This window comes from Lithobates pipiens, unplaced genomic scaffold, assembly GCF_037356315.1.
Source record: "Lithobates pipiens isolate NorthernLeopardFrog02 unplaced genomic scaffold, aLitPip1_a1.2 Scaffold_13, whole genome shotgun sequence".
In the NCBI taxonomy this organism is placed as follows: domain Eukaryota; kingdom Metazoa; phylum Chordata; class Amphibia; order Anura; family Ranidae; genus Lithobates; species Lithobates pipiens.
In genome coordinates this window covers 488,797,117-488,869,205 of record NW_027507718.1, presented here as the reverse complement: position 1 = coordinate 488,869,205, position 72,089 = coordinate 488,797,117, and the positions used below count along the sequence as shown (strand labels likewise).

The following is a 72,089-nucleotide window of genomic DNA, read 5'->3' as shown; positions in this document are numbered from 1 at the left end:
GACAGGTGCACCCTGTGATCGGTAACAAAGCCACCAGCAGCACTGAAAGAACGCTGGATGCAGGACAGGCCAGCAGCTCAATTGCATACTGTGCAAGCTCTGGCCAGTGATCCATCCTCAAGACCCAGTAAGCCAGAGGATTTTCTGTGGGAAAGGTGTCCAAATCTGACCTTGCCCCTAGGTCAGGGATGGCGAACCTTGGCACCCCAGATGTTTTGGAACTACATTTCCCATGATGCTCCCCTACACTGCAGAGTGCATGAGCATCATGGGAAATGTAGTTCCAAAACATCTGGGGTGCCAAAGTTCGCCATCACTGCCCTAGGTATTTCTGTACCATGTAAATCAGACGCTGGCGATGGTTGCTGAAACAGATCATACCTTGGAGCTGCGGACTAAAAAGTTGTCTGAACCCATCGGTCAGACGGCCACCTTCTCCACCGCTCCTTCTGACCGATGCCTCAGCAACACGTTGTCCAGGACCAGGTGTTTGTAACCTCCCAGTCTCTGGGAACGCGTTGCACAGACCTTTCTGCAAGGCCTCCCGGAGGTGTCTCATCCTCTGCTCCCTCTGCGACGGCAATATAAGGTCGGCAACCTTACCCTTGTACCGTGGATCAAGGAGACTGGCCAGCCAGTAATGGTCCCTCTCCTAGATCCGAAGAATATGAGGATCCTTCCACAGGCTTTACAGGATCAGGGAGGCCATGCAGCGTAGGTTAGCTGAGGCATTCGGTCCGGAGTCCTCTGGGTCACTAAGGACAACATGATCCGCAGCTACCTCCTCCAAGCCACGTACAAGTCCACGGGTTTCTTGGGACTGTAAATAATCCCTACAAGACTGCTGCTGCTGCTGAGTGTCAGTCTCCACCTCCATGCTGACACAATCATCCTCCTCCTCCTCGTCCTCTTCCTGTGTGATGGGTGGGACAGCAGGAACACTGTCTGGATAAAGGGGGCCTTGAGAGGCAAGGAAGTCCTCCTCTTCCTGCCTCTGTTCTGCCTCAAGTGCCCTGTCCATTATTCCACGCAGCGTATGCTCCAACAGGTGGACAAGAGGTAGTGTCGCTGATGCATGCACTGTCACTGCTCACCATCCTTGTGTCAGGGCTGGCTTAGCCCTTCCTCCTCTGGGCTGGCCACTCAGCTGTCGGCTAATTGCCAGCTCTCTTCTCTCTCTTCTGTTACCAGTTGTTCCCGATGATGCTCGTCTGGCCTGCCTATATAAAGTCTTCCAGCTCATTTCTCCTTTGCCTTCATGTTTGGTCACATCACTAGGAACCATCTCCTGCTGTTGTTTCAAGACTGGCTTGCTAACATCCCTCCTGGCTTCCATCCTGCTTGCAGTTGCTCTCTGTGGATCCCTGACGTCTGGACTGTCTGATTACCCAATCTGGTTTATGAACTTGGGAATGGCTGACTATCCGATCTGGCTACTGGACTCTGGCTTGCTTGACTATGCTTTTCCCTGTTTATCTTTTATTTTTATTAATAAACAAGTGTGATTAGTTTGTACTTCTGTCTCTGTCTGTTTCATGGTTACTGACACCTTGTGGCCTCCTCAAACGGTGACAGGACAGTGCATGCATCCCTGATCACGCCCGACTGGCGTGGTGAGAAAAAACCGAGCTCCCCTGACCCTGTCTTGGTGCCGTAGTCGCACAGGTACTCATTGATGGCCCTCTGCTGCGTGTGCAGCCGCTGCAGCATGACCACGTTGAGTTCCACCTGGTGGGCATGTCACATATAAGGTGGTTCTTGGGCAGTTTCAACTCCTTTTGAAGCTCAGCCAGCCGAGCACAGGCATTAAATGATCGGCGGAAATGCACATAGACTTTCCTGGCCTGCTTCAGGACATCCTGTAAGCCCGGGTACCTGCCGAAGAACCAATGCACCACCAGGTTAAGGACGTGAGCCACACAGGGCACATGGATCAGTTGTCCCTGTCGGAGGGTGGAGAGGAGGTTGGTGCCATTGTCGCAAACCACCAATCCTGGCTTAAGCTGGCATGGCGTCAACCACCTCTCGGCCTGCCCCTGCAGGGCTGACAAAATATCTGCCACAGTGTGGCTCCTGTCCCCCAAACAAACCAGCGCAAGCACGGCATGGCATTGTTTTGCCTGCGTACTTGCGTAGCCCCTTGAACGCCTACGGAGCACCACTGGTTCCAAGGACAGAGCACTGGAAGAGGCCATGGAGGAAGAAGAAGAGGAGGGGGTGGAGAAGAGAGGTGTGTCGCAACCAGTAGTAGCATTTTGGAGGCGTGGTGGTGGAACATCCTCCAACACTACTGCACCTTGTCCTGCATCCTTCCCAGCTGCCAGAAGAGTGACCCAATGGGCTGTGAAAGACAGGTAACGTCCCTGTCCATGCCTGCTGGACCATGAGTCAGCGGTAATATGCACCTTACCGCTGACCACCCTGTCCAGCAAGGCAAGGACATTGCTTTCCACATGCCGGTAGAGAGCCGGAATCGCCTTCCGTGAGAAAAAGTGGTGTTTGGGGACCTGCCACTGAGGAACCGCACATTGTACAAAAGGGGGCAGAGTCTACCAACTGAAAAGGCAGTAGTTGAAGTGCTAGCAATTTAGCCAAGCTAGCATTCAACCGCTGGTCATGTGGATAGCTGGGAGTGAACTTCTTTCGATGGTCCAGCAGCTGGGGCAGGGAAATTTGCCTGCTATAATCGGACATGGGTGTACTGCTAGCAGATTGCCCGCAAGCACTTGGCTGTGACACACCTAATTCTACACCTTCATTCCTCTCAGCGCAGGTTTCAGAGAGGACTGAAGGTCTAGTGGGGTTGGAGATCCCAGCTGATGAGGGGCAAGGAGAGGTCCGCTTTGTTCTTTGGTGTGGGTCTTTGAGGTACACTTGCCAATGAGCTGCATGGCAGGTCAACATATGTCTGGTCAAGCATGTGGTGCCCAAGAGGCTGATGTTCTTGTGGCCACACGAGATACGCTTGAGACATATGTTGCAAATAGCAACGATGCGATCTGATGCACTCGTCTCAAAAAAGGCCCACACCAAAGAACTTTTAGAATAATGCGCAGAGGCAGCGCCCTACACAGGCGATTTAGTCAGTGTGCTGCCCCTAAGCTGGCCCCCGGAGGGCATCCTGCCTCTTTGGAGGTGTGCCTCCTCCTCCTCCTCTCTTCTACCAGGCACCCACGTGGAGTCAGTGCCCTCATCATCCCCTCCTTCTTCATCGCTGGAGCAAACCTGGCAGTATGCTGCAGCTTGTGGGACATGACTGCCAGATTGCTGTCCTTCTTGAGCATCCCCTCTCTCTGCGCTCACGCTACTGCCTTCCTCTAGCTGAGTATCATCATCAGAGCCTAAAAAACGCTGGGCATCCTCCTGGAGCATGTACCCAACACTGTGCTCAAAGAGTTCACAGGACTCCTCAGGAGGGTGTGTAGGCCTAGGGAAGGAGTCACTGATGATGACATTGAGACGAGGGAAGACGATGCGTTGGCAGCTCATTTGCTACTACCCTGAGCCTGTGTGAGAGAGGATGAGGAGGATGAAGAGGACTTGGTCATCAACTCTACAAAGTCTTCGGCATGATGCGGCTCAACATGTCCAGCTGCCGAAAATAAGGACAAGTGTGTCCCATGGCCACGTGCTGATGACGATGCACCGCGTCCACGACCAGCACTGTTGTCTCTAGACACAGAGCCTGCTTGCCCTTTTATCGGTTTGTGCCTGTCTGCCTCTCCTTGTTGGCCTTCCAGACATGGTAATGGCCTGAAGGGAGATTGGTAAACCAGCAATTGGTTAGTGTATATTGTGCTGGAGGTACACAAGACCCACTAACTCTTGCAGATGGCTGATGGCTCAATTAGAGAAGAGCTATGTAGGTGAATTAAAGGGTAGATACCGGTGTACACTGTGCTGTGCTGGAGGCACACAACACCAACTAACTCCTGCAGATGGCAGATGCCTCAATTAGAGAAGAGCAAAATAGGTGGATAATGGTGTATACTGCACTCAGGTCACACAGACAACACCCACAAACTCCTGCAGCTGGCTGAAAGCTCAATTACAGAAGAGCAATATAGCTATATAGGTGGATAATGGTTTATACTGCACTCAGGTCACACAGACAACACCCACAAACTCCTGCAGCTGGCTGAAAGCTCAATTACAGAAGAGCAATATAGCTATATAGGTGGATAATGGTGTATACTGCGGTCAGGGCACACAGACAACACCCACAAACTCCTGCAGCTGGCTGAAAGCTCAATTACAGAAGAGCAATATAGCTAGATAGGTGGATAATGGTGTATACTGCAGTCAGGGCACACAGACAGCACCCACAAACTCCTGCAGCTGGCTGAAAGCTCAATTACAGAAGAGCAAGAAAGCTAAATAGGTGGATAATGGTGTATACTGCGCTCAGGGCACACAGACAACACCCACAAACTCCTGCAGCTGGCTGAAAGCTCAATTACAGAAGAGCAAGAACGCTAAATCGGTGGATAATGGACAGTGTATACTGCGTTGAAGGTACACAGAGAACACCCACTAACTGCTACAGACGCCAACACACTACACAAGGCCGCCGTGGGGGTGGCCTTATATAGTGTGGGGCACGTACTACACAGCCTGAGCTATGATTGGCCACAGGCATCCTGCCTGTGGCCAATCATGGCTCTCCTCGCTGCCGGCACTGTGATTGGCCAAGCATTTGGGGTCACAGTGCATACTTGGCCAATCATGAGCCAGCAATGCACTGTGATGGCAGAGTTTTGGCTTCGCCGAACGGGCGAACAGCCGGTGTTCGAGACGAACATGCGTTCGACTCGAACACCAAGCTCATCCCTACTCAGCTCCATCCCCTATCTCAGAGGAAATATAGTCTATGTAGACAACTTGTATTCAGCAGTGTATAGTAAGTTCAGCTCTCTTGCACAGTAGTAGGGATGAGCTTCGAGTTCAAGTCGAACTTTATTCAACTCGAACATTGCCTGTTCGCCTGTTCAGCGAACAGTGAACAATTTGGGCTGTTCGTGGCAAATTCGAAAAGCCGGAAAACCCTGTACAAGTCTATGGGAGAAATCTAAAGTGCTAATTTTAAAGGCTAATATGCAAATTACTGTCCTAAAAAGTGTTTGGGGACCTGGGTCCTGCCCCAGGGGACATGGATCAATGCAAAAAAAAGTTTTAAAAACGGCCGTTTTTTCAGGAGCAGTGATTTTAATAATGATTTAAGTGAAACAATAAAATTGTAATATTCCTTTAAATTTTCTACCTGGGGGGTGTCTATAGTATGCCTGTGAAGGGGCAGATGTTTCCCGTGCTTAGAACTGTCCCTGCACAAAGTGTAATTTCGCAAGGAGAAAAAGTCTTTTAAAATCACTTTCAATTGTCGGCTCCCGTAATACAGAGAACACTCAGTGAGTGTTCTCTGTATCACGGAGCCCACAATTCATTCATTGATTTAAAAAAAGCATGAGGGTTCCCCTAAATTCAATTACCAGGCCCTTCAGGTCCGGTATGGATATTAAGGGGAACCCCGTGTCAAATTTAAAAAAAAATTGACGTGGGGGTCCCCCTAAAAATCCATACCAGACCCTTTATCCAAGCACGCAACCTGGCAGGCCGCAGGAAAAGAGGGGGGGACGAGAGAGTGCCCCCCCTCCTGAACTCTACCAGGCCACATGCCCTCAACATTGGGAGGATGCTTTGGGGGTCTGTGACCCCTCAAAGCACCATGTCCCCATGGGGACAAGAGCCTCATCCTCACAACCCTGGCCGGTGGTTGTGGGGGTCTGCGGGCGGGGGTCTTATCAGAATCTGGAAGCCCCCTTTAACAAGGGGACCCCCAGATCCCCCCCCCCCCCTGTTTGAAATGGTAAGGGGTTACAAAAGTACCCTTACCATTTCACAAAGAAAGTGTAAAAATGGTTAAATAAGACAAACACACTTTTGAAAAATTCCTTTATTAAAAATAAAAAAAATAAAAAAAGATTCCAGCGGTAGTAATCCACTCTTGCTATCCAGTGATGGATGATCATCTCTCCGGGGTCCAGCGATGGCTGATCTGATCCAGCGATGGGTGATTTTAAACCCAGCGCTATCCATACATGCATCCGTCTTCTGTCTCCACTGCGGAGACACTGCGGGGATCCCAGCGCTGATGTTTCTTATATTAGGAGGGCCGGGCCACCCGTCACCTGACCCCGCCCCTCTGACGCTGGTGAGGGAAGCCATGGGGATCCCCAGTGACGTATGGGTGACCCCGCCCCCCTCTGATGTAACGCAGGTTTCCGTTAGAAGACGGATGCATGTATGGACAGCGCTGGACTGAAAATCACCCATCGCTGGATCAGATCAGATCAGCCATCTCTGGACCCCAGGGGGGTGTTCGGCTCATCCTTACACAGTAGTTTGCTTAGGTCAATTTGTAGCTTTTTTCACTTAGTTTATTTTTGTTTAGGATTGCTGCAGTTCCCTACTTTTGCCTCTGGGTGTCACTGGCACTCAGGGAAGTAGGTATGGGGTGGTGACAATCTTGTGCTATTGAGCATTTTTATGTCCTTTTTTGCTACCAATAGGAATTTCATGCCAGTGGTGCATGTTGGGGAAGGATATAAAAGCATGGTAAGTGGCCTGGTTTGTTCTCTATTCCCTGGGCTGTGGCAAGTGTTTGTTGTTTGTAGGCCTGGAGCCTGTATGGGGACATGGCACACAATTTTTCAGGCTATTCAGCCTGGTTGAGGAGGGCATGGCTTCCAAGGTGGTAGAGCCCTATAAAAGTCCTGCTGGAGCAGGATCAGTGTCTGTCCTTAGAGGATTCTAGCACTCCCAGGAGTCCTGTTGCTGTTGGAGCCCTCAGAGGATTGTGGCATTCCCTTGATTATAGGAAGATGCCTGCCAAAGTCCGGAGTCCGTTTGCCTGATGGAGCCCTCAGAGGATCATGGCACTCCCTTGAGTATAGGAAGGTGCCAGCCGAAGTCTAGTTGCTGATGGAGCCCTCAGAAGATCCTGGCACTCACTTGGGTAGAGGAAGATGTCTGCTGGAGTCTGGTTGCTGATGGAGCCCTGAGAGGATCCTGTCACTCTCTTGAGTAGAGGAAGATGCCTGCCGGAGTCTGGAGTCTGGTTTCTTATGGAGCCCTGTTGCTAATGGAGACCTATACCCTAACCCTCTCTCCCTGTGAGTTGCAGAAATAAAAATCTAGAAAAGACTCAAGTAACTGGCACCCTTCATTGTTGTGTGATTCTCTCCCCCTGCACCCATTCATCCACCCTGGAATAATGTCAGCAATCTGCCTCTAACCCCCATTGGGGTGCTATATCTACAGTGCCTTGCAAAAGCATTCAAACCCCTTGGCATTTTTCCTGTATTGTTGCCTCACAACCTGGAATTAACATGTATTGTTTGAGGATTTGCATCATTTAATTGTCAGAACATGCCCACAATTTTGAAGATGTTTTTTTTTTTTTATAGTGAAGCAAACAACAAATAGGACAAAATAACAGAAACAGTCAATGTGCATAACTATTCACCCCCTAAAGTCAATCCTTTGTAGAGCCACCTCACTGGGATTTTTGCCCATTTCTCCTTGCAAAACTGCTCCAGTTCCTTCAAGTTGGAAGGTTTGCGCTTGTGAACAGCAATCTTTAAGTCTGACCACAGATTTTCTATTAGATTGAGGTCTGGGCTTTGACTAGGCCATGCCAACACATTTACATGTTTCCCCTTATATCACTCAAGTGTTGCTTTAGCAGTGTATTTGAGGTCATTGTCCTGCTGGAAGGTGAACCTCCGTCCTAGCCTCAAATCACACAAAGAGTGGTACAGGTCTTGCTCAAGAATATCCCTGTATTTAACACCATCCATCTTTGCCTCAACTCTGACCAGTTTCTCAGTCCCAACTGCTGAAAAACAGGGGGTGGGGTTCTTTGGATGATGTGATGTGTTGGGTTTGCGCCAGACATAGTGTTTTCTTTGGCCAAAAAGCCAATTTTAGTCTCATCAGACCAGAGCACCTTGCTCCATACATTTTGGGAGATTCCCACATGCCTTTTTGCAAACTCAAAAGGTGCCATTTTGTTTTTTGCTGAAAGCAATGGCTTTCTTCTGGCCACTCTATGGAGCGTACGGCTTATTGTTGTCCTATGTACAGATACTCCAGTCTCTGCCGTGGAACTATGCAGCTTCTCCAGGGTTACCTTAGGTCTCTGTGCTGCCTCTCTGATTAATGCCCTCCTGATTAATGACCTCCTGATTAATGCCCGGTCCGTGAGTTTTGGTGTGCGGCCATCTCTTGGCAGGTTTGCTGTTGTGCCGTGTTCTTTCCATTTGGTTATGATAAATGTGATGGTGCTCCTAGGGATCATCAAAGATTTGGATAATTTTTTATAACCTAACCCAGACTTGTACTTCTAAACATCATTGTCCCTTACTTGTTTGGAGAGTTCCTTGGTCTTCATGGCAGTGTTTGGTTAGTGGTGCCTCTTGCTTAGGTGTTGCAGCCTCTGGGGCCTTTCAAAAAGGTGTGTCTATGTAATGACAGATCATGTGACACTTAGATTGCACACAGGTGGACATAATTTCACTAATTATGTGACTTCTAAAGGTAATTGGTTGCACCAGAGCTTTTTATGGGCTACATAACAGGGGATTATTAAAATAAATTTTGGATGATGGACTTTGTAGGCATAACACAAAAACGTTTTATAAAAAATTACAATATTTATTACAAAAATAAGTAGATATCTGGTTATAACTATATCCTTATGCTGACAAGCTCCCTTTCTACTGCCCATCCATTAAACAATCTCAATGTTACACCCGTTCCCATAGTTCCATATTCCATGCTAATGTATTTCTGTCTCTCTTTTCTGTCCCCTTTGGGGCTTTTCTATGTGGCAATGGGGAAGGTTTTGGCTAGGGGTTATGGTCTGAATAGCCAAGGTCATGGGGGCAACAGTATTATACATCAATGTTCTTTATATATGTAGAATGTGATGAACTTATGCTTATTCTTTTGTTTGTAGAATACGCCAAAATCTCCTGAGGAAGTGTATTGAATGAGCAACATGTAGAGCAAGCTGAGCTGAGTTATATATGATACACTGTCTCTCCAAAATTTCATATCATTGTAAAAAGTGAATTGCTTGGTTTTCCAAATCTTTCAATATCTACTGTAACTTGATTACGTAGATGGTGTATTTAATATGCTCATAGGCGCAATCTGTGAATATATGTTATTCTGTGTATGAGTTCTTTTTTTTTTTGTAATAAATGTTGTAATTTTTTTATAAAACTTTTTTGTGTTATGCCTAGTCCATCATCCAAAATTTCTTTTAATAATCTCAATTATCGGGATGTGGCATTAATTATCAGTGTCGTATCCACAGTACCACTCTGTGGTGATACGAATTTAAAAAAAAATTCATAACAAAGGGGGTGAATACATACGCACATGCCAATTATCAGTTTTTCATTTCTGAAAAATAGTTTTATGTACCATATTTATTGGCGTATAACACACACCTTTTCCCCCTTAAAATCAGGGGAAAATTACGGGTGCGTGTTATAGGTCGATCCCCGCTGTCTGTGGGGGCAACAGGAGCGCCGCCGACATTGGCTGAGCCGAGCCGAGTGAACAGGAACCTTTTTCCTCAGTACCTGGAGCGTTCTCTGTCTCCTTGATAGTACTGGAAAAAGCGTGGATTCGTCAATGTCCTTCCCAACTCAGCCAGGTACTTCTCAGGATGCCACTTGTTGGCCCTCCTCCGAAGAGTCCTCCCCCGGTCACCTTCACGAGCTGCGGTGCCTCTCCAAGCCGAGAGCACACCCGGACACCCACCTTGAATCCTCCCTCAGTTACTGCGCCTCGGACCAGCCAGTTCCGAGACTCGGGAACAGATGGATCCCTACCCCAGACCAGGCAGGTCTATTGGGGGTAACCGACAGAAGCATGTTGCGGGATGTCGAACACCCCATGACCGGGACCCCTCATGGGGCTACCCCGGTCTTGGAAACAAGACCAGACCACACGGGCCTCACAAACTCAAAAAATCCAAAATGTCATCCGCTACATAACAATAGCAAATATACGATAAAGAAAAAATAACAAGTTTATGATGCATTCTATGACATGATGCTGCGATGTTATATAATACTAGATACAACTAGTCATCGGTTAATTATATCGTAGAGGTGAAATATTGACAGGGTAATACAAAAGGTAAAAATACATTGCCGTACAAAAATGGTGTAAAAACGGGCAAGGTATCATTCTAAACAAAGAAAAACAAAAAATGTTATAAATCAAGTTCACAGACCCCGGATTGGAAGCCATCAAGGAAGGGCTTGAAATTAAACGCCTCATTAAGGCCGGAGGGGTGAGGTAGCATTGAGGTGGAATATCAATTCACTCTGTAGTAATAATTTATTGTAATCACCACCTCTAGAACTGGGGGGAATGTGGTCTAAGGCTAAAAAACTTATTTTAGGAGTAGGGTCAGGGTGGACTAGGCGGCAATGGCGCCCCCTAAGGAAAATCTAAATCTTTTGTGTTAATACTAATGGTATGATGATAAATACGTTTCCAAAATGGTAGCTTAGGTTTTCCCACATAATAATAGCTGCATTTACATGACAGGAGATAGACTACACCAATGGTGCGACAGTTAACATAAAGGTGTGGACGAAAAGGGTGTCTTTTTGGTAGGACAACTCTTTTCGTGGTATCCATATATTTACAATATCCGCAGTGCCCACACTGAAAGGTGCCTCAGAATTTAGTAGTGTTAAAAGTATTTGTGGAGTATTCACTGTTAACAAGTTTATCGCGTATGAATAGAGCTCTCCTGTATGTGAAAAGCGGCTGTGTGGGTACAAATGGTGCAAGACAATTGTCTGTAGTAAGTATTTGCCAGTATTTAGATAATATGTTTTGTATCTGCTGATACTGTTGGCAATATGTAGTGATGATACGTAGAGGAGGACGTTGAATTTCACGCGTCTTAACAAGAAGGTCGCGTCTAGGCCTGGCCTTAGCTTTTTTGTATGCTATTTTTAATGTTTTCTTAGAGTAGCTACGGGGTTGAAGTCTGTCTCTGAGTAGAGCAGCTTCCTGATCAAAGAAAGCATCGGTCAAACAATTCAGTTGAGCTCTCAAATACTAAGCAAACAGAATAGACTGAAGTAACGGTTTGGGATGGAAGGTAGCTGCTGACAAAATAGTATTGCCAGCAGTTGGCTTCCTGAATAATTTGCTTTGAAGCAAACCTTTGTTGTCCTTAATGATAGTTAGGTCTAAAAAAGATATACTAGATGGAAGAAAGTGTGTAGACATGGGCGTCCGCAGAACTTTTTCCAAGGGGGGCACCATTTTAAGGCCACTCATACTCCACCCCTTTTCGACAATCTCATGAAAATCTTTCCACTGGTAACACATGTGTGTTATATAACAGATAATTCATCTTCACTTTGTATTGGAATTTACTCTAGCGGCTGTGTTCCATGCCCATATAGACTAGAGAATGTACATCTTTTTACATTGCAATATATCTGTTGTGGCCATATTTTGATCTCATACTGTCACTGTATAGGCTGTTTTCATCAAGATAAAAATATGGCAACAACAGATGTATTGCAATGTAAAAAGATGTACATTTTCTAGGCTATATGGGCATGGTACGCAGCCACCTGAGTAACCTTGCGGACGCCCATGCTTTCAAAAACCAGCCCTGGAAAAAATTTCATACCAGCCTCACAGCATTATTATACCAGCCCAAAAGCATAACGTCATTATTTTCTTGTTCATGAAAGGGAAAACCATACATTTTAAAGCACATTTGATGAAGAGAGTATTAGATATAGATATTAAATCACATAGGGCTTTATATATATACATACATATATATATATATATATATGTATATATATATATATATATATATATATATATTCAAATTCCAGTTAATAGTGGTAAGTGATCAATCATCAAGTTGGAAACTCAGAACAAGGGGGGGACCACCTTCTGCAGAAAGAATACTCTAAGGTAAGGGGGGTGGGTTACTAATATAAGGAGGAAACCCTTTATAACAGTGCCCCTTACATTATCGTATTCACTCCCCCCTTACATCGTCACTTCCCGCCCCCGACTGGCCTGGCGGTGCTTTCACTGACCTCCTCTCAGGTGCACTGTGCAGGGCTCAGTCAGTCGGCTCCAGCTTGGTGGCTCTGTTTTTTTTATCCTATAGTCTTCTGTCTACAATCCACACAAGTCTGACTTCTCCCATGACCCCCATCCCGGCGGTGCTCCCACTCTTGACTCCTCTCCAGACTCCCTCAGAGACTGCAGACATGCTGCAGGAGATGGTCAGAGACTGCAGACTTGATGCAAGAGTTCAATGCAGCCTCACCAGTGCCCATTAAATGCAGCCTCACTGTGCCCACCAATGCAGCCTCACTGTGCCCACCAATGCTGCCTCACTGTGCCCACCAATGCAGCCTCATTGTGTCCATCAAATGCAGCCTCACTATGTCCATCAAATGCAGCTTTACTGTGCCGTGAATGCAATCTCGCTGTGCCCATCATTGCAGCCCCTCCTGTGCCCCATGTCCCAGTCTGCAGTCCCTGTATGTGGGAAGGTGTGTTGTTGATGCTCGGTACAGTACCTTGCATGCCAGCAGGATATCCATGACGGCCAGCAGCAGGCAGGGTCTGTTCTCGTTTTGGATGGGGACGGTGCTCCTTCCAGAGGATCTGTCTGCTGTGAGATGGAGTGGTCCCTGGCCACCTGCACCTTCAGCCGTCCTCATTTTCCGGCCCCAGTCAGCCTGCCCTCTGGTCCTGGGGAAGTGGAGAGCACTGGGTGGGAGCTGGAGAGAAGGGGGAGCAAAGAGTACTGGCGGGATTGGAGAGCACATGGGTGGGGGCAAAGAGCGAGGGGGAGTGGAGATCACAGGGGTGGGGAGCGGAGAGCGCTGGGGGGACTTGGGAGCACTGGGGGGCCAATAAGAATAGGGGTAGAGAGCATGGTAGGCTAAGAGCACTGGGGGGGCTAAGAGTGTGGGGTGGTGAAGAGCACTGGGGGGGCTGAAAATCAGGGGTGGAGAGCATGGGGGCTGGTGAGTACTGAGGTGGTACAAATAGCAGGGGGAGTGGAGAGCAATGGGGGGGAGCTTGAGAGCACCAGTGGGGGGCAGAAAGAACAGGGGTGGAAAGTACGGGGGACTGGAGAGCACTATGGGGGGTGGAGAGCACATGGGTGGGGGCAAAGAGTGAGGGGGAGTGGAGATCACAGGGGTGGGGAGCGGAGAGTGCTGGGGGGGACTTGGGAGCACTGGGGGGCCAATAAGAACAGGGGGGGAGAGCATGGAGGGTAGAGAGCACTGGGGGGCTGGAGAGCACCAGGGGGGCAGAAAGAACAGGGTTGGGGAGAATGGGGGGCTGGAGAGCACTGGGGTGGAGGCTGGAAAGTGATGGGGAGAGCTGAAGAGCACTGGGGGGGAGAAAGAACAGGGGGAGAGCACTGGGGGAGTGGAGAGCACTGGGGGGAGAGCACGGGGGGAAGAACAGGGGGAGAGCACTGGGGGGAGAGCACTGGGGGTTAGGGGAGCACTGGGGGGAGAGGAGAGCACTGGGGGTTAGGGGAGCACTGGGGGAGAAAGAACAGTGGGGGAGAGCACTGGGGGGAGTGGAGGGCACTGGGGGGAGAACAGGGGGAGAGCACTGGAGGGAGTGGAGAGCACTGGGGGGGGAAGAACATGGGGGAAAGCACTGGGGGGAGAACAGGGGGGAGAGCACTGGGGAGGAGAACGGGGGGAGAGCACGGAGGGGAGAGGACTGGGGGAGTGGAGATCACTGTGGTGGGGAGAACAGGGGGGGCACTGGGCGGAGTGGAGAGCACTGGGGGGGGAACAGGCAGGGAGAGCACTGGGGGGGGACAGGGGGGGAGAGCACTGGGATGGTGGCTAGAGAAGGATTGGGAGAGCTGGAGAGCAGGGGGGCAGCAAGAACAGGGGAGGAGAAAACTGTGGGGGGGCAGGAGAGTGTGGTGGAGGAGAGCACTGGGGGGGACAAGGGGGAGAGCACTGGGGGGAGTGGAGAGCACTGGGGGGGGAAACAGGCGGGGAGAGCACTGGGGGGAGAGCACTGGGATGGTGGCTAGAGAAGGATGGGGAGAGCTGGAGAGCATGGGGGGCAGCAAGAATAGGGGAGGAGAAAACTGTGGGGGGGCAGGAGAGTGTGGTGGAGGAGAGCACGGGGGGGACAAGGGGGAGAGCACTGGGGGGGACAAGGGGGAGAGCACTGGGGCGAGTGGAGAGTACTTGGGGGGAGTGGAGAGCACTGTGGGGGGAGAACAGGGGGAGAGCACTGGGGGCAGAACGGGGGAGTGGAGAGCACTGGGATCATGCTAACTGATGTTACCCATGGTTTCTTGCTGTTCTTGTTGCCTAGGCATGCACAGGCACAGCACAGCAGGTAGCAGAATATACAGTAACTGGGCTGGGCAGCTCACAGACTGCCAGTGTCAGGCCAGCATATCACTCGGCTCGTCGGCAGCTTGAGTGGGCAGATCCACAACAACATGATGTGAGTGAGAGTGACACACCTACACTACACAGGCAGCCAATCAATGAAGAGGAGGAGTGAAAAGGCTGACCTGCGGAGCAATGTACACTGCACAGTGAAAGCAGCAGAGAGCAGCCAGAGAGAAACAGTGACAGATGTAGGAAAAAAGTCAGTGGCGGCCGCGATTGCAGCGTGGCCGCGGTGGACGTTAAACACAACACATAGCCAGGTGACACAGCCAAGTAGCCAACAACTCCTAATGATTCTGGGGGAGGCAACTGCCCCACCTTGCCCGTATTTGCGGATGCCCATGTGTGTAGATAGTAGTAAAAATCGACATATTCTAGTATAGTATATATACTAGTTAGGGATGAGCCGAACACCCCCCGGTTCGGTTCGCACCAGAACTTGCGAACGACCCCCGCGTTCGGTACGAACGTTAGAACCCCATTGAAGTCTATGGGACTCGAACGTTCGAATTGGAAAGTGCTAATTTTAATGGCTAATATGCAAGATAGTGTCCTAAAAAGGGTTTGGCGACCTGCCTCCTGCCTCAGGGGACATGGGTCACTGCAAAAAAAAGTTTTAAAAACTACCGTTTTGGCGGGAGCACTGATTTTAATGACGATTAAAGTGAAAAAAAAAAAGTGAAATATTCCTTTAAATATGGTGCCTGGTGGGTGTCTGTAGTATGCCTGTGAAGTGCCATGTGTTTCTCGTGTTTAGAACAGTCCCTGCACAAAATGACATTAAGCGGAAATAACACCATTTAAAACTGCTTGCGGTTTTAATGTTATATCTGGTTCCTGCAATATGGTTGAAAATCATTCAGAAAAATGGCATGGGTAGCCCTCCCTGCCCATTACCAGCCTATTTGGGTCTTGTACGCATATTAAGGGGAACCCTGTACCCATATTAAAAAAAGGAAATGCGTGTGGCCCCCAGGCCCAATATACTCAGAACAGAAGTATACAGGCGGTGCAAACAAGACAGGGACTATGTAGGTTTGTTGTGTTAAGTTGAATCTGTTTGTCATTTTCAACCGGTACATTTTTAAAGTGTAGCTCCAGTCAAAAAAAATATTTTTAAGCTTTTTGGAAAACATAGGGAAGGGTTATCACCCCTGTATAATTTGTTTTGTCGTCCATCTTTTTTCATCTCACTTGCTGTTGTCTCCTTCCGTTTGCAAGTAGGAGATGTTTGTAAATTGGATGTTTGAAAATAGGGGCCTGCCCTATATGCTCTGCAGAAATGGCAGAACAAGGTGTTGGTTTTGCAACAACATTGTAAGCCCTCAAAGTGACTCTTGGTGGGCGCTGGAGCGCCCTGCTGTGAACGATTATATCAAGAATTGTAATTACATGCCATTGTTGAACAGTGGTAGAAAAATTGACCTTTGGTGGTTGTGGTGCTGGTGCCACAACACTATAAGTCCTCACAGTTACTCTGGGTGGGCACAGGAAGGGGCCCTCCTGTGAAATATTATATCAAGAATTGTAATTACATGTCCCTGTTAAACAGGGGCAGAAAAATTGGGCCTTAGGCACTGGTGCCATCACACTGCAACCTCTGCCATACACTCTAGTTTTATTGCAGGAATTAGCCCTGCTGCAAAGCATTGCATCAAAAATTGTACTTAAACGCCCCTGTTAAACAGGGGCAGAAAAATTGGGCCTTAGGCACTGGTGCCATCACACTGCAACCTCTGCCATATACTCTAGTTTTATTGCAGGAATTAGCCCTGCTGCAAAGCATTGCATCAAAAATTGTACTTAAACGCCCCTGTTAAACCGGGGCAGAAAAATTGGGCCTTAGGCACTGGTGCCATCACACTGCAACCTCTGCCATATACTCTAGTTTTATTGCAGGAATTAGCCCTGCTGCAAAGCATTGCATCAAAAATTGTACTTAAACGCCCCTGTTAAACAGGGGCAGAAAAATTGGGCCTTAGGCACTGGTGCCATCACACTGCAACCTCTGCCATACACTCTAGTTTTATTGCAGGAATTAGCCCTGCTGCAAAGCATTGCATCAAAAATTGTACTTAAACGCCCCTGTTAAACAGGGGCAGAAAAATTGGGCCTTAGGCACTGGTGCCATCACACTGCAACCTCTGCCATATACTCTAGTTTTATTGCAGGAATTAGCCCTGCTGCAAAGCATTGCATCAAAAATTGTACTTAAACGCCCCTGTTAAACAGGGGCAGAAAAATTGGGCCTTAGGCACTGGTGCCATCACACTGCAACCTCTGCCATATACTCTAGTTTTATTGCAGGAATTAGCCCTGCTGCAAAGCATTGCATCAAAAATTGTACTTAAACGCCCCTGTTAAACAGGGGCAGAAAAATTGGGCTGCTGGCATCACCCAGAACCAAAAATGTTCTTCCAACATATCAGCGGAGGAGGAAGAGGATAGACAATCAACATAACAGGACAGTCACTCAGCATCAGCATAGGCAGTCTTGAAGGGATGTGGTATTTCAAAAAAAATTATTCGGTTACATCAGCTTCAGGTGCTTGGTAGCTGTGGGTGATCCAAGACTGATTCATCTTGATGAAGGTCAGTCGATCAACTGATTCAGTGGACAGGCGCACCCTGTGATCGGTAACGAAGCCACCAGCAGCACTGAAGGTGCGTTCCGAAAGAACGCTGGATGCAGGACAGGCCAGTAGCTCAATTGCATACTGTGCAAGCTCTGGCCAGTGACCAATCCTCAAGACCCAGTAAGCCAGAGGATTTTCAGTGGGAAAGGTGTCCAAGTCTGACCTTGCCCCTAGGTATTCCTGCACCATGTAAATTAGACGCTGGCGATGGGTGCTGGAACCAATCATACCTTGGGGCTGCGGACTAAAAAATTGTCTGAAAGCATCAGTCAGACTGCCACCTTCTCCACCGCTCCTTCTGACTGATGCCTCAGCAACACGTTGTCCAGGACCAGGAGTTTGTGACCTCCCAGTCTCTGGGAACGCGTTGCACAGAGCTTTCTGCAAGGCCTCCCGGAGATGTCTCATCCTCTGCTCCCTCTGCGATGGCAAGATAAGGTCGGCAACCTTACCCTTGTACCGTGGATCAAGGAGAGTGGCCAGCCAGTAATGGTCCCTCTCCTTGATCCGAAGAATACGAGGATCCTTCCGCAGGCTTTGCAGGATCAGGGAGGCCATGCAGCGTAGGTTAGCTGAGGCATTCGGTCCGGAGTCCTCTGGGTCACTAAGGACAACATGATCCGCAGCTACCTCCTCCCAGCCACGTACAAGTCCACGTGTTTCTTGGGACTGTAAATCATCCCTATAAGACTGCTGCTGCTGATGCTGAGTGCCAGCCTCCACCTCCATGCTGACACAATCATCCTCCTCCTCCTCTTCCTCCTCCTCACCCTCTTCCTGTGTGATGGGTGGCACAGCAGGAACACTGTCTGGATAAAGGGGGCCTTGAGAGGCAAGGAAGTCCTCCTCTTCCTGCCTCTGTTCTGCCTCAAGTGCCCTGTCCATTATTCCACGCAGCGTATGCTCCAAGAGGTGGACAAGAGGTATAGTGTCACTGATGCATGCACTGTCACTGCTCACCATCCTTGTGGCCTCCTCAAACGGTGACAGGACAGTGCATGCCTCCCTGATCATGCCCCACTGGCGTGGTGAGAAAAAACCAAGCTCCCCTGACCCTGTCCTGGTGCCGTAGTCGCACAGGTACTCATTGATGGCCCTCTGCTGCGTGTGCAGCCGCTGCAGCATGGCCAATGTTGAGTTCCATCTGGTGGGCATGTCACATATAAGGCGGTTCTTGGGCAGGTTCAACTCCTTTTGGAGCTCAGCCAGCCGAGCACAGGCATTAAATGATCGGCGGAAATGCACACAGACTCTCCTGGCCTGTTTCAGGACATCCTGTAAGCCGGGGTACCTGCCCAAGAACCGCTGCACCACCAGGTTAAGGACGTGAGCTACACAGGGCACATGGGTCAGTTGTCCCTGTCGGAGGGCGGAGAGGAGGTTGGTGCCATTGTCGCAAACCACCATTCCTGGCTTAAGCTGGCGTGGCGTCAACCACCTCTCGGCCTGCCCCTGCAGAGCTGACAAAACATCCGCCCCAGTGTGGCTCCTGTCCCCCAAACAAACCAGCGCAAGCACGGCATGGCATCGTTTTGCCTGCGTACTTGCGTAGCCCCTGCAACGCCTACGGAGCACCGCTGGTTCTGAGGACAGAGCACTGGAAGAGGCCATGGAGGAAGAAGAAGAGGAGGGGGTGGAGGAGAGAGGTGTGTCACAACCAATAGTAGCATTTTGGAGGCGTGGTGGCGGAACAACCTCCAACACTACTGCACCTTGTCCTGCATCCTTCCCAGCAGCCAGGAGAGTGACCCAATGGGCCGTGAAAGACAGGTAACGTCCCTGTCCATGCCTGCTGGACCATGAGTCAGCGGTAATATGCACCTTACCGCTGACCGCCCTGTCCAGCGAGGCAAGGACATTGCCTTCCACATGCCGGTAGAGAGCCGGAATCGCCTTCCGTGAGAAAAAGTGGCGTTTGGGGACCTGCCACTGAGGAACCGCACATTGTACAAACTCACGGAAGGGGGCCGAGTCTACCAACTGAAAAGGCAGCAGTTGAAGTGCTAGCAATTTAGCCAAGCTAGCATTCAACCGCTGGGCATGTGGATGGCTGGGAGTAAATTTCTTCCGCCGGTCCAGCAGCTGGGGCAGGGACATTTGTCTGCTATAATCGGACGTGGATGTACCACTAGCAGAGTTCCCGGAAGCACTTGGCTGTGACACACCTAATTCTACACCTTCATTCCTCTCAGAGCAGGTTTCAGAGAGGACTGAAGGTCTAGTGGGGTTGGAGATGCCAGCTGATGAGGAGCAAGGAGAGGTCCGCTTTGTTCTTTGGTGTGGGTCTTTGAGGTATGCTTGCCAACGAGCTGCATGGCAGGTCAACATATGTCTGGTCAAGCATGTGGTGCCCAAGCGGCTGATGTTTTGGCCACGTGAGATACGCTTGAGACATATGTTGCAAATAGCAGCGGTGCGATCTGATGCACTCGTCTCAAAAAAGGCCCACACCAAAGAACTTTTAGAATAACGCGCAGAGGAAGCGCTCTGCGCAGAGGAAGCGCTCTGCGCAGGCGGAGCTCTGCGGTGTGATTCAGTCGGTGTGCTGCCCCTAAGCTGGCCCCCGGAGGGCATCCTGCCTCGTTGGACATGTGCCTCCTCCTCCTCCTCCTCCTCCTCCCTCCTTCCAGGCACCCACGTGGAGTCAGTGCCCTCATCATCCCCTCCCTCTTCATCGCTGTAGCAAACCTGGCAGTATGCTGCAGCTTGTGGAACATGACTGCCAGATTGCTGTCCTTCTTGAGCATCCCCTCTCTCTGTGCTCACGCTACTGCCTTCCTCTAGCTGAGTGTCATCATCAGAGCCCACCAAACACTGGGCATCCTCCTGGAGCATGTACCCAACACTGTGCTCAAAGAGTTCAGGAGACTCCTCAGGAGGACGTGGTGGGTCTAGGGAAGGAGTCACTGATGATGACATTGAGAGGAGGGACGACGATGTGTTGGCAGCTGCTTTTCTACTACCCTGAGACTGGGTGAGAGAGGATGAGGAGGATGAAGAGGGCTTGGTCATCCACTCTACCAAGTCGTTGGCATGTTGCGGTTCAACATGTCCAGCTGCAGAAAAGAAGGACAAGCATGTCCCATGGCCACGTGCTGATGACAATGCACCGCGTCCACGACCAGCACTGTTGTCTCTAGACACAGAGCCTGCTTGCCCTCTTTTATCGGCTCGCGCCTGTCTGCCTCTCCTTGCTGGCCTTCCAGACATGGTAATGGCCTGAAGGGAGTTGGGTAAAACAGTAGTTGGGTAGTTTATATTGTGCTGGAGGCACACAACACCCACTAACTCCTGCAGATGCCTTTTTTATAGAACAGCAGAGTTAAAGGGGTATATACAGATGTATACTGTGCTGTGCTGGAGGCACACACAACTTCCAATAACTCCCGCAGATGCCAATCGGGCCCAAATAGAGAACAGCTATGTAGGTGGATAATAGCGGTATGTACTGGGTACAGAGCAGGCACACAGCACGCACTATCTCCTGAGTGACACTACTGACTGCAAGCTCTATTGTTAAAGATGGACCACTAGCTATATAGGTGAGGTGAATATCACGGTGTATACTGCGGTCAGGGCACGCAGACAATAACAAGAAAACAGCAGAGTTAAAGGGGTATATACAGATGTATACTGTGCTGTGCTGGAAGCACACACAACTTCCAATAACTCCCGCAGATGCCAATCGGGCCCAAATAGAGAACAGCTATGTAGGTGGATAATAGCGGTATGTACTGGGTACAGAGCAGGCACACAGCACGCACTATCTCCTGAGTGACACTACTGACTGCAAGCTCTATTGTTAAAGATGGACCACTAGCTATATAGGTGAGGTGAATATCACGGTGTATACTGCGGTCAGGGCACGCAGACAATAACAAGAAAACAGCAGAGTTAAAGGGGTATATACAGATGTATACTGTGCTGTGCTGGAGGCACACACAACTTCCAATAACTCCCGCAGATGCCAATCGGGCCCAAATAGAGAACAGCTATGTAGGTGGATAATAGCGGTATGTACTGGGTACAGAGCAGGCACACAGCACGCACTATCTCCTGAGTGACACTACTGACTGCAAGCTCTATTGTTAAAGATGGACCACTAGCTATATAGGTGAGGTGAATATCACGGTGTATACTGCGGTCAGGGCACGCAGACAATAACCAGAAAACAGCAGAGTTAAAGGGGTATATACAGATGTATACTGTGCTGTGCTGGAGGCACACACAACTTCCAATAACTCCCGCAGATGCCAATCGGGCCCAAATAGAGAACAGCTATGTAGGTGGATAATAGCGGTATGTACTGGGTACAGAGCAGGCACACAGCACGCACTATCTCCTGAGTGACACTACTGACTGCAAGCTCTATTGTTAAAGATGGACCACTAGCTATATAGGTGAGGTGAATATCACGGTGTATACTGCGGTCAGGGCACGCAGACAATAACAAGAAAACAGCAGAGTTAAAGGGGTATATACAGATGTATACTGTGCTGTGCTGGAGGCACACACAACTTCCAATAACTCCCGCAGATGCCAATCGGGCCCAAATAGAGAACAGCTATGTAGGTGGATAATAGCGGTATGTACTGGGTACAGAGCAGGCACACAGCACGCACTATCTCCTGAGTGACACTACTGACTGCAAGCTCTATTGTTAAAGATGGACCACTAGCTATATAGGTGAGGTGAATATCACGGTGTATACTGCGGTCAGGGCACGCAGACAATAACCAGAAAACAGCAGAGTTAAAGGGGTATATACAGATGTATACTGTGCTGTGCTGGAGGCACACACAACTTCCAATAACTCCAGCAAATGACAATCGGGCTCAAATAGAGAACAGCTATGTAGGTGTATATAGTGGTATGTACTGGGTACAGAGCACGCAGACAGCACGCACTAACACTACTGACTGCAAGCTCTATTATTAAAGCTAGATCACTAGCTATATAGGTGAGGTGAATATAGTGGTGTATACTGCGGTCAGGGCACAGACAGTAACCACTACACAAGAGCAAAATAGTAAATCAGCCAAAAACGATTGGTGTGTAACTGTGTTGAAGGTACACAGAACACCCACTGCTTCAGATGCTAACAAACACTACACGAGGCCGCCTGAAAGGCAGCTTTATATAGTGTGGGGCGTGCACTACACAGCCTGAGCTATGATTGGCCACAGGCAGGATGCCTGTGGCCAACCATTGCTCTCCTCGCTACTGGCGCTGCGATTGGCCAAGCATGCGGGGTCACAGTGCATGCTTGGCCAATCGTGAGACAGCAATGCATTGCGCCATCGCAATGCATTGTGGGCCACACGAATTTTGCCGCGAACGGCCCAAACGTTCGGAATTCGGCGAACGCACGAACGACCGATGTTCGAGTCGAACATGCGTTCGACTCGAACACGAAGCCCATCCCTAATACTAGTATTCTACTATACTCACAGGGGTGTTTCAGGATGTACTCTGTGTTGTTCTGTGAGCTTCTGAGACCATCACTTATTACCGTACATATAACTTACATATATTTGCAGAAACTTTTATCACTTAAAATATTAATTAACTCAAAAACATCTAACACTAGATAAGCTATATGACATAGTGAAGCAGAGATTGAGTACATTATTAGAGTTCAAAAAGTGAAGAAATTTATGTAATAAATCTACTGGACCGGTTTAAAATAACAAAATATCATCAATGTAGCGACAGCATGTCGCAACATGTCGGCAGAAACAAGCCGCATCTGGATCCATTAAGAGTAAGCGTTCCCATTCCCCCAGGTTACAGATTGGCGTATGCAGGGCATAGCAAGTGCCCATGGCAATGCCCTGTACCTGGAGGTAGTGGGAATCACTGAAAGAGACGCAACGCAACCTGTCAGGCCACAGGAAAAGAGGGGGGACGAGAGAGTGCCCCCCCTCCTGAACCATACCAGGCCACATGCCCTCAACAATGGGATTATGCTTTGGGGGTCTGTGACCCCTCAAAGCACCTTGTCCCCATGTTGATGAGGACAAGGGCCTCATCCCCACAACCCTGGCTGGTGGTTGTGGGGGTCTGCGGGCGGGGGGCTTATCAGAATCTGGGGACCCCCAGATCCCAGCCCCCCTGTTTGAAATGGAAAGGGGGTACAAAAGTACCCCTACCATTTCACAAAGAAAGTGTAAAAGAATGTTAAAAAGACACACATACTGTTGCAAAAGTCCTTTATTAAAAATATTTTTTTTTTAAAAAGATTCCAGCGGTGGTAATCCACTCTTGCTATCCAGCGACGGATGATCATCTCTCTGCGGTCCAGTGATGGCTGATCTGATCCAGCGATGGGTGAACTCTCCCTCCAGCGCAGCGCATCCATCCTCTGTCTCCACTGGCGGAGACACTGCGGGGATCCCGGCAGCCTGACATTTCTTATATGAGGAGGGCGGGGCCACCCATCACCTGACCCCACTCCTCTCCGAAGGAAGTGGGAAAGCCTGGCTTCCCCAATGACGTGTGGTGACCCCTTCTGATGTAACACAGGTTAAAATTAAAATTGCACTTTAGATTTCTCCCATAGACTTGTACAGGGTGTTCCGCGGCTTTTCGAATTTGCCACGAACACCCAACATTGTTCACTGTTCGCCGAACATGAGTTAGACTCGAACTCGAAGCTCATTCCTACTTGTGAGTATACTTATTTCCTTCAGCAATTATCATCAATGATAAATATGTAGAGCTAAGCATCTTTTTGTTTTGCTGCATAACCAAACATCGGTGACAAATATTGTACTCACATGTGTCCAAAGCGAGCAGCGCCAAAGTAAATCACATGACAGCATAACCAAACATCGGTGACTGAAATAGGGCCAGTCACGGCTGACCCAGGGTGTGTGATATATCTTCAATGATCTCACCCACTCCTTGTCCCCATGAAGCACAAGCTGATACAGTAGGTAGCGTCTCACCGTCCTACACCCCTCTCAATAGATTGCCATGAAGCCACGCCCAGACATGTTTCATCATCAGAGACTTTTTCAATGGGATTCAATGGGTGAGATCATTGAAGATATATCGCACACCCTGGGTCCGCCGTGACCGGTCCTTTTTCAGTCACCGATGTTTGGTTATGCTGTCATGTGATTTACTTTGGCGCTGATCGTTTTGGACACATGTGAGTACAATATTTGCGAGTACTTTGTTTAATAAAGTGGTGTGAAACTTTGTTACACTATTGGAGCATTTCTTTATTTTCACATGTGGAGCAAACTGATGTGTGACACATAGGGAAGCGTGTCACGTTTGACAGAAGTCTTACAATTTCATCTAGGAGTGGATGAATATGCATTAAGCCAAACACGAGAGTGGGAGGCAAATTGATTTGGTGAGTGTGATTGGACAAAGGGAGTGGAAGCACGGGCATAGCGGTGTGTTGGAAGATTATAGCCAGATCAATTATCTGTTTTTTCACCATTCATCGGACTGTTTATTTTAATTTTTTTTTTTCTGGTCACTAGATTTTGCGGATACTAATGCTTATATATAATAGACTGGAATATTTTCACCTACTGCACAGAGGGTGTTTTCACTAGAGCATTGTTTCAGTTTTTATTTGTTAATACTATTTGATATTTATGTTGCATATTGTTACATTTCTACTCTATATTTTTCCTCTGTTTTGTATTCACACCATGATACAGAGAGATGTGGCTGTAGCTGCATTCACTGTTTTTATGTGGTTTTGCACATAACCTAGAAGCACGTATTGGTTTTTATTTAATTTTAATCACCATTCAGGTTATATTTTAATTTAGCACCATATATCCTATCTTTATTTGGAGTTAGGTTTATATATTTACAGTTTCTAGATAAACAGTTTGTTTCTGACTTGACCTTAAATTACTGTACATTGAAGAAAAAGAATTGTTGGGACTTTGTGTGAGGCCTTGAACCTAACATACCTAGGTCTCCATCCCTAATAAGTTATAACAGAAGGGGAAAAAGGGGGATAATAGGGGCGGGGGGACTTTATATGAAATGCACCACTCAGGGTAGGCTGGGATATTAGTTATAGTACATATAATGTTCTGTAGTGACAAAAATGGGCATAGAGCAGTATTTAATAAGATATATTTAATTAAATCAATAATATGGTACACAATAGATAAAACATGATACATGCAGTATATTAATTAGATCAATGGTACAAAAATATAAAATAAAACATAATTAGTACAGTGTCTCATGATCAAAAATAACATACACTATTTCATAATAAGAATTAATACCACAATGGAAAAATATCTCACATAATAAAGATAACTGTCAGCAGTATGCCCAAAATAGACACAGACATAATGAACATATTATAATAGAAAATAGGAAATCAATATCTCAGCCCTTTGATAGAACCCATGATATAATTATGGATACTGTGACATAGCAGCAAATATGACAGCTCGACGCGTTTCGTGGATTTATATCCACTCATCAGGAGCAGCTGGTTGGGAATATCTGTAATGGGTTATATACAGGTAATTAATAATTCAATTGGTATAGGGAAAGAGGGAACAACATCTATGGTCCTAACACTCTTACCTAATGATTATATGGTATACTGGTAGAAACAGATGCATGGTAAAAAAAGAGGGTTTTTTTTTGATCAGGTATATCGGGGGTAATGAACCAACGTCCACCCGGGAGCTGAGGTCCCGATGAAAGTGGCAGCAGGGTACAGCCAACCAAAAAACAAGAATGAGGGAAGTGCACAATCGAAATCCCCCTTCCAGCATTCTTTTTCTTCAATGCATGAATTAGGGATGGAAATGCACACTCATTTACTTTTTACCTGATGGATTACTGCTGACATACACCAAGAGCCTATACATTTTTTCTACGGCAATACTGGGATTGCTACTTTGTTTTATCTGTAGTTGATAATTGATCAGCATCTGGGGTTTGACCTTTGTTTACTTCCGGGAGCTGCGACGCGGACCGCGTCACTACCCCACTCCCTCGTGCATATAACTGCGGGTCTGGGGGCGTGTACCCGCTGCGCGTTGACGTCACGCCTTACATGCCCACATGGCTGACGCCATTGCTGGTTCAACGTACGTGCACGCTACTTCCATCTCCTCTGTACCAAAATGGGGGGAGTTCTAGGTACCTACAAATAGCCAATTTTTTTCTGCCTGTTAGTGGTCGCCTCCCCTCTCATGGCACGATATTGCGTGACGTTCATTGCTGACTATCTTTGGCTGGCAGGTCAGTCTCCTTATCACACACTTAGGGTCTTCCTATTTGGTTCACTTTGGTATTCTTATTTCACTAGGTCTACCTATGATATGGGTAAAACCTATTATTATTTGCCTTTTTGGGACATTTTCTCCTTGATATTCCCCCTTCAGTTTCTCCTACACTGATAATCCTTCGGTGCACCTTCATCACATTCTCAGTTTTCTCTTCTTTTTTCTTTCCCATTTTTTTTCCCCTTTCACTTTCTTTCTCACTTTCATTTCACTTCTCACATGCACCGTATCACTTGTGTAACTCCACTTCTTCCTTTCTTTTCTTCTTCTTCTTTTTCCTTTTTGTTTTATTTCACCCTTTTTCACTTCTCACTCATAATATTCACGTGCTTATCATATATATATATATATATATATATATATATATATATATATATATATATATATATATATATATATATATTTGTTACAGTACACCTTTATGATACAACATCGAACATCACAGTGCTGGAAGGGGGATTTCGATTGTGCACTTCCCTCATTCTTGTTTTTTGGTTGGCTGTACCCTGCTGCCGCTTTCGTCGGGACCTCAGCTCCCGGGTGGACGTTGGTTCATTACCCCCCGATATACCTGATCAAAAAACCCCCCTCTTTTTTTACCATGCACCTGTTTCTACCAGTATACCATATAATCATTAGGTAAGAGTGTTAGGACCATAGATGTTGTTCCCTCTTTCCCTATATCAATTGAATTATTATTAATTACCTGTATATAACCCATTACAGATATTCCCAACCAGCTGCTCCTGATGAGTGGATATAAATCCACGAAACGCGTCGAGCTGTCATATTTGCTGCTATGTCACAGTATCCATAATTATATCATGGGTTCTATCAAAGGGCTGAGATATTGATTTCCTATTTTCTATTATAATATGTTCATTATGTCTGTGTCTATTTTGGGCATACTGCTGACAGTTATCTTTATTATGTGAGATATTTTTCCATTATGGTATTAATTTTTATTATGAAATAGTGTATGTTATTTTTGATCATGAGACACTGTACTAATTATGTTTTATTTTATATTTTTGTACCATTGATCTAATTAATATACTGCATGTATCATGTTTTATCTATTGTGTACCATATTATTGATGTAATTAAATATATCTTAATAAATTCTGCTCTATGCCCATTTTTGTCACTAGAGAACATTATATGTACTATAACTAATATCCCAGCCTACCCTGAGTGGTGCATTTCATATAAAGTCCCCCCGCCCATATTATCCCCCTTTTTCCCCTTCTGTTTTAACTTAAATTACTGTAATTTAAATTTTTGTGCCATGTTAATCATAATGGTAAAAGTTTGATGCCGAATGGTGTGTACACACGGTCGGACTTTCCGGCAGACTAGGTCCAACGGTCTTCCCGATGGACTTTCGGCGGAGTTCCGACAGATTTTCCGAACAAGCGGACTTGGCCACACACTAATGGACTAAGTCCGTTCGAAAGTCCATTCGCTTTGAACGTGATGACGTAAGACGGGACTAAAAAAGGAAGTTCATTAGCCAGTAGCCACTAGCGTCCCTTGCGTCGTATTTGGACCAGCATACAGACAAATGGTTTTCCCGATAGGATTGTCCGACGGACTGATTCCGTCTGACCTAGTCTGCTGGAAAGTCCGGTCGTGTGTACGTGGCATAAATAATACCCTTTTTTGGCTCACTTAAAACGTATCTAAACTCAAAAAGAAAAACGTTACCACTCCATAGATTGGGTGGCTGCATTAGTTTTCAGCAAGTACAGAAAATACCTGTTCATCTTTCCAGAAATGACATGTCCTTGTCATCTGTGAATTTATTTGAAATCATAAAACATGATATCTTCCTCCCAAGCTCCTTGGTAAACCACAAATTCCCCTGCCCCCTATGTAATGGAGATAAAGAGAAGAAGATGTGTTTGTAGTCCAAGTCAGAAGAGAAGCCTGGGGTGTTTCTCCATAGATATAGAAGGGTGAGTGAGCGTTATCACCCTAGGATAGGAAGTATGTCACAGGTAGGATCACCAAGTGATCATAATGGAATGTAGGGATCGATCCCCCAAAAGGGTCACAAAAGATTAGACAGGTTCTTTCCCAAAACAGTACAAAGCCAGCTAGGCACACAACATTCTATTCATTATGGCTCAGAAATCAGTCTAGGGGATGAATCTTTTTGTAATTTACTGCTAAAGAAACTTGTAACAGGAGAGGATAGAGGGCTGTGGGATATTCCAAAATGAGAAGCATAACTTGTAGAGGAATTCTTTTTTATCAGTGGCAGTAGCACAAAGACAGTTGACTAGCATGTTCTGTAGGTGCACAGCTGAAGAACATATAGCATGAGTGTAGCTAAAGACCAGGCAAACAGTATAAGCACAAATAGTGGCAGACTCAAACAGCCCATGGTTCACGGCTGAGGACCATGAAGTAGATTTTCAGCGCAGGTATTGATAAACTAGGACAGCCTGGATTCTTGCAGCTGGGGACCACAAGGCAGTTTGCAGCACAAAGGCAGGCTGGAACAGTTTAAGCATCCACAGCTGGAGAGCATAGATAAACTGCAGCTCTGGAATTAGACTCTATGTACTGTTATCAGGGACAGGGAACAAGTCCATGGGTTCTATCCATGGGAGAGTAGTTCAACAGCCTATCCAGAGGTGCATCAGGGCAGACAGAACAAAGGGATAAATGGATCAAAAACGTGTATTGAAAAATGCAAATTGCACCTGGAATATGCAAACTGCAACCTGCTTTGGTGTGTACCAGGCCTGAGTGTATGATTAGTTCATTTATCATTCTGTGCATGGCCACTATATAGTAGGGTGACCAGACATCCCTGGTTTCCGGGGACAGTTCCCGGGCTGAGGACACTGTCACTGGAGGAAGTCTGTCCCGGTTTTGTCCCTTTTACAGGGCTGATTCTGGGTAGGTGAACTGCAAGCTGGGGCAGAGGGGGTGCCCCGGGCCAACCCTGCCATGGGTCCCGCTGGACCTATTGGGGCTTGGGCTGTCTTGGACATGGAAGGGGGGACAAAGACCGCCATATTATACAGAGCGGGGATCTCCCGCTTACCCGGCTGTCAGACAAAGTCCTGCCTCCCGGGCCGGCTTCTATGATAGGCAGAACACTGGTGATGTATATCATTGGAAGCAGGACTTCATCTGAGGACAGTGGCTGTGCTGGGTAAACAGGAGATCCCCTCTCTGTGTAATCCGTCTGTTCTCCAATCGCTATGCACTGGTCAAACTGCATTGATGACCACAGGAAAGGCTGCGCTGATGAGCACTGAACAGGCTGAGCTGATGGGCACGAACAGGCTGACCTGATAAGCACTGATCAGGCTGTATAGATGGGCACTAAACAGGCTGCATTGATAGGCTTGGAACAGGCTGTGCTGAAGGGCACTTAACAGGCTGAGCTGATGGGCACCGAATGGCAGCATTTATGGGCACTGAACAGGCTGCATTTATGGATACTGAACAGGCTGAGCTGATGGGAACTGAACAGGCTGAGCTGATGGGCACTAAACAGGCTGAATTTATGGGCACTGGACTGGCTGAGCTGATGGGCACTGAACAGGCTTAGCTGATGGGCACTAAACATACTGCAGAGATGGGCACTGAGCAAGCTTCATTGATAGGCACTGAAAAGGCTGAGCTGATGGGCACTGAACAGGCTGCGCTGCTGGGCACTGAACAAGCTAACCTGATGGGCACTGAACAGGCTACATTGATGGGCACTGAACAGGCTGCATTGATGGACACTGAACAGGCTGAATTGATGGGCAATGATCAGGCTGAGCTCATAAGCACTGTACAGGCTGTGCTGATGGGCAATGAACAGGCTGCATTGATGGACACTAAATAGGCTGCATTGATGGACACTGAACAGGCTACATTAATGGGCACTGAACAAGCTGCATTAATGGGAACTGAACAGGCTGCATTGATGGGCACTGAAGAGGCTGCATTGATGGGCACTGATCAGGTTGAGCTGTTGGGCACTAAACAGGCTACATTGATGGGTACTGAACAGACTGGAAAGGTTGCATTTATGGACACTTGTGAGGCTGCATTGATGGGCACTGATCAGGCTTCATAGATGGATACTGATGAGGCTCCATTGATGGACACTGGTGAGGCTTCATTGATGGGCACTGATCAGGCTGCACTGATGGGCACTGGTGAGGCTGCATTGATGGGCACTGGTGAAGCTGAGCTGATGGGCACTGGTGCGGCTGGTCTGATCGGCGCTGATTAGGCTGCATTGGTGGGCACAGGTGAGTCTGAACTGATGAGCATTGGTGAGGTAGCATTGATGTACACTGGTGAGGTTGCATTGGATGGGTACTGGTGCGGACGCATTGATGGACACTGGTGAGGCGGAATTGATGGGCACTGATCAAGCTGCATTAATTGGAACTGGTGATGCTGCATTGATGGGCAAAGGTGAGGCTGCTTTGATTGACACTGGTGAAGCTGCGCTGATGGGCACTGGTGAGGCTGCATTAATGGGCACTGATCAGGCTGCACTGATGGGCACTGGTGATCCTGCATTGATGGGCATTGGTGAAGCTGAGCTGATGGGCACTGGTGAGGTTGCGCTGATGGGCACTGATGAGGCTGCATTGGTGGGTTGTGCTGAGGCTTCATTTATGGGCACTGATGAGTCTGAGCTGATGAGCATTGGTGAGGCTGCATTGATGGGCACTGGTGAGGCCGCATTGATTGACGCTGGTAAGACTGCACGAATGGGCACTGATGAGGCTACGCTGATGGGCACTGGCACTAATGGTTTTCCCTTTTATGAACAAGAAAATAATGACAGCTGGTATGAAATGATTTCCATAAATAACGTATATATTATACAATCATCACATAATCACATACCACATACACTGCATATATAATTTGAGGAAAATATGCTTATAAAATAGTTTACTATTTGCCAATAAAAAATATATATATACTGTATATGTCATTATGATTTCATTTTAAAAATCTGGTCAACTTATTATATAGGGCTCACTGTATTCCACCTGTTAAACATGGGGCATCAGATTTTACTGAAGGAAAAATTCAAAGAACTTCAAAGCGCATCAGCCGGAAGTGGCCCCTGAAATGTCCTCTGTTACCATCTGGTGTCTGTTGTCATAGACCAATTGCTGTGATCTGGAAATTATTTCTATTTGCGAGTTTTCTTCCATATGTTTGTGAGTAGTTTTTTAACTTAATTTTTAATAAAATGATATCCAAGGATAATGCACAAGATTGGTGTGCCTTTTTGTTCTTTTTTCTGTTAAAACTTTCTTTTGACTGTTAGGATACCCCTATGCCTGAAGACAGCAAGGCCGGAGGAATTTTCCACCACAAACTCTAATCTACTTGGTAACTCACTTCTACTTCAGAATGTGTTCCAAGTACTAGAAAGATTTGTATGTATCTTCCCTTGCAAAAACTACTCAACAGCTTTGTAATATCTAGTAAGTTAGAGTATCCCCGCGCTGTCACCAAGGGCCTAAGCTATTTGTAAGGGTAGGTTGCAGCAAACCACCGGCAGAGGTATAAACCCTAACCCCCAGATAGTATATTTAAAAATCAAACAAATGGTGTTGCGCTACCTGAACTAAATAAAATTAAAGTGCCTTATGCTTATGTAAATAGTGACAGTATTATTAAGTGATAAAAGATAATGGTAGATAGTAATGCACTACCTGAAAACGTTAGACTAAACTATACTAAATTAGAATTAAAGTGCCTTGTGCTTATATGAAAAATAGTAGTGTTAAATGAGTGACCCACTCCCGGGAGCAGTGTCTCCTTCTTATTGAGTGATAAATTGTTCCTTTAAATAAATATGTGATAGTAAAAAATTAAAAAATTATGCACAATTACAATATGAAAAAAATCCAAAGTTGTGAAGTTTCTCCAATAAATTAATCCTTGAATAATCAATGAAAATGGATATCCAGTCTGTTACAAATCATAAGCCAAAAGTACCATGTGCTTTAAATAAACATGAATATCTCCAAGAAAAAAATTCATAAAATATTTTTAACTTATATTAAAACGTGCAACACACAATGCATGCTTGAACAAGAAAGCTATGTAATAAAGTCTTTGGTGAAATAAAATAAAATACGGTGACCAGTGGTTATTTGTTCAGTGATCTTCTTAATAGGAAAGATACAATAATAGAGTCTATATGTGAGCTGAAATAAATAAAGTGACCAGTGGCTTATTCAGTGCTTCTCAAAGACAGGTGCCAGCAACCATGTTTTGTGATTCCTGTATCTCCAGTGTACACGGCACACCAGGTAGAGTGGCCCCTTACCTTACTGCTGTAAGGTAAACAGCAAATCAAACAAACAACAGGGTCCAGGGGTTGTGCCCTAATTCCTGGTAGATGGGTACTGGCCACCTCGGCTGGGTTTTTTCCCTCAGATCATTTCCATATGGATCTTAAGCTTCAATACCATCCACAGAGGTCTCCTCTACTGCCACTTCCAGCAATGTCTTCTCTCTACTTCCTCCCAGGAAGTAACACACTATACTATATCGACACACTATATTTAACCTATTTTGAACATTCTTTTCACTACAGTCATTATTTAACCCCTAGTGGGTCTTTGATCACCACTTTTTACAACATATTGTTCACCATCACATTTATCATTTTTGAGAAAGAAATTGTTTATGTTATATTTTATGGATTACTAATGAGGAGTCGTTTGTCGCATGCATATTAATTACACTTATTAGAATGGAAAAAAGAGTTAATTAATTATTCTTGCACATATAAATTGGTGTACACATACAGTATATACACTTTTTATTTTTTATATTTCAAAATATTTGCCGATATTAATGATACCATTCTAGGAACTTTATAGGTATAGCGCCACATCTACTCCCTTCCCTTTCTTTAACCGCTCGTAAAATGCCTCTGCCCGCCAAAGCGCCTACAAAGCGATTCAGCAGGGGCACTTTGTGGGCAATTGTGCTGCTAGAAATGACGGTAAAGTATCGCTAAAAATAACAGCACTTTACCTCCGATGCCCCCAACGCCAGTGTGAAAGTGCCCTAAATATTATTGTTACTTCAAAACTGCCAGGTACCACAGAAAGAGGTAATCAGGAGGCCCCATCAAAATTATGATATGGTGCCCCATGATCTGTAGTTGTGCCCCAGGCCTCCAGAGTCTTCATCTTCCATATTCCCTTAATACTAAATACACTCGATGGAAATATCTAAAAGTAAAAAGTTGAGCGGTAAGAAGCTGGGACATAAGGAAAATGCTTACTAGGTCAACTCTACCTTTTACTAAAAGGGTGTTATACACTCAAACCTTGGATCTAAATGTGCACATGCGATTTTTTTTCTTTTTAGATTATGATCCTTTGTATTCAATTTTCAGGTATTGTGATGGATGGCTGTGTAGCACAACTTCTCAATGCTTTGCCTTGAACCTTTCCTCACACCTGGGGACCCTCTTAAGATAAAAAAAACCTTCTGTGTGTAGCAGCCCCCCCCATCACCTACCTGAGCCCCTTCCCTCTCCAGCGATGTCCATTACCCCCTCAGCCATCCAGTACACTCCTCCTGATTGGCTGAGACAGAGCAGCGGCTCAATTGGCTCACATGGCTGTCAATCAAAGTCAGTCAGCCAGTCAGGGCAGAGAGGGGGCTGGGCAAGGTTAGGTGTCTGAATGGATACATGGAGCTCTGACTCGGCTTGGGTGCCCCCTGTAGCAAACTGCTGGCTGAGGGGGCACTCAAAGGAAGGAGGGGTTAGGAGGAGCAAAGAGGCACCCAAGAAGAGGAGAATCCACGCTGCTCTGTGCAAAACCCACTGCACACGGGAGGTAAGTATTTCATGTTTGTTATTTTTTTAAAAAAGAGCCTTTACGATCACTTCTTACAATTCTAGCTCTTCCTGGACTCAAAATTCTGGCAATGAATGACTCTCTAATCGCAATGCCTAAAGGTTTATTATGGCCCCTGAGGGTGTCTGTTATACAGTGAGAAGAGGTGGTTGGCCATTTTCTATGTACTTACTGATGACAGGTTTGTTCTAAATCTTCCTGTCTCATAAAGTGGTAGCTCACATAGTACAAACATGGCAGACAAAACACAATTTCAAAAGTATGCTTTTGTTTAATTTGGAATTGAAGACAATATGTTGGGGTCATAGTCTCCAGTATAGCTTCACTTCTCTATATGATCCAGGGATCACCTTCCATTTCATTCTAGGTGGATAACTGTAAGATGAAGATCCTTAGATTGAGGAAGTATATACAGATTTCATGCATACTAATACACATGCACACATGCAGAAGGTATTTGTACAGCTCCGTATCACTGTGTGTTCGGGTGTTCTATGTGCTTTATGTAGTAATAGTCATCTTCATTCGGTATTTCAAAGTTGGTAATTTTAAGAACGACATCAGGTATAGATACAGTTCTACTGAATCGGTCTGGAACTGCGGTATTTTGGCGATAGGCGTGATATATAATTAAAGGAGGAGATTGTTCCGGTTTCTGATGGTTCCAGGGTAAGGCATGGAATTTTGGATTTGCATAATTTACAGCTTTACGGGTTCTACAGGAGAGGGAGACTGTCCCTCTTAGTGATGTAGGGATGACATTTGGAGTCTTAGCCATTCTAATCTGTCCAAGGGATCCTAAAAAAAAAAAAAAACATTATATTATTTTCTTTACCTGACAAATAATAAATACATACATAACGGAGGTACATACTTCTACTATTGAGTCAGTTGAAGTTTTATATCATTTCACAATACCTCATATGTAAAGACAAAACATACAGATCAGATACAATGAAAGCATCTTGAGATTTTTGGATTGCCACACGCAGATTGTTGGCTTTTAAGATTAACAGATCGTTTTCTTTTTTTATCTCCAGTAATGAGGACGGTTTATGTAAAGCAGAATAATATGCAAAATGATGGGACTTCCTTTGGTAATGTAAAGAGAGGGACCATGGTACAGAGCTGGTAGGAATTATACTGTGTGTAATAAAGTGATACACAATGTTATTAGAAAAATCCAATAAATCAAACATTTCATCAAAAAAATAAGTGCTGCCTTCATGTGACATTTCTCCATTCTATACACTGACTTTCTTTCCACTCCTTCATACCCTATAAAGTAACTGACCACCTAATATAGTTCTCTTGTACTTTGTAGACAGAGAACTGTCCCACCTAATGGTAGTCATACATGCTTCAGTTTTATTATCCGATCAATGTGTGATTCAACATCAACTATTAAATCGCCATGACTTCCCTTCTGAGCGATTTTGGTTACTTTCACACTGCTTCTTTGCAAAAATGTGGCAAAAACATCGTTTTTTTTACTGCATCTTTGTCGCATTTCTGGTGTATTTTGCACCTGTGAAAAAAGGATATGAGACTCAAAAACGCACCAAAAATGTGCATTTTGGATGCATTTTTTACATAATTGTAATGCGTCAATTGGGATAATTGGAAATGCAACAGACCTGAAACTGACCAGTGTGAAGAGTTCCATAGGATTTAATGGTCATGCGTTTTTCTTCCCCGTTTTCTTCCAGATGATCAGTGTGAAAGCACTGATCAGAAGCAATTAAGCTGAGTCGATTGCTTGGGGAGGAAAATTTGTCCCGAAAACTCTCAGAACATTTGTTTGTCATTTGAAAGATTTTTTTTTTTTTTGCTTTTAACATTTGATTTTGAAATGAATGAACTTTACTGAACAAAAAACACATACCAGAGAACATACAACTAGAACCTACAAGGCCCCGTTGCAAGGAACCATGAAGGGCCCGCCTGGCATCTGGTCCCAGGGCCTTTACCAATAATCCTGGGGTCTTTTACTCCCAGTGGGGGCCCCTTGATTATGATCCTGCAGTAGGACCACTTCCTGACGTCTTGGACAGGGTTGCCACCTTTTCTTCAAGCCAAACCCAAAGACTTTAGCAGCACACAGCAAATTATTTTTTTGTAGTGTACATTATACATATATTTTGTGATCAAATAACCATTCTAATTGTATTTATTTAATCACAAGGGTCCCCCCCCCACATCAGAGTCCACGGAGTTCTGCTTTACATCTGAATATGCAGTTTACCATTTACATCTGAACTTGCACGGTTCCTTTACCCTGTAAGGTGGGACTGTGTAGACTCTGATATAAGGGAGAACTCTGGGGACTTTGATTTAAGGAAGAACAGTGAGAACTCTGATGTAAGGGGGAACACTGCAGACTCTGATATATATGGGGATCTCTGGTAAATGGAGAATCCACGTACATCATCATTCCCAGCATTCCCCTTTAATCAGGGTTCCCAGAACCCCTGTTGCTTCAGAGTCTTCAGAATTTCCACTTGCACTATAAGGGCATGTGCAAAGCGATCGGAGAACCCATTGTTCTATGTGGGGAGGTGGATGTAAACAGCTGTGTCCATTTACACCTGCCTGCATCCGATCCAATGAAACAGATAGATGGGGATCAATTCACCATCCGTCTAGTGGATTGGATGACAGGCAGGCCTGCCCATAAAGAACAGTGAGCTGTGCCCGTGTCCGCTCTGCACAAGTGGAGAAGACACGCACCTATCATCTGCCTGCTCGGCGAAGATCAGTGGAGAGATCTCCCGCTGAGCAGGCATATCCGATTGGCAGAGTCCGGCCATGTGAAAGGACCCTAAGGAGGAGCTCTGTGGATTGTAATGTAAAGGGGAACACTGATGTAAGGGGTACTCTGGGAATCCTGATGTAAGGGGGTCTCTACTCACCAAAGCCCCCACTTACATCAGAGTCCCCCTTTACATTACAGTCCACAGAGCTCTCCCTTACATTAGTGTGCTCACAGACTGGCGAGATAAGAGCGGATGGGAGGGACGCTTCACTCACCATAAATGGAGTCTTGGGCCCTGGAGTGGTCAGCAAGCAAGGCCTACTAGCCTGTGCTATACATACACATAGCATGGCAGAGCATGCTGAGGATTGTAGTGCACCACACCAGGGAAACCCCAGCAGGATGCTGTGTTGTTAGAGGAGCTCTGGAGGTGACAATGCACTCTCTTCAGTCCCCTCAATGTCTGACCCACCTGTGTGTTGCCTTCTTTTCAATCACTAAGAAGCTGAATTATGAAGGAAGGCTGTCCCGGAGAGCTGTGGATCCCTTGTGGAGGGAGTGCATGCTGGCCTTTCCTGCACTAGATGATTTTCCCTTTGCGAGGCATTGAGCTACCAGGGATTGGCATGTGAGTGAGGCCACAGGGACACATAGGAGGGGGCGAGATGATATACTTTTAATTGCACTGGAAGTGCATTTGGAAATGCAGTCGCTGTAAATCTGAGGGGTAGATCTGAAATGAGCGGAAGCTCTGCTGATTTTATTATCCAATCATATGCAAGCTAAAATGCAATTTTTTTATTTTCTTTGCATGCCCCCCCCCCCCTCGGATCTACAGTAACTGCACTTCCAAGTACACTTTTAGTGCAATTTCAAGTGCACTTTGCACTTGTAGTTTGCACTTGTAGTGCAAAGTGGATTTGCCTTTAGTAAATAACCCCCTCTGTGCTCATAACTGCGGCCAGAAACCCTGGAGCCACTTCCCAGGCTTTTCGGCCTCCCCCACAGTAGTGGAACTCCAGGGCTCAGTCACAACTACAACTGCTACGACCCTGGTAGTTCCACCACTGCCACATGCTGAACACTGTTACCATTCTAGAAACTTTTCTCAACCTGCTTCTTCGAATTTTCTTGTCACTGTGGTCGAAAATGAATATCTATTTGACCCAAGTAATGATTAGAAAAACAAACAAACTTTTTTAGAACCTGCTTTTCCTATTTTTCATTTGAAATTCTGGCAAAATTACCAGTTCAAAAAAGAAAAAACAAAACTTGAAATAAACTAAAATTATTGGTGAGCTGCAATGTATTACATTTTTTTTTTGGGGGGGGGTGGGTTAGATATGTATTGTAAAATCTCACTTTTGATCATAAATACAGGATGGGCCTGGTAAACGCTAAACTTTTTTTCTAATTTTCCAAAATTGGACACAAATAAATATTAAAGTCCATGTATGCTTTAGTCTTTGCTTTTATATTTGACATTCCCTGCAACTAAGTCATTTGGTTAGGAAGACATACCTAGAGAAAAGAGCAGGAAAAGTAGGAAGAATCCCGCAGACATTTCCATTTTAGCACCCTCCTGTGAAAATAAATAATATAGCAGAAAACTGAAATTCGGTATAACATTATTAAATGACAGAGCTGACATACAGCAGACATATGGGAGTAAACCACTCATCTGCAATCTATCTTCTTCTTTGATGCTATTCATGGTAGCCCTTCAGCACCTGGTTAATACCTTTGCATCTGAAAATCTGCTGCATTATATACTTTTTGCAAGCATCTTTACAGGCATAAGTTACCTAAACTGAAGCAGGTTAGAAAAGCTAAATATTGTTTTAAAACATTTGAGACTTCACCAGCAAACAAAAATCGAAAATTTAAATTAAACGTTGTCACTGGCTTCATCTCTTGCGTTGGTATTGACCTTGTAAAGTTGTCTGCAGAACATTTTATGGAAATAGCAACTTTGAGCTGAGTGTTTATCCGCAATCCTTATTAGTGTTTGGCAGTCCCTGTCATTCAGTTTCGGTGTTTGCCCATCATTTGGTGGCTCTAATGAAGGCTTGTCATGCTTTGTGTATGCAGTCACTCCCATGGACACTATTGCTTTTGAAAAAAAATAACTTTTGACTAAATTAAAATTTTTAATACATAAGCTCTATATATGAACAATTATTATTGTTTTTTTTTTGTTTTGTTTTGTTTTTTTCATTGTAGCCTACACAAATGAAATTAAGCTTGCCATGTGAGTCTGAAGAGCAAAATGTCTGAAAAAAATGTAATTTACTTGATAGACATATCAACTGACTGTAGTGGGGATGTTGCAAAATGTTATTGTAAATAATATAGAATGCAGAATTTGAACTTACAGTATTATGGTATGGTATTTTGAAAGTTGAAATTTCTTCATCACAGAAGAATGCACTAAATAAACTCTTTAGACAATCAGAAGGCTCTCAAAGCTCTCTCTTTTTGCAAACATCGACCTGATCTATATTTTTCTGTCTCCACCATCCTAACAATGGTGGTGTTCTTGTTTGAGGCTGACCAGAATGATTTTGAAAACATGGAGTTTGCTGTAAAATTATTGACTACTAAAATTTTGCTAAACTAAAAATTTAGTTTCTCTCATTAAGCTGCTTAGGCACATTTATTTCCAAAAACAACTGCTCTTCTATATTAGATTAAAAACATATCAAAACATAACATGCCAAACCAACATCAAAATAATAAATTCCATTAATAAAATATTCACTTAAATAACATGCATAATGTTCTTCGTTATAAACTAATGTCATTAATCAATCAGTAAGTGCTGTATAGTCCTCCTATGTTACCTATGTGACTCTTAGCCCTTGTACACACGGTCGGAGATTCCGACGGAATGTTTCCTATCGCACCGTTTTGTCTGATATCCCGACTGTGTGTGGTCTGCATCGGACTGTGTCTGTCGGAATATCCGACGGACCAACTTTTCCAACTTGCCAGTAAAATTTTTCGACAAAATGCTCCGATCGGACATACTCCAATCATGTGTAGCCTACTCCGACGGACAAAGTGCCACGCATGCTCAGATCAAATTTGTAGACCAAAGCTATTGGCTACTAGCCTGAACGTAGTCCCGTCGTAACGAAATAACGCCATCACGTTATGTACAATCTGAGTTTCCGACAACTGAGTCCGACCGTGTGTATGCAACATCACTTCCGGACCTCTTCCGGAATTATTTTGGTTGTCAGAATCTCCGACCGCGTGGACGGGGCAAAGTATTCGTGCTGATATATAAACATGCCAAACATGTTATTCATAACCTAATTAATTCATGCAAATTGATTGATTAATGTGCAATCCTTATATTTCACTTGTGATTGTTCCACCAACAAATGGAATATAGAACATTATATTTTTTGCCATGAGTTTTTGGAAAATGCTAAAAAATATTGTTTTATCTTTTTTTCAGACAAACTTGTGACTTTAATGAGATACAGTATATCTCAAACATGCTTTTGGTATACATGGAATTACACCCCAAAACACATTCTGCTACTTCTCCTGAGTATGGGGATACCATATGTGTGAGACTTTTTGGCAGCCTAGCCACATACCCAAAATCCAATGACCACCTTCAGGCTTTTAAGGGTATTGAATTTCCTGACTACCTATCACATTTTTGGAGGCCCTAAAATGCCAAGACAGTAGAAACACCCCCAAATGACCCCGTTTTAGAAAGGTGACACACCAAGGTATTTGTTGATAGGCACATTGATTCTTTTGAAGATGTTATTTTTGCCACAAATCTTTGGAAAAATTATAAAAAAAAAGAAATTTTTTTTTTTCTTGATCATACATCACGGGACATACATCATATTTTGACTCCCAAGATGATATGGTACCCGGGCCTCGTCAGCCGAAGAAACAAGGTTTTGCCTGCAAGTCCTCTCCTATTGGAAGACTGGGCTCTGGGAAAACCAGACTTGGTGTACTATTTACAAAGTGGCACAAAAGTTTCTGGCAGAGTCTTTTACAAGGTCCAGGTAAGAGATTCCTCTGAGAAGGAACCCAAAAAATCCTGTGGTTGTGAGCCGTGCACAGGAGACACAGGAGCTGTGGGCAGTAAGCATTCGGTATATGTCACTGAAGACTCCCTTAAGGCTACATTGGAGGGTTTTGAAGGGAGAATCATGAATTTTATTTCAGCTTCCCTAAAAGATAGCAGAAAAAGGGGTAGATCCCCTCCCTCTGCTGAGATTCCTCTTTCAGATGACACCTCCTACAATGAGGAGAGATCCCTATCTTGGGACAGGGATCATGAGCAGTTGGATGAGTCAGAAGAAGAGGAGAGAGTCCCCTCCTTCCAGGCACTCAGAAAACAGTCCAATATTATACTGAGTTGGTGCGTACCACATTCAGAATGCCCGCTGCTGAGGTCGCCACATCCTCTGTTTCTTCCCTGGGGGTCAGGAAAATCCCACAGACTGCCTTTTCCTTTCCAATTCATCCCTTAATGGATAAATTGTTGTATGAGGATTGGGGACATCCCGATAAACTGTTTGCTCCTCCTAAAAGGTTTTCTATGCTTTATCTTCTGGAGGAAAGTTTCACCAAGAAATGGGGGGTCCCATCTGTCGATGCGGCTGTTTCTTGTGTCAATAGAAACCTGACCTGTCCTTTTGGATAATGCTCAGGTATTTAAGGATCCAACTGATAAGAAGCTGGAAACATTATTGAAAGCCTCCTTTTCCATGACTGGCACTGTAGTGCAACCTACAATCGCAGCTTTGAGGTTGTGTCAGTTCCTCAAGGAACAGGTTAAGCAGATGCTTGGCTATCTTCCCAGTGAGGAAGTGGAGGATTATGCATAAATACTGCAAATTCTGTGTTTTATGATTGATGCGATTTTGGATTCTATCCAACAAGCATCTTGTTTGTCTCTCCTGTTGGTACACATGCGAAGGGCCCTATGGCTAAAAAATTGGGCAGCTGAGCTATCATGCAAGAAGCATTTGATTGGGTTCCCGTTTAAGGGGGAACGTTTATTTGGAGAAGAATTAGACAAGTTTGTCCAAAAAGTTTCAGGGGGTAAATCTACTCTCCTTCCAATCAAAAAAAGCAAACGACCATCATTTAGGCGTTCTTTTTCTGCCCAAAAGCTTCCTTGTGAAGGGGCACCCCGGCTTAGCCGAGTGGGGGGAAGGCTCCTGCAGTTTGCAGAAGCCTGGCGGGAAGGGATCCGGGACAAGTGGGTAACCTCCTCGCTATCTCTGGGCTACAAGCTAGAGTTTCAGGAGATTCCACCTTCTCGCTTCCTAAGGTCAAGGATCCCCAGGGATCCAGTAAAGCAAAGACCACTATTTCTGGCCTTAGATCACTTACTATTCCAGGGGGTGATAGTGGAAGTGGACCCAAAAGAACAGGGTTCAGGCTTTTACTCGAATCTCTTCACCATTCCAAAGCCAAATGGAGGTGTCAGACCTATCCTGGATCTGAAGGATCTCAACCTGTTTTTACGCATCCGGTCCTTCTGAATGCAGTCAATACGCTCTGTTGTCTCCTCCCTGCAAAGGGGAGAGTTTATGGCATCAATAGATATCAAGGATGCATATCTTCATGTGCCAATTTTTTCCGCACACCAAAAGTATCTAAGGTTCGCGGTAAATCTGCGCCATTTTCAATTTGTGGCCTTGCCGTTTGGTCTCGCTCCTCGAGTCTTCACAAGGATTCTAGACCCTCTCTTGGCAAACCTAAGAGCTCAGGGTATAACCGTGATGGCTTATCTAGACGATTTACTTCTCATAGAGAAAACAGTAGCGCTCCTGAACCACAGTGTTACCAGAACGCTAGAACACCTGGAAAGCCTAGGTTGGATTATAAACCTAGAAAAGTCGTCCCTACAGCCTGCTACCAGGTTGGAGTATCTGGGCATGGTCATCGACACCGCTCAGGGCGGGGTGTTTTTACCAAGGCCAAAAGCCTTGGCTATAGGGGGTCTGGTGCGCCTAATTCTGGGCAGAAGATCTTCCCCCATTCGGTTGTGTATGAGACTGTTAGGGAAAATGGTCGCCTCCTTCGAGGCCGTTCCATTCGCCCAGTTCCACTCAAGGCCTCTGCAAAGATGCATCCTTGCGGCTTGGAACAGGAAGCCCCAGGCCTTGGATCTTCCTATGTGTCTATCCCCAGGGACACGCAAGAGTCTCGTTCGGTGGTTACAAACCAAGAATCTGCTGAAAGGCAAAACTTTTCTTCCTCTTCCATGGAAGATTATAACTACAGATGCCAGCCTGACAGGCTGGGGAGCAGTGTTGGAGGAGACATGCTCGCAGGGGAAATGGTCTGCGATCGAGAAGCTATTGCCCATAAATGTTTTGGAGATCCGGGCAGTTTATATGGCTCTCATAAACTGGTCTTACAGACTACGGGGTCTCCCTGTTCGGGTTCAGTCCGACAATGCCACAGCAGTGGCCTATATCAATCACCAGGGTGGCACCAGAAGTCTGGTTGCACAAAAAGAGGTGAATCGCATACTTGCTTGGGCAGAAAGGCATGTTCCATGCCTTTCTGCAGTCTTCATTCCAGGAGTGGAAAATTGGCAGACGGATTTTCTGAGCCGCCAGCAGTTGTGCCCAAGAGAATGGGCTCTGCACCCTGACGTGTTTCGGAACATATGTCACAAGTGGGGCACTCCAGACGTAGATCTGTTTGCGTCCAGATTCAACAGAAAGCTGGACAAGTTTGTGTCAAGGACGAGATGCACTTGCTCAGGGGTCAGATGCTCTGACAGTTCCCTGGGATCAGTACAATCTAATTTATGCCTTCCCACCGTACCCGCCTGTCACGATTTCTGGGAAGAGTCAAGAGGGAAACAAAGTCGGTTCTTTTGGTAGCCCCGGCTTGGCCCAGGTGACCTTGGTACGCAGAGATCGTGAAGTTGGCAGTAGGCAGGCCGTGGATCCTCCCTCTCCGGCCAGATCTACTCTCACGGGGTTCAATTTATCATCCTGCTTTACACAGTCTGAGTTTAACGGTTTGGCTGCTGAGACCCACATTCTGAGGGATCGTGGGCATTCAGGGTCAGTCCTTTCTCCTTTGGTCAATGCCAGAAAGCCGGCCTCCAGGCTTATTTACTACAAAATCTGGAAGGCATATGTTTCCTGGTGTGAACCCAGTTGATGGCATCCTAGAAAGTATGTCACTAGTAGGATCTTGGCTTTCCTCCAGTCAGGCCTAGAAATGAATTTGGCCGTAAGCACTATCAAGGTGCAGATTTCGGCCTTGTCAGTGTTTTTCCAGAAGCCACTTGCATCACATTCCCTTGTGCGGGCTTTCATTCAGGGGGCTATGCGGATAAGGCCGCCAGTCAAACCACCACATTTTTTTGGGGAAAAAAAAACAGTTTTGTGCTTAAAAAAAAAAGAAAAAAAAAAAAGAAAAAAAAAAAAGGTGTAGTTAGCCCATTTTTTTTTTTTTACATAATGTGAAAGATGAAGTTCTGCCAAGTAAACAGATATCTAAAATGTCACCCTTCAAAATTTAACACGCTCATGGAATGCCGCCAAACTTCAGTACTTAAAAATTCCCATAAGTGAAGCTTTAACATTTTTTACTGGTTACCTGTTTTGAGTTAAAGAGGTCTAGGGCTAGAATTAACGCTCTCACTTTAACGTTTGCAGCGATACCTCACATGTGTGGTTTGAACACAGTTTTCATATGTGGGTGGGACATATACATGTGTTCGCTTCTGCATGCGAGCACACGGGGACAGGGGCGCTTAAATTATTTAATTTTTTTGTTCTTTATTGTTAAATCACTTTTATTCCTATTACAAGGAATGTAAACATCCCTTGTAATAAGAATATGGCATTCCTATTTGGTCCTCTTTACAGTGAGATATGGGGTCAATAAGACCCCAAATCTCACTTCTAGGCTGGGAAGCCTGAAATAAAAAAAATTTAAAAAACGATTCCCACTTCCTACACGAGTCAACACCGTTTGTTCGAATGCAGAGGCCGGGAGTGACATCATATCATTGCCCCAGCCTCTAAACCAGGGATATGCAATTAGTGGACCTCCAGCTGTTGCAAAATCACAAGTCCCATCATGCCTCTTGCTCTGGGTGTCATGCTTGTAGCTGTCAGAGTCTTGCTATGCCTCATGGGAATTGTAATTCTGCAACAGCTGGAGGTCCGCTAATTGCATATCCCTGCTCTAAACGATCATAGATCGGCTATGATCATTCTTATGGTGTAGGGAATCGCCAGCTGAAAAAGCAGATATCTGAATGATGCTTGTAGCTGCAGACATCATTCAGATATATCCGCTCAAAGTCAAGGACGTCATATGACAGCCGGCGGGCAGTGGCTAGAGAAGCCCCTCACAATGTGTATTTTGCATGTTTATTTTTGTGCATAACTTTGCATTTCTCAGTACTGAACTTCATCTGCCATCTAGGTCTACCACTATATCATTAATAAACAAATTGAACAGCATTTGTCCAAGACAGAACCCTAAGGCACAACCTTTACAACTTTAGATCATTCAGAGAATGGGTCATTTAGCACTACCCTTCCTACCCATATACATACAATTTCATCAACGCTAACTGACCCCATTTGATGGATTAACCACTTGCCGCCCGCACATTGTCAAATGACGGGATTTTGAGCTGCTGCGCACCCCTGGGGGCACCCATCGTGGCGATTGTTGTTTCGGGGTGTCAGTCTGACACCCCGCAACTACGATCTCGGTACAGAGTCTCCAACGGAGACTCTTTACCACGTGATTAGCCGTGTCCAATCACGGCTGATCACAGTGTAAATAGGAAGAGCCAGTGATTGGCTTTTCCTCACTCGTGTCTGTCAGACACGAGTAGAGGAGAGCCGATCGTCTGATTTTTTTTTACCAAAAATATGTAGAATACATATCGGCCTAAATGAAGGAAAACAATTTATATATATATATATTTTTGGGGGATTTTTATTATAGCAAAAAGTAAAAAATATTTATAGTGCAAAAAATAAAAACCGCAGAGGCGATCAAATACCACCAAAAGAGGGCTCTATTTGTGGGGGGAAAAAAAGGGACGTAAATTTTGTACAACTTCACATGACCAAGCAATTGTCAGTTAAAGCGACGCAGTGTCGAATCGCAAAAAGTGCTCTGGTCAGGAAGGGGATAAAATCCTCCAGGGCATGAAGTTGGTAAACAAATATATCTGCTTTTGTAAGATCATTTAGGACTCTGCCTCTTCTGACTCTGCTCCCTTGCTGGAAGCTCTAACATGAGGAAGCAAAGCACAGTCTATACCAAGATGGTTGCCTCCATGCAGAGACACTGCATAACAAGGCATGGTAAATCAGTAATGAGGCAAATATTAGCTGCTGGGAAACCACAGGAAAAACTGGTGACTAGATTTTTATTTTTTTTGGCAAAGCTTTTAGAGTTCAGTTCCATACCTCCCAACTTTTTGAGATGGGAATGAGGGACACCTATCAGCAAAAGCATGCAGGCATAGGACACACCCCTTGCCACGCCCCCTTAAAGGAGAATTGTACAAAAAAAATTTTTTTTACCACTATTCATTTATATTGGCTTTTGAAATTTACAAATGCAGCAATCAGGTGAAAGGTTTGGTGCTAGAAAACACTTTTTGATGGATAAAAAGTACTTTTTTTATATACCTCTACATAGATCAGACCAAAATGAGGGACAAATGAGGAGGAATGAGGAACAGAGGGACATTGCTCCAAATCAGGGACAGTCCCTCGAAATCAGGGTCAGTTGGGAGCTATGCGATTCCTCCTGAAAGCTCAATTGTCAACAAAATGCATGTAGAACAATCATTTGCAGATCATGCATGGACAGCTGCCAGATAATGCCTTTTAGTCTTATTGTTTATAGAGGATAAGCATAATTTACCCATGCCCTTCTTTCAAATTTTAAGCCTGGCACAACAATTAACAAGGTAATTTGGGGGTGTGAAATTTTCTCTTTTTCCTGCATAAAAAATAAAAACATAATACTCTACCTGTACATCATTATATGAATGTCCGGAGGTTTGCAGAAAATATTTTTTTACGGTTTTGTATTCTTCAGATGTTGTGTCCACAGGTATCACCTGAAAATGTTCTATCCCAGGGTTTGTCCAGGTTGGTGGATATGTAATTATCACTGTTATAAAGAAATAAACAAAAATTTAATATTCAGGAAACTGCAGGGAATGCTTAACATCCAATCAGTCAAAAAGAATCTCCTTGGCATACAACTTGCTAACCACACCTGTCGACCAGCCGTCCCCCTCAATCAAGTTCTGGTCTTCACTCACAGACACTCCGCCTTCACCTAAACTATGGCATCAAACTTTAACCTAACCCCTACGCATTTCATATTCTATCTCCCACTGGGAATCCCCACAAAAGCTTTTTCACGAGTGGTATTTTACTTCAACCAGGCTGGTTGTAATTTATTCCTTGGATTTCACCACAATGCTGGAGAGGTTGTAATGAATTGGGAACCCTACGCCATATCTGGTGGGACTGCCCTAGTATCAAAAAATATTGGCAAGAAGTATCTATCTTAATTTCTACTAAATGCAATATTGTCCTCCCACTGAACCCATTGGATCTTCATCTGGGATTGTTGATTACCACTTCAGCTGGACAGTCCATGGTACTGGTAACTCATAATCTCAACTTTGTGGGAACAGTTTGGGGATGGCCACTTCCTGTTCCAACATAAATGTGCACCAGTGCACAAAGCAAGGTCCATAAAGGACATGGATCAAACAAATGTCTTCCCCCTGGATTTGGACTTTAACGGTATATATAAGAATTATATTAAGTTAGAAAAAGTGTTTATCAGAACACATAATTAAAAAAGATAATACAAAATGTATTAAAAAACAACTGAAGGTGCTACAACGGTAGCAGGATAGCGATATAGAGGATCTCCTCTATCTCACCATCCTATTACAGTTGTAGCACCTTCAGTTTGTTGTAATGTACACTCCGTGTTATCTTTTTTAATTATGTGTTCTAATAGACAATTTTTCTACCTCATCATGATTGATATATATACCTAAGTGCAGTTAAAGAGGAAGTAAACCCTGATGAGTTTACTTCCTCTTTGATTCACTGCAAAGGTAAAGCATAATGGACTACTGTGCATTGCATAGTAGTCCATTATGTGTCACTTACCTGACACAGGAGCCAGCGAAGTCTCCGCTGTCCCCTGTAGTTCCGAGCGTCCATCTTCTTCGTCTCGCTGCTCCGGCGCTGCGATTACGTCATTCCCACGCATGCGCACGTGCTGTAGACAGCGGTGGCTGTCTTCAAGTAAATATCTCCTAAACTGTATAGGTTTAGGAGATATTTCTTGGACCTACAGGTAAGCCTTAATCTAGGCTTACCTGTAGGTCAAAGTGGTTTGTAAGGGTTTACAACCACTTTAAAGTTAGTGCTTCTAACTTAGGATGTTGGCACTATGAAGTAATCACTGATACCTCCTATAAGGACATGGATGAGCGAGTTTGGGGTGGAGGAACTTGACTGAAGTTCCTTTTACAGAAGAACTTTCCTATATAGCAAGACGTAGTTCATCACCAGTTTACAAGCCAATGGTCTGTTAAGGCTATATTTGCATCTTTGCATGCTTGTTTATTGCTGTGTTAACCACTTGCCACAAACATACTGCAAGTGGGCAGCAGGTGCAGGCACAGCAACGTACATGTACATTGCTAGCTTACTTCCAGGTTTGGGGCGTGCATGCTCATACTCCCTGTTGATCCGTGTTGTAACTGGACACAGCATGAGTTTGTCAGCAGGTTTCAGCCTATGATTGATTTCAGCTAAAACCTGTTGATTCGCTGTGTCCAGTGTCCAATCACAGCACAGAGTTCTGTGTTTACAAACAGAACAGTAATCTGGCTGTTTTTTCTGCTGAAAAGCAGGGAGAAAAAGTTGCCAGATTGGTTAGTAAAAGCAGCACACATTACACTTGTTAGGTACACAGTTAACCCCTTAAATGCTCCTAGATGTTAACCTTTTCTCAGCCAGTGTCATTAGTACAGTATTATCACTGATCACTGTATTAATGTCAATGTCAGTGAGTTACTGTCCCTCCCAGCCAGTTTTTGTTAGTGACAGATTGCTTCCCACAGTATAAGTTACTGATCACCACCATTAGTGGCTTAGCTATGGGGATGTGTCCCACCCCCAGGTGACACCAGGTGCAGACTGGCATCTGCGCCGCATTGAGAGGGCGTCACAGTTCCCCCCTCCTCCCCGACTGGGATCTCCTAAGCTCCATACGTGTGTGTGTGTGGGGGGGGGGGGGAGTGAGGCAGTGACAGACAGGGTGCCTGGAGTCATCCAACCTTCCCACGTGCCGCAATCAAATTTCTTTCCCCGCCGGCTGCACTCACTGCAGACTGGATTATTAGCCACCTCCTCCTCGGCTCTAACATTTCATGTGCACAGACCAGGAGAAAGTGCAGAGGAGGAGGAACACCACGCCACAGCATCCACCGGGGGGGGGGGGGAATTGGCAGGTAACATTTATGCTGCCAGGAGTGATTTTAGGGAGGAGGTGGGGCGGTTAGAGGAGGTTATGGGCTGGGGGTGCTTTGTTTTGGGTTAGAAAGGACTTGTGCTAGATGAGGGGGGGGGGCAGATTTGAAGTTTTACCCCCCCAGCACAATTCCTCTCCCCTCCCAAAGCACCCCCTAGCACATATTCTCTAACCCCCGAAACCAAAGATCTCATCCCGGCTCCATCCTTCCTATCCTTCTCCGCGATTCCATCCCGACTCCATCCATTCCCCCAATCCCATCCCAGCTCCATCCATTCCCCCACTCCCATCCCAGCTCCATCCATTCCACGCTCCCATCCCGGCTCCATTCTCCTCCTCCCCCGATCCCATCTCCATCCGTTCCCTCGATCTCATCCCCTTCCAGCTCCATCCATCACCCTTATCCCATCCCGCTCCAGCCATCACCCCAATCCCATCCGGGGGGGTGACACCATGTTTTACAGCAGCAGGTGACAAACCCAGTGACGCCACTGACCGCCATTACCAGTTTAGCATCTATAGCTAAAAACAACAATATGTATACACCTTAAAAAAGTAAAGTACTAGTGCGCACAACCTCTCTAAATTAACTAATTCCTAATAAATGGCTAATTAACTAAAAAAAACACAAGGAAGCTGCCAACACAAATAATGCTCTCAACACTTTTTAAAAAGATGTATATAAAAGTGTGCGGCGCTACCTTAAAATACCAAACTATATGAACAAAACAAAACAAGCAGAAGACAAAATAAATGTGCAAATAGCAAAACTCAATGCTAAAAGCACATACACCACAAATGTGTATACTGGCTAAGAAGTGTAAATCACCTATAGCAATAAAGTAAATCACAATCGCATATAATGTGCAAAGAATCGCATAACATGTGCAAAGAATCACAAAATAATACTAAAAAAATATCCTAGAAAATGTACAAACTGCTGTTCCAGTGTTTACAAAATAATAAAAATTAAATACAATATAAAATGTGCAAATCACCTATAACAATGTGATAAATGAAGATCACATACAATGTGCAAAAATCGCAAAATGGTGATAAAAATATAGAAAAAAAACAAAAAAACAAAGTGTCCAAAAATGTTCAAGCTGATGTTCCAGTGCTTAATAAATAAATACAGTATCCAAACATGCTGATAACAACATGCCGTATTCACTCGGAAATAGACGTGTTCCACAAACCACCTTCAGTGCTCCACCAGTGCATCCCCCGTTTCCCCCAGTCTCTCACCTTAATGCTAGACCCCGCAGGGTCAGATACACATGTAGGGGGAATAGATGAAATGGTTCCTTCTCTCTCAGTAATCCTCACAAGATAGTCTCACAGGGTAATCCCACAAGGTAATCCAGTGCCAGTACTGTGCTGATCTCTGTAGGAGTGTCCTCCTCTATAAATGTCCCCGTTATTCTATCCTCCTCCATAGACTGCTGATCATCCCTCACATACCTCTCTTCTTCTTCTGATTTCACCTCAAATTCCATATCGATTGGATCTCCACTCTCCTCTGCTGCCACTTCCAGCAATGTCTCCTTTGTACCTCATGGATCGTCTTCGTCTGCATCGATGCACATTATATGCGATTGTGATTTACTTTATTGCTATAGGTGATTTACACTTCTTAGCCAGTATACACATTTGTGGTGTATGTGCTTTTAGCATTGAGTTTTGCTATTTGCACATTTATTTTGTCTTCTGCTTGTTTTGTTTTGTTCATATCGTTTGGTATTTTAAGGTAGCGCCGCACACTTTTATATACATGTATACACCTTAGTTGGAAATCACAACTTTCACACAAACCAATTAATATACACTTACTGGAATTTTTTTTTAACCAAAGATATGTAGTAAATTACATTTTGGTCTAAATTAGATTTTTTTTATTGGATATGTTTTATAACGGGAAGTAGATTTTTTTTTTATTCACTGTCGTTATTTATCCTAGTATAGCCAGCTCAATACTAGGCCGTACATGCAGTATCTCACAAAAGTGAGTACACCCCTGGCATTTTTAATCTATCTTTTCATGCAACACCACTGAAGAAATGACACCTTGCTACAATGTAAAGTAGTGATTGTACAGCTTGTATAACAACGTAAATTTGCTGTCCCCTCAAAATAACTCAACACACAGCCATTAATGTCTAAACCGCTGGCTATAAAAGTGAGTACACCGCTAAGTGAAAATGTCCAAATTGGGCCCAATTAGCCATTTTCCCTCCCTGGTGTCATGTTACTCGTTAGTGTTACAAGGTCTCGGGTGTGTCAAATTTGGTTCCATCGCTCTCACTCTCATGCTGGTCACTGGAAGTTCAACATGGTTCTCTGAGGATCTGAAAAGAAGAATTGCTGCTCTACATAAAGATGGGCTTGGCTATAGGATTGCCAAGACCCTGAAACTGAGCTGTAGCACGGTGGCCAAGACCATACAGCGGTTTAACAGGACAGGTTCCACTCACAACAGGCCTCACCACGGTTGACCAAAAAAGTTGAGTGTACGTGCTCAGCGTCATATCCAGAGGTTGTCTTTGGGAAATAGACCTATGAGTGCTGCCAGCATTGCTGCAGAAGTTGAAGGGGTGGAGGGGGGTCAGCCTGTCAGTGCTCAGACCATACGCCACACACTGCATCAAATTGGTCTGCATGGCCATCGTCCCCTCTTCTAAAGACGATGCACAAGAAATCCCACAAACAGTTTGCTGAAGACAAGCAGACTAAGGACATGGATTACTGGAACCATGTCCTGTGGTCTGATGAGACCAAGATAAATGTATTTGGATTAGATGGTGCCAAGCGTGTGGCAGCAACCAGGTGAGGAGTACAAAGACAAGTGTGTCTTGCCTCCAATTAGGCATGGTGGTGGGAGTGTCATGGTCTGGCGCTGCATGAGTGCTGCCGGCACTGGGAAGCTACATTTAATTGAGGGAACCATGAATGCCAACATGTACTGTGACATACAGAAGCAGGGCATGATCCCCTCTCTTTCGAGACTGGGCCGCAGGGCAGTATTCCAACATGATAACGACCCCAAACACACCTCCAAGATGACCACTACCTTGCTAAAGAAGCTGAGCGTAAAGGTGATGGACTGGCCAAGCATGTCTGCAGAGCTAAACCCTATTGAGCAACTGTGGGGCATCCTCAAACAGAAGGTGGAGGAGCGCAAGGTCTCTAACATCCACCAGGTCCGTGATGTCGTCATGAAGGAGTGAAAGAGCACTCCAGTGGCAACCTGTGATGCTATGGTGAATGCCACGCCCAAGAGAGTTAAGGCAGTGCTGGAAGATAATGGTGGCCACACAAAATATTGACACTTTGGGCCCAATTTGGACATTTTCACTTAGGGGTGTACTCACTTTTGTTGCCAGCGGTTTAGACATTAATGGCTGTGTGTTGAGTTATTTTGAGGGGACAGCAAATTTACACTGTTATACAAGCTTTACACTCACTACTTTGCTACAATGTAAAGTGTAATTTCTTCAGTATTGTCACATGAAAAGATGGAATTAAATATTTACAAAAATGTGAGGGGTGTACTCACTTTTGTGAGATACTGTATATGTACAGCGGTATTGCGGTGGCTAATAAAAAAAAAGCCTCAAAAGCAAGTAAAAAAAAAAAATATGGCCTGAATCATTTTTGGCAAAAGTGTGCGACAATAAATTTGAGCATTTACATTGGTGTGTAGTAGTGCGAGTGTACCTGCTTACTCTATATCGGCATTGGAATGACATTAGGAATGGATGCCAATGCTCCATAACACACATAGTTTGATGTTTTACATGTGGGTGATGTCCGTGAAAATATGCTAATAGCCAGTGATTAAACTTTATAAACCATGGGGCGTGGCCTAGCGTGGGAGGTGATCAGATGTGTTTCTGTGCAGCTCTGGTATCTCCTACTATTCTGCAGCATCCTGATCAACCATAGATGAAAATCGTCTCTAATTCAAGTCTTCCCAGTTAGGAAAGTTTTCTGCATCCTAGAGTGGCGTTTTGGTGGCTAGCCTCCACTCTTGATCTCTTTGGGGACAGCCAGGATGCCTTCCCGCCACCTTCCCAGACCCCTTGGACGTGTCCCTGAAAGCGACCCCAGAAGAGGATGTCACGGATGACGGCAAGGGGCCTACACTGTTGGAGGTCCTCGGTATCATTGAGGTAAACCACACAGAAGTGTGTCCGGGTCACTGAGACTGAAAAACGGATTAGTGACTTAGAGGACACCATTAACCCCATCCTGACCAAATGCAAGATTGCAACCCTAGAAGCTAAAGATGGATGACTGCGAGAACCGTCTCAGCAGGAATAACCTGCATCTGGTTGGTCTGATCTATGGATGACCGCAAGAACCGTCTCAGCAGGAATAACCTGCGTCTGGTTGGTATGATCTGACCCTGTAGCCTTCCTTGAAAGTTGGCTTGAACAAGAATTTGGCCTCAATCAATTCTCCCCATTTCGTGATTGAGAGGGCCCACCGAGTCCCTGAGCATCCCCTCCCTGAGAGACACCCTCCACGTACAATGGTGATTCATCTCCCTAATTACAGGGATCGCAACTCCATTTTGGGGGCAGCCAGGAAGAAGGGATGTCTCCGGATCAACAACGCTGTGGTGTTCCTGTTTCCCGACTACTCTGTGACAGTCCACAACCAAAGAGCCAATTATAGGCGTGTCAAGCAGAAACTCTGCGAGTGGGATATACAATACTCCATGCTCTTCCCTGCTGCCCTCCGGGTTACCCACCAAGGGAGGGTTTGATTCTTCCACTCCCTGCAAGATGTCCTATCTTGGTGGTAATCACTACCACACCCACCTACCTGATGGATGTCCGCACATTAAGTTGGAAAAGCTGAATCATCTCCCCCCCTTGTCCCCTTATGCTTTTGTTATCCACTACTGAAGATTTGTTAAACGAAAGTTTGGTCGACCATACACATCTCCTGCTGGAGAGTAACTGGCTCAAGCTGCCATGGGACGAGTTACTCTAACTTCCCCTGATTTTTAGTTGAACACTGACCATTTGGTTTTTCTGAAATTCTTTGCTTTCTGTTTCTGGCCATGCACCCCATGCATATTACAAGTTAGGGGTATAAGCCCACTCCCCTTTTTTGGAGCTGGGCAGGGGTAATGCTACCCTTTTTGGATAATGATTATGCTATTGTACATCATTTTGCTGTTGTGTGTATGTTGTATGCGTGGAAGTCCCTCCTGCTCTGGAGGTTTTAATGTCTACACTATGTCTAAGGTAAATATTTGTTTGTGGAATGTCCGCAGACTGAATTCTAAATTTAAAAGAGCATCTGTCTTCAAGGCCCTGAAGCAATATAAACCGCACATCCTGTGTCTCCAGGAGACTCATCTCATAGGTTCTAAGATTTTGGCTCTGAAAAAACATTGGGTGGCCCATAACTACCACTCTTACCTATTCTAAATAGGCCCGTGGGGTTGCAATTCTAATTCATAAAGGGTTACTATTTTCATGTCACCAAGTTATTATGGACCCTAAAGGGGCAGTATATTATCTTATCTGACTATATATTTAATTCCCCTCCTGTTGGTCACAGTATACCTTCCCCTTCTGGTCATGGCTACAGTGTTCTCTGAATTTATTGTACATTGCCTAACTGTCCTATGCTCATCTTGGGGATTTTAACTGTGTTGCAGCCTAAATTAGATTCAAGCCTTTACAATCTAAATTGTTTTGTGTGGGGTGCAATACCTATAGATTTGTAGATTTATGGTGCTGGAAGTATCCCAGACAAGGTGTTCCCCTGCCATTACAGGTCTTATGCTGCCCTCTCCAGAATAGACTATGCACTGACCACGGGTGACCTCTTGCCGTGTGTCCAGTCCATAGCATATCTTTCGCAGACGGTGTCTGATCACTCCATAATAGAGGTGGGTTTGACTTTGGACCACAGACCCTTGTTTCATTCAGATTCCATTTTGAATGACGTGGCCAATTGTTGGTCCTACAATAGTTTCATATTGTAGATTTGACTAGGAAGCAACAATTATATCTCTCTGCTCATATTCATGAGCATGGGGGAAAAAAACAGTAGGCTTCTTGCATATCTTGCCCACACAGACTTTCAGGACAGTTTGATTTCTGAAACTCCCGGATGGGTCAGCTACCTCTGACGCATTGACCATCAACCAAACCTTTGCAGAATTCTATAGCAGGCTCTATGAGGATACAACTTTACCTTTAGAGCAAGCCTTTATGGGTTTCTTTGAATCACTTGACTTTCCAGCACTTAGTAACCCCCAGCAACTTCCCTTAGATAAACCTATCACATTGGAGGAAGTAACTACAGCCATACACCTCTTACCAACCAGTAAAACTTCGGGCCTAGATGGCCTCCCCTCAGAATGGTACCAGGCACACAGAAGACCTGGCTCCTAGGCTCCTTAAGACATTCCAGGACTCTCTTAAAGCAGAGGCCTGCCCAATTTTTTTTTTTTTTTTTAGTCAGCAGCTACAGATACTGCAGCTGCTGACTTTTAAAATAAGGACACTTGCCTGTCCAGGGCGCCCGCAATGTCGGCATCCGAGGCCGAACAGACCCTCGGTCCTCGGATGCTGCTGCTGCCATCTTTGGTAAGGGAATTGGGAAGTGACTTCACTTCCTGGTTCCCTACTGCGTCGCACAGCGCAATCTGAATGGTCCCTGCCGTCTCTGGGACCCGTGTGTCTCCCAGCGGGGGGGGGGGGGGGGAGTGGCGTAGGTCACCGACCACCGCGGTGATCTATGCCCGGAAGTGGGTGCAAATACCTGTATTATACAGGTAGCTACACCCCCTCCCCCCTGAAAGGTGCCAAATGTGACACTGGAGGGGGGGAAGGGTTCTGAAAAGCGGAAGTTCCATTTTTGTGTGGACCTCCGCTTTAAGCAGAGAAACTTCCTAACTATGAATTAAGCACTCATTGTCATAACCAAACCTGGTAAGGATAGTTTGCAATGTGGGTCCTATTGTTCCATATCTCTCCTAAACAATGACGGAAAAATACTAGCAAAGATTCTTGCTCGAATGCCTCGTACACATGATCGGACTTTCCGCCAACAAAACCATGCAATTTTGTTTTCGAAGTGTGTTGGCTCAAACTTGTCTTGCATACACACGGTCACACAACTGTTGGCCAACAATTCGGAACATAGTGGGGTACTAGACGTACTACATGGTTTTTCAGCTCTTTAGCGCCACCCTTTGGGCTCCTTCCGCTAATTTCATGTTAGCAGATGTTGGATGAGTGTTGATTTGCGTTTTTCTTATGGCATTTTTCATTTAACGGTTTTCGGTTCACGCTTTTCATTTCGTGCTTTTCAGTTTGTTTCTGAATGGTCATTCGTCAACCAGACATGTTGCGGAATTGGAGGAGATAACGTGTTTATTATTGGCCTTGGAATTATTGGTTTGACATTTTTTTGGGTTGAATAATGATTTGATTTGGTATATTTTCGGATGCATAGAATGCACTTAGGTTAAAGCAGAGTTCCAGGCTTTTTATGTTTATTACAAGTCAGCAGGTACAAAAAAACTGTAGTTGCTGACTTTTAATAAACAGACACTTACCTGTTCCACGGTCCAGCGATGCGGCCGAACGTAGCGTCGCCCCTCTCCCCCTCCTCTCTGCCAGTGCCTCCATTGCTACTCTGGGCACCCGGCCGTAACAGCTTTCGGCTTCACGGCTGGGCATGCACGACGCAAGCGTGAGTCGCACTGCACTCCCTGAGTGGACAGGTGATCTCCTGGGACCTGTCACGTGTCCCAGGAGATTGCCTAGAGGGAGGGGCCTCCTAAGGCGAAAGGAGGAGTCACCTTGGCGGTCCCTGGACGGAAGGAGGAAGTGGGATAGGAAGTCCTCCTCCTAACGAAGCCCCCACTCCCCCCCAAAAAAATGACATGCCAAATGTGCTTAAAGCGGAAGTTCCATTTTTGGGTGGAACTCTGCTGTAAGTTCTATTGGCAGATAGTATGTCTAATTTTATTTTTTTAATGCTCAATAAAAAAAAAATTGTGGAGAATAATACTTGGCCATGTGTTTTACTGAGTCATCCACTAATGTAACTCAGTCTGAAGGTTGCCTACTCACTAACCAGGGATGGTTCTGTGTGGAACTTTCTGTTACATAGGGGGACCTTGAAAATCTGTCATTGATATGGGGTTGTGTGTGGTGTGGGTTTGAATGTGTGTCTGTATGAATGTTGTTGGGATCTTTCTGTTCCATCACGGACTACCAGCCCGTTGTACATTAATGGCTATATGACTTGGTATAGTCATTAGCACCTTCCGTACCTGTAATGCAAGTCAGTTTCCATTGTACTTTTTGCTGTAAAACCAAAATAAACACCTTTCAAAAAAAAAAAAACTTTATGAACCATTCTCAACTTTAATAACTCCCGATCTGCTTCACAAGTACCTTGTGCCTGAATTACTCTTTTAATTTTCCCTTCACGTTGTTGCTCCTGAAAAATGAAATATATATATATATAAAAGAAAAATTATAATCTTTTTATTTCATCACCTCAGCTACTTTATTAACAAGGAAAGTAAAGTAAAAATGTATTTTCAGACAGAATTTATTTTGGGTCATTGTTGTAGTGTTTAATGTCAAGTGATTTTTTTAGTGCAATGTTCAAATTTTACCCTAATCGGTTTCATCTTTCAAGTTTTGTATTACATATAGAGCTTTGTATATCCTCCCTCTAGTGAAGTGTCCAGCCGTTTGACCTTCCCTGGCACATTGGAAGAAGAGGAATGGTCTTGGGTCAAACAGACAATAAGGATAGTTGATGAGCAGAAATGGTCAGGCAGATCACAAGTTAAAGATCACCGCTATAATGTACCCGAGTACTTTTTTTTGATAAACTGTAATGCATCAATATCTGGTTGGTTGGATGGAGTAGCAATTCTCAATGAATTCTTAAGGTGCTCATCAGATATTTTGGTTTTAATTTTGCCCTTCGTATGCTTCAGCTTTGAAAATAGTTGCTCACAAACATAGGTGCTACCGAAAACTGATGATGTAGGCACCATGTTTTGAAGAAGGGCGTGATCTATATTAGCCCAAAACTGTTACTGTGATGGCCTATACACTTTGGATGTTTTGATATTTTTCATTAAAACACTTTTCGTGCAGAAGTCACTTTTTGTCATATATATATATATATATATATATATATATATATATATATATATATATATTAAAAAAATAATAGCAGAGACCCTATGGAATAAAATGGCAATCGTTGAAATTTTTTATGTCACTTGGTATTTGACCAGATGTTTTTAAAACGCACCTTTTTTGGGAAAAAAAATATCTATTTTAATGAAAACAAAAACAAAAAAAACAAAAACAAACCACACACAATATAAATACCCCAATTTTTTTTATATAATATGAAAGATGATGTTACTCTGAGTAAATAGATACCCAAAATATCATGCTTTAAAATGACGCATGTTTGTGGAACGGCGACAAATTACAGTCCCTTTCATTTTTTTTTTTTTAGCACTTTTATTTCCCTTGCAATCCCTTGTCATCGAAAAAAGGATGACAGGTCCTCTTGATTGATTGATGGATGGGGTCAAAATACCTTTAGAAGCAAAAAAAGATTTTAAAAAATTGTTTATCTCCACCCTGGACTGGAAGTGACATGATGTTGCTTTGGTCCTCCAAGGCCATAGAAGCAGAGACAGTCTAATCTCACTGCCTCTGTAACCAGCCGGCGGCACCGTCGGATCATGTCTCGGGCAAGCCGGTGAAAAACGGTAAGCCCGAGGAGACACCGGTGGGCGGGGGGAATAACATCCCCTCCCACTGCTTTGGAAAGCAATCCAGTGGCTAATGAGCCACTCGGATCACTTTCAAGGAAAAAATAAAAATAAAATTTAAAAATCACTTCAGCCATAACCCTGGTATACCACTGGCAAACTGCAAAATAAATATATATATAAATATACACACATATATATATATATATATATATATATATATATATATATATACACACACACACACACATATATATATATATATATATACACACACACACATATATATATATATATATATATACATACACACGTATTGCAGTTGCCAATTGGTTAGGCAAGTTTACGTGTTGGGCTGCATGCCTATCTAGTTTCAGCATTTTGGCTAGTGGTGCCTTGTGCTTAGAAAGGCACACATAAAATGGTTTTCTTTGCTCCCTGTTCTTTGGTGGTGCTGCAGAGTGAAGAGCTGTGTGTCTGCCAAAACAAGGTGAGCAAAATCTCTCAGTTCTTTTTCTTTAGAAAACAACCACAGCTTGAGTAGAAAAAACTGACCTCTGGCAGTATGCCATGCCAGTGAGAGATCACCGCTTCCACATAGAGAGCAGAGATTCTTCCGTCTTATTTAATGCCTGGTTCAAGGATGAGACTTTTTGCCAGCTTGGAGCAACCATAAAGTGGGAGTAAACTCCCACCTCTGACTTTTACCTATTGGTAAGCCAATAATAAGGCTTACCTATATGTACTTTTAAATATCCCCTAAATGTTTACCGGAGGTCAGAGGCTGCGGGGGGGGGGGGGCAGGAGGTCAGAGGCTAGGGCGGGGACAGGAGGTCAGAGGCTGCGGGGGGGACAGGAGGTCAGAGCCTGCAGGGGGGGGGACAGGAGGTCAGAGGCTGCGGGGGGGGGACAGGAGGTCAGAGGCTGCGGGGGGGGGGGACAGGAGGTCAGAGGCTGCGGGGGGGTGACAGGAGGTCAGAGGCTGCGGGGGGGTGACAGGAGGTCAGAGGATGCGGGTGGGGGGGCAGGAGGTCAGAGGCTGCGGGGGGGGGGGGGAGACAGGAGGTCAGAGGCTGCGGGGGGGGACAGGAGGTCAGAGGCTGCGGGGGGGACAGGAGGTCAGAGGCGGGGGGGGACAGGAGGTCAGAGGCTGCGGGGGGAGGTCAGAGGCTGCGGGGGGAGGTCAGAGGCTGCGGGGGGGGGATGGGAGGTCAGAGGCTGCAGGGGGGATATAGGAAGAGGCACAGCACACACCAGACTGAGTGCTACTGCTTTACTTTTAAAAATGGCACTTCTCTGCGCCATCGTGCCACTGCGCATGCGCCCGCCTTTCCAAAGATTGCAGAGCGTGTACAGGCTCTTTCTGAGCACGGCAAACTTCGGAACAGCGCTGGTGTCTGTGCAGTTGCACGTCGACCCGGCCCTGCAGCCATACTTTTTCTGGCGCCGCTGCCCTCACAGCGGCGGCGGCCCCAGGGGCAGCCAGTCCGGCCCTGAGCAGAGCCAATCCAACTATCAGGGCCCCCCAAACCGGCGGAGCCCTATTCAGCTTGCGTAGTGAGCGTATCTGGCGGATCGTCTCTGCATGGCAGTACAAACCAAACTGCTTTTCCACACAGCAACATTTCAAAACAAGTCTAGACTTTTTCAAGCTACTCAGACCTCTTGCATTCCAGGCATTTATCCCCCCTGGGTTCATACTGCCCCATCATCTGTAAGAGTTTGACAAACTGCTGGCAGCAGGGCTTCACAGAACACCTGTGCCCTCCACCTGTAGCTAAATGCCAGGGTTCCACCCCCCAGTTATTACATGACACTAGACATGTGACATTGTTTTTCGTATTCAAATCTATTTGAATTTACCGAATTCCATTTGAATTGCATTTGAATCAAATCCCATTTGAATTGCATTTGAAATTTGAATGATGGTTACATTCTATTCTGTTTTTTTTCTATTCTATTATTTTTTTCTATTCCATTCAAATTGATTCTATTTGAATAACGGTTATATTCTTTCTATTCTATTTTATTGTCTTTTGAATTCTGTTCTTTTATTTTTTATTGTATTCTTTTTAAAAATGCAAATTCCGTCGGATTTTCCTTTTTCTTATGTTTGGATTTGCTTAAATGCATTACTATTGTAATTCGGAAACTCGGATACATCCAAATTTCCCCCAAAAAAACAAAAAACTAAAAATTTGCCCGAATATCAATTTAGAAGGAAATGAACTGCACATAGATTGATGGTTTACCTGAAATTGCCTGCATTGCGCCTGAAAAACCTTTGGGTAGGTCCTGTAAATGTGCTCTTGAATAACAACTATAGAGATTGGGGAGTAACATTTCTGCTAAGTATTTTAATGTACTTTCCAGGGTAGCCTTAATCGATTCTTTTGGATCAATATGCGTTTAGCCTGAAAAAAAAAAAATTAAATAAATAATAATAAAAATTATATATATATATATATATATATATATATATATATATATATATATATACACACACACACACTTGCATAGATGTGATCAATAATCGCCATAATGTGTGCAATAATTATTTTCTATGATCATAAGCTCCATCTATTTTTGATGATGCATAGTAGTCCATTATGCTTTACCTTTGCAGGGAATGAAAGAGGAAGTAAACCCATCAGGGTTTACTTCCTCTTTAAAAGGGCTAAAAGCTGGATTCTCACCAATCAGGAAATGTGGTGCTGCGATATAGACCATTGCTTAAAAAAAGTTGGGTTGTGTGGCCAACTAAAGTTTGACATATGGATTTGGCCTAGTTGACGTGGTAGGCAAGCACTCTTCATGTATATTGTGTTAGTGTGGTACCCCACCAGCGGAAGGACGCAGGATTCTCAACCAGGCAGGTTAAGGGGCTCCAGGGGATTTGCTCATTTGGGAGGAAACTGGCTTTTCAGTTTCCTCGTTGTTTAGGAAAATCTGTTTTGGGATCTGGAGCCCGCCGATTTCATAGCGATCTGGGTGGGATGAAATTCCCAGTCCTGGGTCCGGATTTTGAGACTCACCAGCACACAGACTGGTCAGGTGTGTGCTGGCCTATTCTTTGAACAGCTGACCATAGTTCTGGGCTCCAACCTCCCGAGGAGTCCAGGTTTGCATGGGTGAACCCAGAGAGTGCAGGATGCACTGTGAAAGCCAGAGACCCGAGCCTGAGGTCACTGACAAGAGTCAGGAGGACTCCATGTGGGAGCCTGAGCAGTGGTGTTGCTGCTGAAGAGAGCCAGGCACCTGAACATCCTGTCATTTAATGCTAATTCTGACTGTGAAAACCCCCTGCGAGGGAAACCCTGTTTTGTTGGATCTTCTTTAACCACTTGCCGACCGCCGCACGACGATATACGTCGGCAGAATGGCACGGGCAGGCATATGGGCGTATATATAAGTCCCTGCCTGCCCGCGGGTGGGGGGCCCGATCGGGCCCCCCCCCGGTGCCTGCGGCGGTCGGCATTTCTTCGAGAGCGATCCGGGATGAGGGGGCGGCCATTCATTCATGGCCACCCCCTCGCGATCGCTCTCGACGAATGGAAATCCCCCGTGACATCACTTCCTCTCCTGTAATGTAAACACAGGAGAGGAAGTGATGTATTCTCTCCTCCGTGTCGGTATTTTCCGTTCCGACACGGAGGAGAGCGGATCGGTGAGTTGCACCAACACTCTACACACACAGTAGAACATGCCAGGCACACTCACACCCCCCCTTTACCCCCCGATCACCCCCCCAATTACCCCTGCCCCCCAGTCACAGTGACACCAATGTCATTTTTTTTTTTTTTTTTTGCATTGGTGTCATTTGTGACTGTAATAACTGTTAGGGCAGTTAGAGTTAGCCCCCTTTAGTTCTAATGTACCCCCCTAACCCCCCCAATAAAGGTTTAACCCCGTGATCACCCCCCGTCGCCAGTGTCACTAAGGCTGGGTTCACATTGCAGCGGTTTATGAGAACGAATGTGATTCGCACCGCACTGCAGTGCAAATCACATCCGATCTCTGTGCGATTCGAGTTCAGCCATTCGCCGCACCCGCCGCAAATTCGCACGGGACCCTTTTTTTGGCCCGCAGCAGAATCGGATCGCATGGGTGTTCACACCATGCGATCCGAGTTTGCAGATCGCACTGCGATATGCGAACTGATCTGGGGGTGTCAGTAACATTTCACTGACACTCCCAGCAGTTCGCATAGGGCAGTGTGAACTGCCGCCGGGAGGCATGCGATGCGGGAACCCGCCGCGGATTCGCGGCGTTTCCGCATCGCTCCAGTGTGAACCCAGCCTAATAAGCGATCATTTTTCTGATCGCCGTATTAGTGTCACAGGTGACGCTAGTTAGGCAGGTAGGTATTTAGGTTCGCCGCAGCTTTTTATAGCGCCAGGGACCCCCATATACTACCGCATAAAGCCCCCTGATTGCCCCCTAGTTAACCCTTTCACCAGTGATCACCATATAACTGTTACAGGTGACGCTGGTTGGTTAGTTATTTTTTTATAGTTTCAGGGCACCCGCCATTTATTACCTAATAAAGGTTTAACCCCCTGATCACCCGGCGGGTGTCATTTGTGACTAATAACTGTTAGGGCAGTTAGGGTTAGCCCCCTTTAGTTCTAAGGTACCCCCCTAACCCCCCCAATAAAGGTTTAACCCCGTGATCACCCCCCGTCGCCAGTGTCACTAAGGCTGGGTTCAGATTGCAGCGGTTTGAGAACGGATGTGATTCGCACCGCACTGCAGTGCAAATCACATCCGATCTCTGTGCGATTCGAGTTCAGCCATTCGCCGCACCCGCCGCACCCGCCACACCCGCCGCACCCGCCGCAAATTCGCACGGGACCCTTTTTTTGGCCCGCAGCAGAATCGGATCGCATGGGTGTTCACACCATGCGATCCGAGTTTGCAGATCGCACTGCGATATGCGAACTGATCTGGGGGTGTCAGTAACATTTCACTGACACTCCCAGCAGTTCGCATAGGGCAGTGTGAACTGCCGCCGGGAGGCATGCGATGCGGGAACCCGCCGCGCATTCGTGGCGTTCCCGCATCGCTCCAGTGTGAACCCAGCCTAATAAGCGATCGTTTTTCTGAACGCTGTATTAGTGTCACAGGTGACGCTAGTTAGGCAGGTAGGTATTTAGGTTCGCCGCAGCTTTTTATAGCGCCAGGGACCCCCATATACTACCGCATAAAGCCCCCTGATTGCCCCCTAGTTAACCCTTTCACCAGTGATCACCATATAACTGTTACAGGTGACGCTGGTTGGTTAGTTATTTTTTTATAGTTTCAGGGCACCCGCCATTTATTACCTAGTCTCACTAGTGTACCCCTAAATTTAGGGGTGTCTACTTTCCAAAATGGGGTCATTTGGGGGGGGTTTGTGCCATCTTGGCATTTTATGGCCTTCAAAACTGTAACGCCCTTAGAAAGCCTGAAGGCGGTGCTTGGTTTTCGGGGCCCCGTACGCGGCTAGGCTCCCAAAAAGTCCCACATATGTGGTATCCCCGTACTCAGGAGAAGCAGCAGAATTTATTTTGGGGTGTCATTTCACATATGCCCATGGCATGCGTGAGCAATATATCATTTAGTGACAACTTTGTGAAAAAAAAAAAAAAGTTTGTAATTTTCCCGCAACTTGTGGCAAAATATAAAATATTCCATGGACTCAACATGCCTCTCAGCAAATAGCTTGGGGTGTCTACTTTCTAAAATGGGGTCATTTGTGGGGGTTTTGTGCCATCTTGGCATTTTATGGCCTTCAAAACTGTAATAGGTAGTGAGGAGTGAAGTCAAATATTTACGCCCTTAGAAAGCCTGAAGGCGGTGCTTGGTTTTCGGGGCCCCGTACGCGGCTAGGCTCCCAAAAAGTCCCACATATGTGGTATCCCCGTACTCAGGAGAAGCAGCAGAATTTATTTTGGGGTGTCATTTCACATATGCCCATGGCATGTGTGAGCAATATATCATTTAGTGACAACTTTGTGAAAAAAAAAAAAAAAAAAAAAGTTTGTAATTTTCCCGCAACTTGTGGCAAAATATAAAATATTCCATGAACTCAACATGCCTCTCAGCAAATAGCTTGGGGTGTCTACTTTCTAAAATGGGGTCATTTGTGGGGGTTTTGTGCCATCTTGGCATTTTATGGCCTTCAAAACTGTAATAGGTAGTGAGAAGTGAACTCAAAAATTTACGCCCTTAGAAAGCCTGAAGGCGGTGCTTGGTTTTCGGGGCCCCGTACGCAGCTAGGCTCCCAAAAAGTCCCACATATGTGGTATCCCCGTACTCAGGAGAAGCAGCAGAATTTATTTTGGGGTGTCATTTCACATACGCCCATAGCATGTGTGAGCAATATATCATTTAGTGACAACTTTGTGTAAAAAAAAAAAAAAATTTTTTTTTTGTCATTATTCAATCGCTTGAGGCAAAAACATAAAATATTCAATGGGCTCAACATGCCTCTTATCAATTTCCTTAGGGGGTCTACTTTCCAAAATGGGGTCATTTGGGGGGGTTTTGTACTGCCCTGCCATTTTAGCACCTCAAGAAATGAGATAGGCAGTCGTAAACTAAAAGCTGCGTAAATTCCAGAAAACGTACCTTAGTTTGTAGATGTGACAACTTTTGCGCAAACCAATAAATATACAATTATTGACTTTTTTTTTACCAAAGACATGTGGCTGAATACATTTTGGCCTAAATGTATGACTAAAATTGAGTTTATTGGATTTTTCTAATAACAAAAAGTAGAAAATATCATTTTTTTTCAAAATTTGCGGTCTTTTTACGTTTATATCGCAAAAAATAAAAATCGCAGAGGCAATCAAATACCATCAAAAGAAAGCTCTATTTGTGGGAAGAAAAGGACGCAAATTTTGTTTGGGTACAACATTGCATGACCGCGCAATTACCAGTTAAAGCAGCGCAGTGCCAAAGTGTAAAAAGACCTCTGGTCATTTACCAGCAAAATGGTCCGGTCTGAAAGTGGTTAATAAAAGTGGGCCAATAAGCCCTGAAAAAAACATTTGTGTGGACTGTTCTCGCTAGAGGGTGCTACACTTGGGCTAAATAACCCCCACTATCTCAATATACATGTAGAAAACTAGGAGCTATAAAAGGTTTGCCTGTAAAAAGATGTGCTTTTCATGGAGCCCATAGTGGTTGTTGTGATCACCAATGGGTACATCCACTTGTTCACCTCAATGAAGCCAATGAGAAGTGAGAGGGGCAGGCCGAGCTGCAGCTCTGTGCGTGAATAAATATGCAGAGCCGCAGCTCGGGAGCAAGCTGCTGAGGTGCCCCTATTGCAAGCTGCTTGCTCTGGGTGTACTCGGCAGGTGAGAGGGGCCAGGAGTACCAGCGAGGGGCCACAAAAAGAGGAGTAGGGATGTTCTGTACAAAACTGCACAGATCAGGTAAGTAGAACGTGTAGCACCCTCAACCTTAGGTAGGTAGGTGCTAGGTGTAGGTTTTGTGTAAGCCGCCGGAGAGGGCAAGGGATCACCAGCCAAAAGGTGGAGAGGTGTTGTGGCCTGGCGACTCCTCTGCAAAGATCCTGGACATGCATGAGGAAGAGGATGCTATCACGACCTATAGCCTGGCCAGGGGCCTGGTGATTGCATGTGCTAGTGTGCAGGGATGAAATCCCTGAGGAGCCGGCCTGCTCCAAGGCCCTTGCTGTACCTCTCCGTAAGCAGCCCATGCTAAAAGGAGGTGCGCCTTCAGGTGAGCTGGGTGGGGTAAGCAAGGGCCGGGTCATTGATTGGGGTTCCCCCAGAATAGTAGAAAAATATGGGTCCGTGGAAGGACCATTTGCATGGTTGTCCCCTGAGGAAAGCTCCGATGAGGAGGAATGGGAGACAGGAGACTCTCATTCTGCAGAGACAAGGGAAGAAACTCATCCCCCAGTATGGACCCCAGATTCTTGCAGTAGACTCTTCATAAGCAGACCCTCCACCTACAGGCAGTGGGTATTAAAGGCCCAAGAGGCTTGTCTTGCCCGGAAAAGGGAAGCCCAAGGAATTGGCAAGGTTCTCTCGGTTTCAGTGGGAAATATAGAGAAGGGTTGCTCTGGAGTGGGATCTAGATTTTCCGTATGTCCCCTCTCAAATTATGGACATCGTGAAGAACTCCCGGGGAGAGTGGGAGGACGACCCAATCTGGGAGTTCATGCATGTCTCAAAGCCTTTAAGGGCACCAGAGAGTGATGCTTGGGCCCGGTTCAAGGACATTCGGGAGGAATGGAAGCTGGGCCGTGCCACCTACAGACAGAGTCCTGGTTGTAAAGGCGGGTCAACCTACCAGGAGCCATTCAGTCTCCATCAGAGGAGAAAGGGATAGCAGGAAGAGGTTGCCGGATCCCAGCTTCTATGTGTGAGGAGGACTGCTGGGCTGTGCAGCCACCATAGCAGCAGCCACAAGGGCTGCAAGAACAGGACAGGGTCTGCGTGGTTTTCTTCACTGACATTTCTTTTACAGGGACAGCTTTCACCTGCTACCCAGAGTGTCTGATGGAAGGACTGTTATCAAGGACACTTGGGGGTACTGTCCCTGCCCACCTCTTTGCTGCCTGTTGTCCGAGAAGGGGCCCCTTCTAGCAGGAGCAAAAGAAGGACTGTTAGAAGTTCTATACATATATGTTTAGTTATTGTTCTGTTTGGGGTTAAATAATTCCCTTTTGATAGAATAATGACAAACAGGAGAAATATATGTGGTAATGTGGATCAGATTTTTCTCATCTAGGGAGGATCATAACGCCCTTCCAGTAGTGATGTAAATTATACAGTTAGTACGTAAAGATAGGCTGTTGTGCATTTTTGTCTTTTAGGAACTCCTGAGATGGGATGGCTGTCCATCTCCACCGCTCCGGAGGACAAGTAATGTGGTGAGTCAGAGTTTTCCTCCTGCAGGAGCAATGCTCAGGCTCCCAAGTGTATGTGCCTAGCTGCAGGGACCTGTAGTTAGGGTTGCATGTTGAATTGTACAGTGTATATACGTGGCAAGAGTGTATATATCTATTTTTGGTACGTAATTTATTCGTACTATAGCCCTGTCCAAGTTATTTCCTTTCACCATCCAACTTGTAACATGGGATGCCCAGGAACCATTTTTACATTTTTGACAGCTGGCGACCAACTGTATTCTGGTGGGGGGGTGTAACCCCTTCTACCTTAGGTAGGTAGGTGCGAGGTGTAGGTTTTGTGTAAACTGAAAGCGCAGGTAAATTTAAGCAGGTCTATGCTGTGTGCTAAGCCCGTTTTGATCTGGGTCCAGGGAAGTGGTTTAGTATAGCAGTAAGTTACTGACATGTGCTTCAGCTCTTGGGCACCTCCTCTGTTTCCAGGGAGAAGGTTCTGGAAAAAGGGGAGGATGATGGAGTGTTAGACTGTGGTGGCTGAGGGAACCCCCTTTCTGTACGGGGGGGGGGGGGTATACCTCAGGTGGGGAGTTTGGGAGCTGGGAGGGAGCCTCTCCTTACATGGCCATGGAGAGGTGTCCTGGAACAGGAGCTGGAAGGACAGTTGGTCAGCATGTTTGGAGTAAAGTCATTCAGGAAGGATCCAAGACAAGTTTCGGCGAGTGGAAAGCTCTGGAAGAGACATGCCGTGGTAGCTAGATGTAGAGCCAGAGGGATAGACTGTGGGAGTTTTGTTTCAAGTTGCTGCAGCCAGGAGGGCGGGCAGGATTTGCAATCAGACTTGCTGGGATCAGTAGTCCATCTACATTTATTCTTCTCAAGTAAATCGGTTTGTACCAGAAAAGGGGTACTGCAGACCTCGGCCTACAAAAGGCCATCAAGTAATAAATACTGGGACTTATTCAGAGTGAAGCCTAGTCATGGAGTGACAGGAGACTAAAGATGAACAGTGAAGTGTTCCTCATGCCGCGTACACACAATCAAACAAGCGGGTGGAAAAGTCCGGCAAACTGAAGTCCGCCAAACAATCCCCCCGTGTGTAGCCTCCGGCATACTTTTTTGACCCGAAAGTACGGCGGACTTAGAAAGTAGTTTTACACTCCAATCTTCCCGCCGGACTCGCATTTCGGCGGACAATCCGGCCATGTGTGTGCCAGTCCGCCGTACTTTTGAAATGAGCGGACTTTTCCCGCCCCGGAGAAAAGTCCGCTCATTTCGAACGGGTCTCCAGGTAGGCAGGGCCTGCGAAGGAGACGTCAAGGGAAAGGGGGGGACGAGCGAGCGCCCCCCCCCTGAGTCGTACCAGGCCGCGTGCCCTCAACATGGGGGGTGCCTTGGGGAAGGGGGGGGCCACGCGGCCCCCTCACCCCAAGCACCTTGTCCCCATGTTGATGAGGACAAGGGCCTCTTCCCGACAACCCTAGCCGTTGGTTGTCGGGGTCTGCGGGCGGGGGGCATATTGGAATCCGGGAGCCCCCTTAATAAGGGGGCCCCGGATACCGGCCCCCCACCCTATGTGAATGAGTATGGGGTACAATGTACCCCTACCCATTCACCTGTAAAATAAAAGTACAAAAAAAAACACAACACACAAGATAAAATAGTTTATTGCACAGCTCCGGGGGTCTTCCGTCTTCGGGGGTCTTCTCGCCAGACTCCTCTGCTATCTTCTTGTAGCTCTTTTGCTAGCGGAGGAGCCGCTTTTCTTCCTCGCCGCCGGCCTCTTCTCCCGACTTTGGGGGTCTTGTCCCCCTCTTCGGTTCTTCTGCGGGCCACCGCGCCTTCTTCTAGCTCTTTTACAAGCGGTCTTCTGTCGCCGCCGCCTTCCGTTTCTTCTCTTCTTCAGATGTGCCTTGCCGAGTCCTCCGCTCACAATGACGGGGACCGGGCACGCGGCGACTTATATAGGGACAAGGGCCGGGGTCTTCGGTGGATGTCACATGGGTTGATGTCGCATGGTGACTGAAGACCTGGCCACCGCCTGTAAAAGAGCTAGAAGAAGGCGCGGTGGCCCGGCAGAATACCGAAGAGGGGACAAGACCCCCGAAGTTGGAAGAAGAGGCCGGCGGCGAGGAAGAAAAAGCCGGGCTCCTCCGCTAGCAAAGAGCTACAAGAAGATAGCGGAGGAGTCCGGCGAGCAGACCCCCGAAGACAGAAGACCCCCGGAGCTGTGCATTAAACTATTTTATCTTGTGTGTTGTTTTTTTTTGTACTTTTATTTTACAGGTGAATGGGTAGGGTTACATTATACCCCATACTCATTCACATAGGGTGGGGGGCCGGTATCCGGGGCCCCCTTATTAAAGGGGCTCCCGATTCCGATAAGCCCCCCGCCCGCAGACCCCGCGGCCCCTCCTTCCCCAAGGCGCCCCCCATGTTGAGGGCACGCGGCTTGGTATGGCTCAGGAGGGGGGGGGCGCGCCGGGTAGCGTGCTCGAACAAGGGTCTGATGTGGACCTGGGGGGACCCCCACGCCGATTTTTTTCGGCATTGGGGTTCCCCTTTAAGACCATACCAGGCGGTGGGGCCAGCAACGTCTCCTTCGCGGGCCCCACCTACCTGGAGACGCACTCGAAATGAGCGGACTTTCCTCTGCGTGTGTGGGTGAGTCCGTTCATTTCAAAAGTAGGGCGGATAGTACGGCGGACTTAGTACGCCATATTAGTCCGCTGAAAAAGTGCCGTGTCTGGGCAAGTAGCCCGTTCGGAAAGTCCGACGTACAGTCTGGTGGGAAGTCCGCCAGACTAAATACGTCGGACGGACGGCTACGTGTGTACGCGGCTTAAGTAGTGTGCTGGATGAAGTGTGCCGGAGGAGAGGACTGTCAAGTTTAGAGTCAACCATCTTTTTGTTCTGCTGAAGAACTATATGCACGGCTACTTTTACTCTGCGTGTGACTCTCTAAGTGTGGCGCAGCTACTTTTATGCCCATTCTATGGGCATCCCTGTCCTTTTCCCCAACCAAGTTCAATCCACTGAAAAAAACACACAACAAAAACAAGCAATAGACTGTTCATTGGCTGAGAAGTGTGTCTAATGGATGTGTGGCGGCAGGGTGAAATGTGTGGATACTGTAACACGTGGCAACCCCGCGGGGCCAGCGCTACGCGTTTGTTATAAAAAAAAGAATAAATAATTACCATGAATAATCACATTAATATGCATCTATTACATGTTCAATGTCAATATATGTGAGCAGCTAAATGATTTACTATGGCTGATTTCTACAAGGCGTGGGCTTCATGGATTACTGAGAGTGCCTTCAAAATCTTCACTTGTACCTTGTCATTTTGTCATTTTGTCATTTTGTCATTTTGAAAGCAAACTAAAATATCCCCAATAAACCGCCGAGTCAAAGACAACAATATTGATTGTAGAAATGCTGGAGGGTTTTAAGAGCTTAACAGAATCTACCAGATCCTCTTCAATCCCTTTCATTATGGCTTTGATGGAGCTCCGGGGATCTCGTTTTGCTGAACCTATAAAAGCAGAAGACGGGAGAATTCAAGAAAATAATTACATTTAAGAGCCAACAAAAGCCCCAGTTATATGACTTCTACTAGTCAATGTTTCCTATTTTCTGGCTATGAAAACCCACATTATAAATTAAGACCCAAATTAAAATGGGATTCCCTATTTCCTCAGGGTTTCTATGTATTATAGAGACAGTGGCGGCCCACCCATTAGGGGCCCACGGGCACCACCAACCCCTATCCATGTATCTGGCCA

General features: G+C 45.7%; 1 gene segment (V, D, J or C); it reads right to left on the bottom strand.

Moving 5' to 3' along the window:
- Positions 1-34,570: 34,570 nt before the first annotated feature.
- LOC143975542 (Ig kappa chain V-I region S107A-like) lies at positions 34,571-61,777 on the bottom strand. The segment is given in 5 exon segments: positions 34,571-35,117; positions 38,596-38,656; positions 47,102-47,244; positions 58,077-58,122; positions 61,684-61,777. Coding segments are annotated over 2 exon segments (375 nt in total).
- Positions 61,778-72,089: the final 10,312 nt, after the last annotated feature.